At 42.3% G+C, this 52,739-nt stretch overlaps 1 protein-coding gene across 3 annotated transcripts; it reads right to left on the bottom strand.

Annotated features, from left to right (window-relative positions):
* Positions 1 to 16,176: 16,176 nt before the first annotated feature.
* On the bottom strand, positions 16,177 to 28,864 carry vps29 (VPS29 retromer complex component). Of its 3 annotated transcripts, none has more exons than XM_078227461.1 (4): positions 28,773 to 28,864; positions 21,337 to 21,528; positions 18,310 to 18,545; positions 16,177 to 16,718 (listed from the first exon to the last, which is right to left on the bottom strand). In XM_078227461.1, exons 1-4 carry the CDS (start codon positions 28,773 to 28,775, stop codon positions 16,601 to 16,603), a joined length of 549 nt encoding a protein of 182 aa, XP_078083587.1. In that variant the 5' UTR covers positions 28,776 to 28,864; the 3' UTR covers positions 16,177 to 16,600. The 3 variants fall into 3 exon arrangements, with proteins under 3 accessions (XP_078083587.1, XP_078083585.1, XP_078083586.1); XM_078227459.1 differs by lacking the exon at positions 28,773 to 28,864 and adding an exon at positions 26,224 to 27,227; XM_078227460.1 differs by lacking the exon at positions 28,773 to 28,864 and adding an exon at positions 25,191 to 25,343.
* Between the last annotated feature and the right edge of the window lie 23,875 nt (positions 28,865 to 52,739).

The raw sequence follows: 52,739 nt of genomic DNA, 5'->3' as shown, positions 1-52,739 counted from the left end.
TATTTGACGAAAGGATGAGAGGGGATTTGATTGAGGGATATAAAATTTTAAAAGGGATTGATAAAGTAAACATAGACCAAATGTTTCCCCTTGTGGGGCAATCTAGAACAAGAGGTCACAGGTACAGGTCGCGAGGCGGTAGATTTGAGAGGAGGAGGAACTACTTCTTGCAGAAGGGGGTGAATTTTTGGAACTCACTCTCCCAAAGCGCGGTGGACTCTGAATCATTAAATGGTTTCAAGGAGGAGACAGATATATTTCTGATTCAAAAACCGGGTTAAAGGGATATGGGGAACAGTTAGGGAGATGGATTTGAGACCAGGGAGAGGTCAGTCATGATCTGATTGGCCTGTTCCTGTGCTGTAATTTTCTTTGTTCTTTTGGTATGGAGGGCATTAGCTGTGAGAAGAGGTTGGAGAATCCTGGTTTGTTCTCACTGGAATGACAGAGGTTGAGGGGCGACCTGATAGAAGTCTCCAAGATTATGAGGGGCATGGACAGAGTAGATAGTCAGAAGCTTTTTCCTAGGGTGGAAGAGTCAATTACTAGGGGGCATAGGTTTAAAGTACGAGGGGCAGAGTTTAAAGGAGAGGCAAGTTTTTTGTACAGAGTGGTGGGGCCTGGAACTCGCTGCCGGGGGAGGTAGTGGAAGCAGATACGATAGTGGCTTTTAAGGGGTGTCTTGACAAATACATGAATAGGATGGGAATGGAGGGATACGGTCCCCAGAAGGGTAGGGGGTTTTAGTTAAGTCGGGCAGCATGGTCGGTGCAGGCTTGGAGGGCCGAAGGAGCTGTTCCTGTGCTGTAATTTTCTTTGTTCTTTGAATGGCGGAACAGCTCGAAGGGCTGAATTGTCTACTTCTGCTCCTAATTGTTATGTTCCTATGACATCTCTTACATCTTCTGACAATTTACAAACTATATTTTAATCTTACACATTATTGCTAAACATTAAAAAGATTAAGCCATTACCTTATGAAACTCGGCTTGTTTAACTTGCAATTGGAAGCACAGTATCTATCATCTTCAATTCAACCAACTATTTGACAAAATTATTTTTAAGTAGGCAGCTGCAAAATATTAAACTTCAAACCTTTATTTTGTACATCCATAGCTTTTCTTTATTATCAATTCCTCTCTTACGCTCATATATATTTTTAAGTTTATTTATTAGTGTCAGAAGTAGGCTTACATTAGCACTGCAATGAAGTTACTGCAAAAATTCCCTAGTCACCACACTCCGGCGCCTGTTCAGGTACATTGAGGGAAAATTTAGCATGGCCAATGCCCCTAACCAGCACGTCTTTCGGACTGTGGGAGGAAACCGGAGCACCTGGAGGAAACCCACGCAAACACAGGGAGAACGTGCAGACTCCACATAGACAGTGACCCAAGGCGGGAATCAAACCCGGGTCCCTGGTGCTGTGAGGCAGCTGTGCTAACCACTGTGCCACCGTGCTGCCCAATATTCATTAAAAGAATGAAGGCGGTAGGTTTCTGCAATGGCTCACTGCCTGCAACTTGTGACTAACGTGCTGTATTAATTAATACCTAATTAGAAAACAGAAATGTATTTCTAGAAAAGGCAGAGGAAAACCAGAAGGATTGGGAGAAAGCTGGATTGTGAAGAACATTTCTTTTCAGTTGACAGCATTACTAACTTTCTAAGCTTGCAGAATGACTTCATCCATTTTAATGAGCTTACCTTTAACATGAATAACTCCACTAGCCTAGCAACCCATTCAATGCTGTCTGTGAAAGTGCCAATCTTCAGAATTCTTGGTAAACAAAATAGAGTTCATGGCCTGTGCCAAGCAATCTTCTTGTACTCCGATCATTTCAGACAATATTTTCACACACCACCTCCTATTTATTGACTACAGCTCAGCCTTCAACACTATTATTCCCACAAAACGTATCTCCAAACTCCGTGGCCTGGGCCTCGGCACCTCCCTCTGCAACTAGATCCTGAACTTCCTAACTCACAGACCACAATCAGTAAGGATAGGCAACAACACCTCCTCCACAATCATCCTCAACACTGGTGCACAAGGCTGTGTTCTCAGCCCCCTACTATACTCCTTATACACCTATGACTGTGTGGCCAAATTCCCCTCCAATTCGATTTTTAAGTTTGCTGACGACACCACTGTAGTGGGTGAGATCTCAGACAAATAATAGACAAAGTACAGAAATGAGATTGAGAATCTGGTGAACTGGTGCGGGAACAATAATCTCTCCCTTAATGTCAACAAAACAAAGGAGATTGTCATTGACTTCAGGAAGCTTAAGAAGAACATACCCCTGTCTATATCAATGGGGACAAAGTAGAAAGGGTCGAGAGCTTCAAGTTTTTAGGTGTCCAGATCACCAACAACCTGTCCTGGTCCCCCCATGCTGACACTATAGTTAAGAATGTTCATCAACGCCTCTACTTTCTCAGAAGACTAAGGAAATTTGGCATGTCAGCTACAACTCTCACCAACTTTTACAGATGCACCATAGAAAGCATTCTTTCTGGTTGTATCACAGCTTGGTATGGCTCCTGCTCTGCCCAAGACTGCAAGGATCTACAAAAGGTCATGAATGTAGCCCAATCCTTCACGCGAACCAGCCTCCCATCCATTGACTCTGTCTACACTTCCTGCTGCCTCGGCAAAGCAGCCAGCATAATTAAGGACCCCATGCACCCCGGACATTCTCTCTTCCACCTTCTTCCTTTGGGAAAAAAATACAAAAGTCTGAGGTCACGTACCAACTGACTCAAGAACAGCTTCTGCGCTGCTGCTGTCAGACTTTTGAATGGACTTACCTTGCATTACGTTGATCTTTCTCTACAGCCTAGCTATGACTGTAACACTACATTCTGCACTCTCTCGTGTCCTTCTCTATGAACGGTATGTTTTGTCTGTATAGCGCGCAAGAAACAATACTTTTCACTATGATAATACATAAGAACATAAGAACATAAGGAATAGGAGCAGGAGTAGGCCATCTAGCCCCTCGAGCCTGCCCCGCCATTCAATAAGATCATGGCTGATCTGACGTGGATCAGTACCACTTACCCGCCTGATCCCCATAACCCTTAATTCCCTTACCGATCAGGAATCCATCCATCCGCGCTTTAAACATATTCAGCGAGGTAGCCTCCACCACCTCAGTGGGCAGAGAATTCCAGAGATTCACCACCCTCTGGGAGAAGAAGTTCCTCCTCAACTCTGTCTTAAACCGACCCCCCTTTATTTTGAGGCTGTGTCCTCTAGTTTTAACTTCCTTACTAAGTGGAAAGAATCTCTCCGCCTCCACCCTATCCAGCCCCCGCATTATCTTATAAGTCTCCATAAGATCCCCCCTCATCCTTCTAAACTCCAACGAGTACAAACCCAATCTCCTCAGCCTCTCCTCATAATCCAAACCCCTCATCTCCAGTATCAACCTGGTGAACCTTCTCTGCACTCCCTCCAATGCCAATATATCCTTCCTCATATAAGGGGACCAATACTGCACACAGTATTCCAGCTGCGGCCTCACCAATGCCCTGTACAGGTGCATCAAGACATCCCTGCTTTTATATTCTATCCCCCTCGCAATATAGGCCAACATCCCATTTGCCTTCTTGATCACCTGTTGTACCTGCAGACTGGGCTTTTGCGTCTCATGCACAAGGACCCCCAGCTCCCTTTGCACGGTAGCATGTTTTAATTTGTTTCCATTGAGATAGTAATCCCATTTGTTATTATTTCCTCCAAATACATGTGACAATAATAAATCAAATCAAATCACCCAGCACTACTACTTCACCACATCTCTTAACTTCTCCACTGCTGCTAAATTATCAGACTGCTTATCCAACATCAAGTACTGGATAAGCAGAAATTTCCTCCAGTTAACGATTAGGGAGATAGAAGGCATTGTTTTTGGTCCCTGCTTCAAACTCCATTCCCTAGTGACTGACTCCATCATTCGTCCAGGCAACTCAGACTAAATCAGACTGTTTGCAATCTTGGTGTCAGATTTGACTCTGAAATAAGCTTTATCCACACCATAACTAAGACCACTTTTTTCCACCTTCATAACTTCACCTTTGCCTCTGCTGCTGAAACACTTGTGCCTTTGGTTGACTGTTCCACTGCACATCTGGTTGGTCTCCCATATTCTACCCTCCATTAACTTGAACTCTGGTGCCCTTGCTTGTACCAAGTTCTGTTCATATCACTCCTGTACACACTGACTTTCATTGGCTCCCAGTCAAGCAATATTTTAATTTTTAAATTCTCAGTTGTTCAATTTCTCCTTGGCTTCACCCCGTCCCATCTTGCATGTCCTCTTCCAGCCCTGCAATTCTCCTAGATATCTATGCTCCTCTAATTGTGGTGTCTTAAGCATCCCTGATTTTAATTCCATCATAATTGATTGCCAGGCCTTCAGTTGTCAGCTCTGGAAGTCCCTCATAGAAATCATAGAAACCCTACAGTGCAGAAGGAGGCCATTCAGCCCATCGAGTCTGCACCGACCACAATCCCACCCAGGCCCTACCCCCACATATTTACCCGCTAATCCCTCTAACCTACGCATCTTAGGATTCTAAGGGGCAATTTTTAACCTGGCCAATCAACCTAACCCGCACATCTTTGGACTGTGGGAGGAAACCGGAGCACCCGGAGGAAACCCACGCAGACACGAGGAGAATGTGCAAACTCCACACAGACAGTGACCCGAGCCGGGAATCGAACCCGGGACCCTGGAGCTGTGAAGCAGCAGTGCTAACCACTGCGCTACCGTGCCGCCTCCTTCTATCTCTCTACTTTCCTTATTTAGGACAATCCTTAAAACCCAGTTGGTCATTGACCTACAATCTCCCATGATACTATTCAAAGATGAATATGGATTTGACTTGTCCAGTGGTTTCCTTAAATCAATACCACAAAAATAGTTCAACTGGTCCTTTATTGTATTTGTCTGATATTGCTGTGTATGTATTGGCTGCTATTTGTCTACATAGCAACAGTAAATTCATTCACAGCCAATGAATTACTTTTGAATGCCCCAAGAATGTAAAATATGCAAGACAAATGCAAGCTTTTAATATTTTTAATTTTTTATATAGTTACTAACTTGGCTATAAAAGTGTAGTACAAGAAGTATAACAGTTGTGAAGTGCAGTTCCATATTATTCATCCACTTGTTTATAATACACTAACATATTTAGCTTGGGGAATGAAGTGTAAAGTTCATCTGCTGACTTAGCCTAAGCCTATTGCAATCTTCATTCTGGTACTCCTGGGGAAAAGTTATTTGAATGGGTCCGGATGTCAGTTGGAAACTCGCTTTACTGTTGAATACTTATTTGGATTGGCAGCTATTCAGCCCTTCTCCTTGTTATCTAATTTACCTCTGTTATTGAACCCCAATCAGAAAAAAAAAAATCAGGATATAAATATTCTCTTAAGAATTTCTTAGTCGACGATAGTTTGACAAGGTCCCTCATGGCAGGCTGGTGCAAAAGGTTAAATCTCACGGGATAAAAGGTGAGCTAGCTAGATGGTGGAGAACTGGCTTAGCCATAGAAGACAGAGGGTAACAGTGGAGGGGTCTTTTTCCGGTTGGAGGTTTGTGACTAGTGGTGTTCCGCAGGGCTCTGTACTGGGACCTCTGCTGTTTGTGATATATATAAATGATTTGGAGGAAGATGTAGCTGGTGTGATCAGTAAGTTTGCGGACGACACAAAGATTGCTGGAGTTGCGGATAGTGATGAACATTGTCAGAGAATACAGCAGGATATAGATAGGCTGGAACATTGGGTGGAGAAATGGCAGATGGAATTTAATCCAGATGAATGCGAAGTGATGCATTTCGGTAGATCTAATGTAAGGGGGAGCTATACAATAAATGGCAGAACCATCAGCAGTATAGACACACAGAGGGACCTGGGTGTACAAGTCCACAGATCCTTAAAGGTGGCAGCACAGGTGGAGAGGGTGATGAAGAAGGCATATGGCATGCTTGCCTTTATTGGACGGGGCATAGAATATAAAAGTTGGCATATGTTGTTGCGGCTGTATAGAACGTTGGTTAGGCCACATTTGGAATACTGCGTCCAGTTCTGGTCGCCACACTACCAGAAGGACGTGGAGGCTTTGGAGAGAGTACAGAGAAGGTTTACTAGGATGTTGCCTGGTATGGAGGGTCTTAGCTATGAGGAGAGATTGGGTAAACTGGGGATGTTCTCCCTGGAAAGACGGAGGATGAGGGGCGACCTAATAGAGGTGTATAAAATTATGAAGGGCATAGATAGGGTGAACAGTGGGAAGCTTTTTCCCAGGTCGGAGGTGACGAACACAAGGGGTCACGGGTTCAAGGTTCAACACAGATGTCAGGGGGACGTATTTTACACAGAGGGTGGTGGGGGCCTGGAATGCATTGCCAAGCAAGGTGATTGAGGCGGACACGCTGGGACCGTTTAAGACTTATCTAGATAACCACATGAACAGACTGGGAATAGAGGGATACAAACGAATGGTCTAGTTGGGCACATGAGTGGCGCAGGCTTGGAAGGCCGAAGGGCCTGTTCCTGTGCTATATTGTTCTTTGATCTGTTGTTTGCTAAGTGTAATGGGTATTCTCGAAACTTGTGTAAGCTAGTGAACTTTCTGTGGGTTTACAGTTAGTGGAAGAAATGGTGCATCTTTTAGTTATGCTTTTAATAACAGGCTGAGAGAGGTTATGATAGCACCTCTAAAGCAAGAACAGACATTCCCCATTGACGTACTGGAGTTGATAAAAATTCTTGAGTTAGCAATTCTAATTTCTAGAGTAGGTAGTCCACAGTTCATTTAATATTTTCTACCTCAAATGTTTTATATAATTTTTGGTTGATTCATTGCAAGGCGTATCGACACCGACAGGAGACATTTTTATTTGTAGTTTGGTGATATTACAGACAACAATTTTCTTCTCATTCTTTCTCTACCCTGACAGAGAAATTGCTGGTGATATGAGTTTGCAGTCAGATGACTTCTCATTGAAGTGCTAAGGGAGTGCAGCATTATTAAAAGCATGATTCTCCAGGTGAGGTGTAATACCCCCATCTGCATGCTTCAGTATCTCCAGTCATGAGTTTAAAAAGCCCTTGGCACTGTGCATGGAGGAGCAGGAAGCACCATCAGTGAATGGGTCAGCATTCTTCTATCAGCCATTACCATCAAAAATGGATTCAATTGGCCTTGCAATCTTATTGTTTGTTGCATCTTGCTCTTTGCAAATGGTTTGCACATTTGCTTACATAATCACGCTAAAAATAATTAAATGGATGTCAAACATGTTCTAGAGGCAAAAGGTACAATACACAGAGGGAAATGGTCATTCTGCACATGTTCATTAATCTCTATCCTCCCATAAAAAGCAATGTGAACTGGAATTAATCCAAACAGAACCAAATTTGGATAGTTGTTTAAATTCAAAATTACACAATGTGGGGTACCTGGGCATGATTCAACAATTTACAGACCCACTGGAAAAGGGTCATGAACCTTTACACTCACTATCTGTATTGCAGCATCCAGACTTGAAAATAGGCCAGAAGCGATATCTATATAGTATTGCTAACATCTACAGTACAGATCACATGCACAGACTGATGCAGAAACAGTACCTAAGCATGTTGCAACATCGTACACAACTTGGTAAGTAGCAAATATATATATATATATATTCTAACAAGCTTGAATAGCTGGGTAGCTTAAATATTAATCCTTCCAAAAGTATGTAAAGTTAAGTCCAGAAGATGGGACACTCTGCTATACAAGGAGTGAATTGTACAACTATGATCATAGTTTGAGCATATCTCTAAAGTGCACCTCCCCATCTTAGCTAAGGGTAGGAAGGTTGGAAAAGTTATCTATAGTGAAATAGCTAGGATATGTTTAGCACTGAGATTTATTTCTTTCTTTCATTGGAACGTGAACATTTGTTTGTTGCCCATCCCCAATTACCCTTAACAAACATTTGAGGATAGTTAAAACTCAACCACAATACTGTGGCGTGGGTGTGACAGTCACATGTAGGACAGTCATGTGTTGGCCAGACCAGGTAAGGATGGCAGATTTCTTTGCCTAAAGGGCATTAGTGAATCAGATGGATCTTTATGATAATCAATGATGTCTTTATAGTCACCATTACTGAGACTAGTTTTATATTACAAATTTAAATTCCACCAGCTGCAGTGGTGGGATATGAACCTATGTCTCTAGAGCATTAGCCTGAGCCTCTAGAGGACTGGTCCAATGACATTACCACTATGCACACACTCTCCATAATTTACCCTTTTAGTGCTAGAGCTATAATTAGTAACGTAACAATTTTAATAACCTGAATGTCCATTTTGTTTAATCATGTATTTTCATTTATCCATAACAGGGTATATAAGCCCGCGTGAATGTCAGAAGTACACTGATTATCTTACAAAACAGTTTCAAAACAAAATATGGAAGCAAAGCGGTAGCAGGTCATCAACAGCTCAAAGCTCTATTCAGCAGTCACCAACCCTACAGGCTGGAAGACCACTTTTCCTCCCTATCATAGGGGACAGAGAGGTTTGTGTATTTTATATCAATTTCTTTTTACTATTGTCATTCTTCTGCTTTTATCTAAATCTGAGGAATTTTCACAATTAAGGATTATTAGTTGATATGTTTTGAATAATTTTATGTAGTACTGGCCTACGAGTATGGATCTTGATTACAGAATGTCCATTTGGCTGAAAGTGAGAATGTTACAGATTTCAGGCCTGCCTTTTATATTCTCTCAGCAGGATTACTCAAATTTCAGAAGACCCCACCGTGCAATATCTTGTTATATAACAAAGCCCAGGCTTGTAAGCTCAGGATCTCGGATCTGAAAACGTCTTTCACATGTCTTCTAGTATAGATCGGTCAACCAAGTGTATATCTCAGACATTCTGGACATCCTTCCCTCTTCAAGCAGTTTGTCCTCCTGTGTTGCCCCTGTTCATAAAATCCCTACAGCAGTGCTAACCACTGTGCCACCCCATTCTCCCTGTCATGCTATAGGCCAAGGTGCACAGGGACAACAGCACTCATGACTGGGAACAACCAGTCAAGGTTATTCCTCATAGCCATCACCAATTTTGGGGACTTTTATTGCTAATTAAGTAACTTTATCTGATTTATTAATGTCCTTTAGGGAAGGAAACATGCCATCCTTTCCTAGTCTTGCCTGCCTGTAACTCCAGACCCACAGTGGTGTGGATGACTCTTAACCACCCTCTGAAATGGTCTAGCAAGCCACTCAGTGTAAGGGCAATTAGGGATGGACAACAAATGCCTGCCCTGCCAGCAAGAATACCATACATACCATGAAAGAATAAAAATAACCAGCAGAAGTGATCAACCAAGTTGGGAAGAAGAGAGTCCTTCCTGTTGCTGAAGCAAGTTTAGCTGTCTGAGGTTAGGATAGGGCATCAAGTCGAGTGGAGGTTGAAAATAGTGCCACATACTTCAAATTAGAGTCTCATGAATACTTGCGTTTGGATCTACATAATTTTAGCACAAGTTCCTACAACTCACTTTATCAGTTTCCAAAAGTTTGGTATGGCCCGCACTGTAAACGTGTGCAAGTGCCATTGAGACCAAAATAGCACCCACAATAACCACAACGGATGTTACATAATTGAATTTTTATACCTTAATGCCTATTATCATAAGCAACAGTAGTATAAGTAGCTCATTATTACATCATAATTTATTCTTGAAAAAATATCATTTTAAAGCACAATACTCCTAAATAATTTCAGTGCAGGGTTTAAAAAAGATCAAATATTTCCAAAAAGTATTTATGGTCAAATCTGTCAATGGTCTTTACCCATCCCCTATAAAACTGCTTAATGCTCAATCAAGCAACAGAGCTAATTTTTAGGAAAAAGGAACTCTTTACCACCTGAAGCGGAGAACAGAAAAAAGGGAAAATGAGTTAAACTCTGATTTAAACTTGGGTGCTTGAGGTATATAGGTTCACATTTACACTAAGGTCGGACTGTCAGTCAACCAACATTGAGTTTCCTCAGGAAACTATGGAAATCTGCAAACAGTCCAAGATCCAGGAACTCTTCATAGTTGAGCAAATATGTAGCACTAGGTACAGGGGGGTGTTTAAAGTTAGTTAATTTTTTCTGCATTTTCAATTGTAATGGAGGATTTTCAAAGTTTAACCAAATTTCTGTAGCATTTTGGGTTGAAGGGAAAGTCTCAAAGGACACAATCTCATCTATGAACTCAGTAAAAATTGAGATTGGGATAAATAACCACATGACTTTCGTTTTTCAATATCCAAATAGCCAAATAAGAACATAAGAACATAAGAAATAGAGCAGGAGTAGGCCATCTAGCCCCTCGAGCCTGCCCCGCTGATCTGAAGCGAATCAGTTCCACTTACCCGCCTGCTCCCCATATCCCTTATCGATCAGAAATCTATCTACCCGTGATTTAAACATATTCAACGAGGTAGCCTCCACTACTTCAATGGGCAGAGAATTCCAGAGATTCACTACCCTCTGAGAGAAGAAGTTCCCCCTCAACTCTGTTCTGAACCGGCCCCCACTTATTTTGAGGCTGTGCCCTCTAGTTCTGGTTTCCCTTCTAAGTGGAAAGAATCTCTCTACCTCTACCCTATCCAGCCCCTTCATTATCTTATGTGTCTCTATAAGATCACCCCTCAGCCTTCTAAACTCCAACGAGTACAGACCCAATCTGTTCAATCTCTCCTCATAAGCTACACCCCTCATCTCCGGTATCAACCTGGTGAACCTTCTCTGCACTCCCTCCAAGGCCAATATATCCTTTCACAAATAAGGGGACCAAAACTGCACACAGTACTCCAGTTGCGGCCTCACCAGTGCCTTGTATAGTTGCAGCAAGACCTCCCTGCTTTTATATTCTATCCCCCTCACGATAAAGGCCAACATTCCATTCGCCTTCTTGATCACCTGCTGCACCTGCAGACTGAGTTTTTGCGATTCGTGCACAAGGACCCCCAGGTCCCTCTGCAAGTAGCATGATGTAATTTTTCTCCATTTAAATAATATTCCAATTTACTATTATTTCTTCCAAAGTGGATAACCTCACATTTGCCAATGTTATATTCCATCTGCCAGATCCTCGCCCACTCGCTCAGCCTATCCAAATCTCTCTGCAGACTTTCCGCGTCCTCCACGCAATTCACTTTCCCACTCATCTTCGTGTCATCAGCAAACTTTGATACCCTACACTCAGTCCCCTCCTCCAGATCATCTATGTAAATGGTAAACAGTTGAGGCCCCAGCATCGATCCCTGCGGCACGCCACTGGTCACCAACTGCCAACCAGAAAAGCACCCATTTATCCCAACTCTCTGCTTCCTGTTAGATAGCCAATCCCCAATCCACGCCAAATGTAATGAAATATTAAGAATCAAAGTATGTAATCAGTGGGATTAGTTTTAGATTGTTGCAGATCCAACACACACACTGGCCAAATAGCCTCCTTCTGTGCTGTAGATTTCTATAGCTCTAGGATGCTGTCTTATTTTAAGACAAGAATTGCCTATTTAAAAGACTGAAAAATAATTAATTGTAATTGAAGAATTTTAGACATTTCAGAGTGGCATGATGAGATGGTGCATAAATGCAAGTTTTTCTCTTAGAAGAAAGAAAATACTTTTTACAATGCTGCAGGTTGCATTCTAGAGCCCCAACCAAAGTAAACTTTAACTCTAAAAGAGCCCACATTCAGATCAGGGAGCACATCCAACAGATAGTTATTTGTCTAAAATGTCAACTTATTGCTATAAATAGATGAATTCATGTCAGGTAAAAGATGAGAATTCACTCAAGTCTGGGAACACTGTTTTATATAAATCCCTCATTACTCCGATTTAATGCAAGCTCATTTTTATGGAGAGGGGTTACTTGAAAGCTCCTTCATTTTCTTTATTTGTTACAATTGCCACATGCACAACAGATCTCCTTCCAAGTGGCTTATATATCTTAATTGCTATATATAAATATATCTTATATAGCAATTGTCACCTTGCCTTCCAAGCTATATTTAGGTATGTATTTGTTTTCTTGTATAAGACAATGATGCCCCTATAATCAAAGTATGCGTGAAAACCTAGCAAAGTTTTAATACCTTATGTAAAGTTTCACTGAAGTGAACATGATTTCATAGCAAAGGCAGAAACAAATTTTACTGCAAGTAAAAGAAAGAGGTCACCTGCCATCTCAGATCATCACCTAGTAAAATATTCAGCTGGCTAGCAGGAGAACTACATCTTGGTGTTGAAACAATAGCCAGCACCCAGTATAATTTGGCAACTGGAATGACTAACAGGCATTTTAACCTTTTGCCTAATTACTACAGAAAACAGTTTTGATGTTCTTGGCTACTTTTGATTTTGAGTGGGGAATAACACTTACCATTGTGATTTCTCCCTGCTTTTTCTATTATGACCTGTAGAGCATTTGTCATAATTAAATTGATGGATTTAAAGTAACCAAAAAAGCCAGTGGAATCTGAATAGGTAGTGTAGAAATTTGAAGGCCAAGACTGAATCTATTAAATAGCATAATGTTGCTTTTAGAGCATGGCTGATTTGCAAAGCACATCATTTTGAAGTTCAATTTCAAAACAAAAGTTCTTACAATTGCATTTTATATTTGAGCTTTAATGTATGTAACGTTGTCTTGCAAGAACGTCTAAACTTAAGCTTCTGTATTTCCTTAGAAGTGACAGAAGAGAATGAAGAACAACTAGTTGATTCCATAAGTTCCATATCAGTAGCTGAACAAATCAGAACAAACGAAGCAAGAATCAAGGGGGAAAAGAAAAGCAGGAATGAAAACTGAAGACTTCCCAAAATATTACCTCAGAACTTTGCATTATTTCAACTATTTCATTAGAGTTGTTTTACACAGTCAGAACAGGAGTTTGTAAAATCATTAATTGGGAATATTTTCACAAGAACCCAAGACCATACAAGACTGAAGGAGGGAGTAAAATATTGATTTTCTTAATGTATTAAAATCTAAAAATACTGGGCAAAGGATTGTTGTGTTTAAGACTCAGAACTACTTAAATGCAATATTAAAAATATATTCTGATGAAAGGACAGAAATGTCAGCTTCTCTCTCGATGTGGCCTGCTGAGTATTTCCAGGATTTAGCTTTTATATAAAATATATAACCCAGAAATTTAGCAACATCCCAATAAATTTGAGTGGGTTGTCTAAGTTTGCAGAATTGTATAGTTATTTTGTACCACTGAATTGCAGTAATCAAATCTTAAAAGTATTTAAACTCTGGGTTTGCAATTGGCTCACTGATTCTATACTTAAACACTGTTTTGGCGCTTCTATATTTTACTGCATTCTTTTTCAGATGAAAGCTAACATACAAACAAGTCGTTAAAAAGCAGAGCAAAATCAGCCGTATGGGATTTGTACTTTGTAATTCCATTACATAGTTTTTGATCTTAGTGCTGTACCAAACAATTGTACATTCAGAAATCCATTCCTCACAGGAAAGAAAATGTGCATAAGCAAACCTGCAGCAGCATTTACTTCTCATCAATATCAAAAGGCCCAATTGGAGTGACAGAAATAGTGTTGAAGCAACAGAATTGGCACAAAAGCTACTCTGATAATTGGACTGATTATTACAAAAGTGTATTTTTGGGGAAATTTTTTATCCATGTTTTTGGCTGAATTACTAAAACTGATATTTTCAGTTGGTTTATTTAAATTTGGAATTAAGCAAGATGACTTTTTCCTATGTTGTTGTTGGTGTGTTCGGGTCATCAAATAAATTATGGAAGGGAATCACAAATACTGCTATGGAAATGATCATGGAACAAAACTAAATCGGAAGTCATTTGGCACAGTGTGCTTGCCTTTCTAGTGCCCTAGCTCATGTCTAGGATTTAAATAGATTTTGAAAATTAGGGTAGCAAAATAGGCCATTCAACTCGACCAGTCATGGCAGTATTTTTGCTTTACTCAAGTCTCCTCATAGGATGACTACAGTACAGAAAACAGCTATTCAGCCCATGGTGTCATGCCAGCTCTTTGAAAGAGCAACTCAGCTAGTCCCAGTCTGCCACCCTTTCCCCATAACCCTGCAATTTTCCCTCTTCAGGTGTTCATGCAACTTCCCATCTGCCTCTGGCTCACATTCAGGCAATGTTTTCCAGATCCTATCATTTGCTAAGTAAAAGATTGATTTCCTCATTGTCTTTAGTTCTTTTGGCAAACACCTTGTCCTCTGGTCTGTTTGAGAGCAGATTTCCACTCCATCTGACGAAGGAGCAGCGCTCCGAAAGCTAGTGGCGTTTGCTACCAAATAAACCTGTTGGACTTTAACCTGGTGTTGTTAGACTCCTTATTGTGTTTACCCCAGTCCAATGCCGGCATTTCCACATCATCTCAATCCTTCTGCCAATAGGAACAGTTGCTTTGTCAATTCTGTCTAGATCCCTTAGTTTTGAACACTTCCATTAAATCGCTTCTCGGGAGAATAACCCAGTTTCCCCACACCTACACATGTAATTAAGTGCCTTTTCCTTGTGAATCTTTTCTGTACCCTTTCTAAAGCCTTCAGATCCTTCCTAAAGTGCAGTGCCCAAAATTGGACACAATACTCCAGTTGGGACTGAATCAGTCTTTTATAAAGGTTCATCAAAACTTCCTTGCTTTTGTACTCCATGCCCGTTTATAAAACCCAGAATCCCATATGCCTTTTTAACCATCTTCTCAACCTGTCCTACCTACCTACCATTTTGTGCATATATCTCCTCGGGTCCTTTTGCTCCTGTACCCACTTTAGAACTAGATCCTTTATTTTATATTGCCCCCTTGTTCTTCCTCCCAAAATATAATCACTTCACATTTCTCTACATTAAATTTCAACTGCCTCCTATGCACTAACCTGCCTATGTCCTCTTGAAGTCTATCATTATCCACCTTACGAGTTCCACATTCTCACCTCTGAGGAAAAGCATTTGTGTCTGAATTTTTCATTTTATTTCTTGCTGACTAGTTTATAATGACGGCCTCAAACTTTGCTCTTCATTTCATAACTGGAAGCACCAAGGACCTCTATTAGGTTACCTTCAGCCATCTTTTTCAAAGAGAAATTTAGCTTGGTCATCCTTTCCTCACAGGCATACAGGTCTAACAAGTTTAGCATAACTTTACTTTTCAATTCTACCCATCTAGAAATAAATACAAGAGCTTGTTTTTTTTTGTCTAAAATGGCCTCATTAATCTGCATCACTACTTTGAGGTGTTAATTGTATATTGAGATTCCCTTATCCTTCTACCCCATAAAGATAATTTGTTGTGGTCCTCAATTTGACTATCCCACCCAAATGTGGTGCCATCTGCAAATTTAGAAATTGTATTTTTACTTCCAAAGTTATTAATTGCAAACAGTGGTCTTCGCAATGATCCTTGTAGGACCCCACTTGCTACCTCTACCACTGAAGAGCTACATTTACCACTACACTCTGCTTTCTTGATCATGAAGCTAGCCAGCTATCCATTCTGCTACTTATCCTGAGACCCATGCTCTGACCATATTCATGAATCTATTACATGGTACCTTCAATTTTAAATTGACCTTCAAATAAAAATCCTCTTTGCCCCGGTCCTAACTCTGAACCTACTCACTCTCTAGTTTCACCTCAGCCTCCAAACTCATCTTAACTGCAAGTTTCCAGCATGTGTTTACTTGACCCCACTCCCACCATGCCAACTAACCAGCCAAATTTATTTCAGTTCCCCAGTTAGCTGTCCAATATTCAGATCTCAAATTAAATTGATCAAAACATTAAATTTTAATATCAATATTCTAGCATTTGAAACCCTAACAATTTTTCACCTTCGCCATCCATCAAATATCAAATTTTGATTAACAAATTTAGATAGTTACACAGAACCATAACTGAAACCATATTTTGATTCATGATAAATACATTCTAAGATATGGATTAGCCAAGAAGAGTTAATAGAAAAATACAAACAGAATTATAAACCAATTTATGAAATCTGTCACAAAAAGATTGTGAAATGCCCAACTCCATTTCATTAATTTTCTTCAGCAAAATAGAAAACAATTATAAAATGTCAGCATTTGAAATAACATTTATTAGCGTTTATGGAAGGAAGATAAACATTTTACATGGAGCTGTGGGGCTTCAAACAAAGGCAGAAACAAAATCCTTTGGCAAAGAATTTCATGCATATTACATGATGCACTACTCCATTACTGTAAGCATTGAAAGGAAATATTTACAGAAATGAAAACCCTCTAATTCAAGAACATAGCATCCTTTTCAGCAAGGATCTAAATTAACCTTACATCAGTGTGTGCAATAAGGTTCCTTTCGTATTGCTGGAATAGTTAACAACTGGTACTAGTGGAACTAAAACTTACAATTCACAATATATAATACAATTAAAGACTTGTTAACGTGATCAAGGTTCAAAAGGAAAAATGACTCAAAAAGTAACAAGGAATGAAACTGTAAAAAAAGCAGCCAAGACAAATTTAGGATTTTTTGTATTCAATTCGTTCTACTTTTACATCATCAGAAATCAGCTGATAAACGTAAGTGACTACTGTGGATGCTTGAATGTCCATCAATACGAATGACGGGATGATATTGCTGGAAAGGAAAGAACACAAACTGGTTATTTTCTACGTACACAAGTCACAGCATCAGTTTTTTTCAACTATGACCACCATGCAAGAAAAATGTTCTCTTTACAAATTCTTAGTACCATAATAGACTGTGCCCAATTAAATCAAATCTCACTACAAACTTAAGTTTCACATGTTGCATTCCACTCAAGGTCATTCTTAATAGTGTGAATTAACTTCATTAAGGTATCAGCTAAATGAGCACATTCTGCTAGTATAGTTCAGTTTTTAGGTTAGGATTTAAATGGACAGACTAAATGCTTATACATGACCATATACTCTCATTTCAATGAATGCACTTATCTGCATGTTTTAGGAGTAGAAAGTAGTATGAGGGGGAATTTTTCACTGTTGACTTTTGCTATCATGTGCAAGTATTTATGCAGTAATATTTTTGTTGCCTAAATATATTTTCTTCCCCTGGTCAAGGCAAGGAGCTTGCGCTGATACTGTGCCTTATATATTTGGAACATCCCAAGTTCTTCATAACAGTCAACGGTAGTAATTTTAACAATGTCGCAAAACAGTGAGATGAACAGCCAATTAATTTTGTTTTGGTAACATTCATGAAGAAAGAACATGGACTGGGGTGCCAGCTAAACTCTTTACTCTTCAAAAAAAAGTGTCACAGAATCCTTAATGCTCACTTGAAATACAGAACAAGCACTCAGGGCCTCAGTTACTTAATTGGGATGTGAATTCTTGGCTTTCTTACTCAGAAGGTGAATGTTACAAACTGACCCTAAAGTGTCACAACTTGAGAGTCATTTGAAAAAGTTTCTCAATCAACTGCATTATTCAGTAACCTGGACTTCAGAAGGTTAAATAACATTAAACCTCCCACAGATTTGGATGAACTGTATTCATATTTAGCCAATTGGTTTCCACCATTATAATCAATGGATTAGTCAGGATTGGTGATGAAATAGATTAATCATAGAAATCATAGAAACCCTACAGTGCAGAAAGAGGCCATTTGGCCCATCGAGTCTGCACCGACCATAATCCCACCCAGGCCCTACCCCCATATACCTACATATTTACCCGCTAATCCCTCTACCCTACCTAGGACACTAAGGGGCAATTTTAGCATGGCCAATCAACCTAACCCGCACATCTTTGGACTGTGGGAGGAAACCTGAGCACCCGGAGGAAACCCACGCAGACACGAGGAGAATGTGCAAACTCCACACAGACGGTGACCCAAGCTGGGAATCGAACCCAGGTCCCTGGAGCTGTGAAGCAGCAGTGCTAACCACTGTGCTACCATGTCGCAATTCAGGAATTGATTGGGGTGGGATTGAATAGAAAGCTAGAATTGTGATTTTTCTCCAAATGCAGTGAAAGAACGAGCTTTCAGACTCTTCCTTCAAGCAGAAGTGAGTGTTCTTGCCTGGAGCAGCTCATTCATAGACTACCTGTACACTGTAGTGAACAGGAAAGAGTGTAGGTGTGAATGAATGAGATGCACTTTTCTAAATAATGTTATGAGTGGTAAGAAATTGTAAATGGTCACTAACATGCCAAGAATTTACCAGATATTCCAGCATACTTACCCTTCCAGTGCATTGCATGCGCCTGTGGCAGAGCCTGGGTTGATATAGAACTTGCTCTCCTGCTCAAAGGCTTCAAACTTGTGTGTGTGACCAGAAATTAGGATATCTACATCCAGTTGTCGTTGCAGCAGAGCCAAACTGGCCATATCACCCCAGGGAATTACCTGGTGACCATGGATCAAACCAATTTTGAACTGCCCCACTGTTACCACTTTCTGCTCTGGGTAATTCAGGTTCTGAAAAAGAGGACAAGATTGGTTATATATTGAGGAGGAATAAACTTCTGTGAACCAACCTTTAATTAGTGAAGAGATCAATGCATAGGTTCTAACGGTCACCAACTGTGATTCCCATTTCAATCCTGCTGCAGTTAGAAGAATACTAATTACTGGATAGGGGAATTGAAAATTGAAGAGGCAAACAATAAAATTTAATTAGTTTGGCATTAGAGAGTTGCCTTAACAACATATTGGCCTAAATTTTCCAATACAAGGAGCGACGAATGTCAACTTTAAAATGATGATGCACTTTAGGACCCGAAGGGAGTCCTGATGCAGCATATGTGCAGTACTTAAGTGGGAAGCTTAAGTTTGATTGCTGGTTTTGCCCTATCTGGACAGCTGCACCAGTCCCTACAACAATGGGAGTAGATGTTAAAACCATACAGACTTGAGCTGTTTATCATGTTTTGTTTAAAAAGAACTCATTGACTTGGAGCTTTTCCTAACAGGTATAAAGTCTGCTCAGCTCTTAAATAAAATCAGCTGGAATTTCAAGGCATTTCACAGCAACCCAAAGACGTGCAGGTTAGGTTGATTGGCCATGCTAAATTGACCCTAGTGTCAGGGGGACTAGCAGGGTAGCTATGTGAGGTTATGGGAATAGAGCCTGGGTGGGATTGTGGTCAGTGCAGTCTCGATGTGCCAAATGGCCTCCTTCCACACTGTAGGGATTCTATGAACTCCTAATACAGCTCAGCAGCACCTACCCCACTACACTGCCCCTCGCCCCACCTTGACAATGCACACCATTTCCCCTTCTGGAATTCCTGGCTCCTCACCAGCCAATGTCAGAAGAGTCAGCATTGTCGAGGGTGTGAGGGGGACGGGAAAATTAGCATTGTTGAGGGGCCAAGGAAGGTTAGCCAAAAGTGAGTGAAGGAAGGGAAGGTGTGAGCAGTGTCACAGGTGACAGATCCATTTAAAAACTCTTCAAGTCAATGGAGTGAAGACAGGCCTTCAGTTCACGATGAAAAAAGGGGCATGGTTCCACTGCTTTGCCACTCGGCCTCTTGACACATCCTGTCACCGGATTCAAACCGGGACTGGAAAGTCCTAACACATCAGCATAAAAAGAGAAGTGGGCAGTTTAGAATCTCAGTCAGCAGCAGTGTTTCTGCTCTGCTGCTGACTGGAAGATCTGGGCCATTGTATTAGATCAACGAGAAGAATTTAATGATCATCAATAAAATTAGCAAGCAGCACAAGAGAAAAAACTCCTTTTGTTGATCCTATTTCTTTAGCCAGCCTATACAAGTACCAGATAAAATTCATAACATGTATAAGCAAATAATAAGCAAGAAATTTTGAATTTGCCCATAAAATTACTTCATTTTGGAAATGAATATAATGACCCAGATTTAAGACATCTGGGGCAAATTTAACTGTCTGGTGCATTGATCGCTACTGATAACATCCTCTGTATTCTCCTTTATTTATAAATAGAATACGCCACAGCAAATATAGTGACAAATCAGCAATGGTGTGGTTAGGTTTCTCCACTTTGTGACAAATGCTTTAAATGGGGCAGTTTACAGCAACCTCTATATCGTTCAGCAGCACCTGCCCTATTACACTTTACCCCTCCACCAATCTCCATCCTGGCAATGCTCCTTCTCTTCTGGAATGCCTGGATTAAAACCAGTTTTTTAATGCAAAAAAGCCTGACATTCATCTCAAGCGGTATTCCTACTAGGCTGCTCTCTTGGTGGAATCAGTCAGTCAGCTTCCATTAGACATGTTTTTAAAATGTTGAGAGTTTGAGTATCCACCATTTTTCCAGCCAGACCAACCACAGTTGAATGCAGCGGTTTGCTCTAATATTGCAAGGTGTAGCAGTATCCATTTGAGAAAGAACAATAACAAATGTTGCAAAGGGAAGAAATATAGCTAGAGGTGAAAATGACCAAGTAAACGCATTCTTCTATCTTGCTAAGGAATGTGAAAAGTGTTTAAAAACAGACTCCTGGATAGTGACATTGGACAGAATAGTACTCAAAAATATGCAAGAACTGTTAATGGGAAAAGCAGGATCTGGTGCAGAGGAAACAGTAGAGGAAATTGGGATTTAATAATGAGGTATCCGTTCCACTTAATAGCAGAGGAAATAGACCAGGAATGTCATTACATGGAGAACCATGGTGAAAGATTAGCCTTCATGTCTAATTTTCAGTAGGTCTGTACCATAATAAAAATATCAAGACCATGGCTGGGTCAGCTCGCTAATTCAACTTTTGACGTAGTACTGACTGCACTTAAGTAATGGTGCTGCTTATCCATGCACTTTGGCACAAGTAATACTGCTCTGCAGATTTGGAGAACTGCTTTCATTCACTCCTTTGTAATAAAACTAAGTTATCCAACAAGTAGCTGAGTCATATAGTAACATTCAAAACTCAGTGGCATACACTCGATTCACTGATCTCAACCATTGCAATAGTGGGGCACTACAGCATCTCTGGTGAAAATCCAAGGATGTCAGCTGTGCTAATCCTCTGTGGTGAAATAGCTTGTCAACATTCATTTACAAATACATACTTAGCACAATACTGTTGGAAAGCTGTTCCTTTGATACACTATTTTAGCAAGGAGCCAATAATTTCATGAGGGGTTTGGGGGTGGTGGGGAAAGTTTTACCTACACGACAGCAATTCTTTTCCATGTTTACATTTCATTATTCAATCAAAATTATTGATTTGTACTGCAGTCAGAAAATGCACCATTTGTTCGAAAACAAAGCACCACTTACCTCATCAAAATCTCCTCTGACAATGTGGACATCTCCAGCCAGTGTTTTAAGGTAATCATAACTTTCTTTAGTGCAAAGATTTCCTGTACACAAGATATGCTGGATTTTACCAGGTACCAACAGCTTCTTGAACTTGGCTGGCAATGTATTACAGCGGTGAGGAATGTGAAGATCTCCCAAGACTAGCACCAACTTTAAAAACAGAAGGAAATAAAGTAAGTTATTCATGAACCTTACTGCACACTTAAATCCCCAGGAAAATATGCTGCACCCATGAAATATCAGTAGAGCTCAAGATTCAATTAGAATTTTGTTTACTAATCGTGAAACATCAATAAATCAGTACACTGACTCAAAAACTAATTCAGAATTAGAATCTTGTAATATCCTATTATGATTAAGATGGAAATAAAGTAAGCAATGTACAAAATGTAGCTAATGATTGTCAATGCAATAAAGCTCAAAGCCAAAACAGTTAATTCATCCCTTGAATTCACAGACTGATGGGATCCATCATTTCCACCCCCAAAAAAACTCAATGAGTATCTGTGATTTGAGCAGTGGATCCAAGATAAACCAGATTGGGAACTGATTTCTCAAACAAAAATTTCTCAGGTGGCATTAACATGTAGCACAGCAAATGTGATAAACCTTATGGTAAGAGGTGCCTTTATGGATGATTTTTTTCCCACCATGCTTTATCATCTTCAAGTTGCTCCCACTTTTGGGTGTCTATTTGGTATTGCTTTAGAGTAGTTTTTAAATAGTCTATATCTTTCTTTCACTGACCATCAGGAATTTACCTCCCAAGTGTCAATATACCACAGCAGATCTTTAGGATTTGTAGAGCAAATGTCTGCTGAACATGTCCTGACTATCGTACCAAGGAGGCCTTGAGGCACAGTGGTAGCATCCCTACTACTGGACCAAAAGCTCTGGGTTCAAATAGCCAGGGCTTCCCAGCCATAGAAGGAGCATTTAACAAGGTTTAGTGGGCTGATAATCAGCTCAGAAATCCTTCCACCGCTATTCCCCAAAAAGGGTAAAAAAAATAGTATGGGTGAAGATACCCATTGTACCCATGTCTTTATGATTAAAGCACCTGTGCACGGCACACCAGCTTTATAACTTTCCTGTCAGGGATCTTGTCTTGCTTTTTGATCAATCATCATTTTGGCATCCTAACAATGTATGAACATGTTGCCCAACTTTCATAGCCACAAAGCAGGGTCAGAATTGTAATTTTTTGTACACTGAGCATCCTTTCAGCTCGACCTGCAGCCTGGAACTCTTATCATAGAATCCCTACAGTTCAGAAGGGGGCCATTCGGTATGTTGAGTCTGCACTAACCACAATCCCACCCGGGCCCTATTCCTGTATCCTCACATATTTACCCTGCCAATCCCCCTGACACTAGGATCAATTTAGCACGGCCAATCAACCTAACCTGCACATCTTTGGACTGTGGGAGGAAACCGGAGCACCCGGAGGAAACCCACACACACACACGGGAATAGTGCAAACTCCACACAGACAGTGACCCGAGGCCGGAATTGAACCTGGGTTCAGGGCGCTGTGAGGCAGCAGTGCTAATAACCATGTGCCACCCTTATACAAGCACTCAGCTCATGGAGTTTGCCAAAAGCTAAGCTGGCTTTGGGAATTCTGCAGGATGCTTCTGTATGAATATGGATTTCTCTAGGTGGTGCTACACAACTTGAAGTGTGAAAACCTTGCTGACCTATATTCCTTGCCTGGATTGAAAGAGTACCACTATCAATTAAAGATCTATGGTCATGCCATGTTGCTGGCAAGGTAGTTTATGACATCTTGCACATCATCCTGGAAATGGCCCATAACAGCAAATAGAAATTCAAGATTAAATTCTTCTAGCACCTTCACGTTAGCTTATAGTCCAAGGTGAGGAGATGTTCATCAGTCTGGAATCTGATCTTACTCCGAATTAAGAGATCATGGAGAACCACAAGAAGCATTGTAGCAAACAAAATCTCGAATGTTGGTGTAGAGATATTCTTGCGTGACACCATTCGTAACAGGAAAAGAAAGTGATTGCTCCCATCTTCCATTATTTGAGTCATCATGGGAATTGCTTGACCATTTCAGGTAACTTTTTGGACACCTAAACTAGATATGATTTATGTGGTAGGTGTTGAATCAAATGATTAAGGATCTCTTACAAGAATAAGTAAAGAGTCTCCCCAGTAATTACCACACAAAAACAACTTCATTTACCTTGTAGAGGTGGGCAATTGTGCATTTGGAAACAGCTTGTGAAGCCTCCAGAATGCCACTTCATGTAAAGTTTAGTGAACAAGGTTTTAGACCGTATTGTGTGTTCTTAATGAACCAGTCACACTCCCAATTTGGAATTCTGGCCTAATAGATCAGAATTAATCATAAGCTCTGTACTGCACATAAAGACAATTTATTTCAAAATTGAAATGCAATCACAAAAATCAAGCTATTAGACTTCTGGTCATGCATGAAGTTAATCCAATTAGGAACTAGATTACAGGAGAACAACATTTTTAGGTGGTTTGTACTGAGATGGTTCTCAGTCAGTGTACCAGTAAAAGAGGGTTAGAACATGCAGTTGGCCTCATCAGCCCTGGGTTAGGAAGGGGAAGATTGGCCAAAATTCCTTCCTCTGATCACGATCCAGAAACTGTAAGTGGATGTATTTGGATTTCAAGCAAAGGCAGGATCAGGCTCTTGTGATGGTAAAATATCCTGATGACACTGTCAAGGCTCATATGAAAACTACTGCATGGAATTGACTGTGTAGAACTGTAACCCAGCAAGGAAGAAAAGATATTCTGAAAAAGCAAAGCCAAAACTTTTGTTGCAATTGTTAGTTTAAGCAAACCAAAAACGTGCAAAAGGTTTGGTGGAATATTTGCAAGTCAACTGAGAGGATTTAATTGCAAACTACCCCATACCACTATATAACAAGTACCAACACACAGCTTTTGGCATACAGCAATCCATACATTGGGGCGGCACGGTAGCACAGTGGTTAGCACTGCTGCTTCACAGCTCCAGGGACCTGGGTTCGATTCCCGGCTTGGGTCACTGTCTGTGTGGAGTTTGCACATTCTCCTCGTGTCTGCGTGGGTTTCCTCCAGGTGCTCCGGTTTCCTCCCACAGTCCAAAGATGTGCGGGTTAGGTTGATTGGCCATGCTAAAAATTGCCCTTAGTGTCCTGAGATGCGTAGGTTGGAGGGATTAGTGGGTAAATATGTAGGGATATGGGGGTAGGGCCTGGGTGGGATTGTGGTCGGTGCAGACTCGATGGGCCGAATGGCCTCTTTCTGGACTGTAGGGTTTCTATGATTTCATTCTATGAAGACTTAATTCAGGTAATCAAACAGATCTCTCATGAAAGAGTCAAAAACAAAAATCTAAAAGCAAACTAACAAACTGACCAAGTTTGCTAGATAGTATGCAGGATTATGACACTTCAGCTTGCCACAGGGTAAAGGGGAGAGCAAGTAAACAAAATACACTGATGACAGGCATCTTAAATTAAACAAGGTGTTATTAAACGCAAAGGTGAAGTTTTAATTGTCAATATTGTGGAATGCAAGGATATTTACTTCTAGGATACCAGATTCCCCACTAACTTCTTAATCTTTAACATAACTGCTCCCTCCTCAAGCAGAATAGATTAACAATGCATTACTTCACACCATAAGCCACAGAAAGCAATCCTGCAAAATGTATTTGTTTTCCCAAAAAACTGAAATGCTACAATTGCTGTAACATGACAGATTTTTATAAATGCAACAGCAGGCATTTCACAGGGACAGAAATGTAAACAGCTGGTACTCACCTTCATAAACTAAGGTTTTATTAGGCTGATATCTTTTCAAAGCCATCTCAACTGTGGATGTTTCTACTGTCATTGCCAATGTAATTTTTCATTGATTAACTGGAAGTTTACATCAGTATAAACAATATGAAGCAAGAGTTCTTAATCGATTAGCTGAAAAAGAATACTAAAGCTTATTCGAGGATAGCTGCACATGATGTGGTGGAGGGGGTGAAAGAGGGGAAGTAGAGAAGTAAAGGAGTTTTGAACACATACCCTTTGGATGGAAAATGAACAGTTTCTCCTCTCCCAATGCTAACCTTAGTAAATCAGTAATTTTCTCAATCTGACCGTAGAATTAAACTCTGTTTTAACCTGTATGATTACTGATAAACATGGATTATAATAATACTGCAGAGGTTCCCAAACTGGGAAGAACATGTGGGCCTGCCATCCAAAAATGAGAGCCAATATAGTCTCCTGTGCAGCATGTGCATTTTGGGGCAATGTCAAGACAGCAAGGGATGCTTGAATGAGACATATTGAATGTACTAGATTCTGGTGCTTAGTGACTGATTGTTGCACCAGAAACAGCTCTTATAGGTCCAATGTTCACCTCTAGAAACAAGCAGGGATTCAAAACATCCCATGCTGAATAACATTTCTGTCATATCTCTCAATTGTGACATGAAAGACCCTTGAAGCAGTTAACTTTGAGGTTGAATCCATACATGACTGAAGCCATTTTGAGCTCTCAATTTTCTTCCTAGTTATTGAAACCCAGGACAAATTGTACTCTACAATCTTCTTTGGACATACAAAATACTGTTACTTGGAAGAGGGGGCATGTAGGGAACATGAATCGCTGAAGGGTAGGGTGGGCTCAGCAAAACAGTTAGGGAATCTCTGCAATAAAGTCAAAGGAAATATCAATCCACAAACTGCTTGGATTAGGCCTGCAAGTTAAATACCATATACAGCAAACTGTTAGTCTGCACACTACCAAAGTTATTGGCACAAACAATTTTCACCACCACCAAGAAGAGTAACTTACTCTGTGACAGGCCTTAATGAATTGAAGGTCAATTGTAGGCATAAAACGGAGATTGGGGATATGATCAAAGTTAAAATAAACAAAATGAAACAAAAGTCAGAGGGAAAATACATCAAAAGTCATCAAGAAAAACAATTTCATGATTGCTCAACACAAAACACTTCTAAAAGTTGTTGCAAAGATAGCACTTAGTGTTCCAGTTATATCAAGACCTTCTAAAATCCTCTTGTGGTCTATGCTTTTATACTGGAGTATGTTTGTATTTTTGCATCACAGATGTCCATGAACCAACATGGAAAGCCACCAGTTCCTTCACCAAATGATTGCTCTCCTGTGAGATACATACATCACATTTTTTTGATTAGTGGAGGGGAGAGAGAGAGTATAGGTATATATATTTATAAATATAATAATATCCAGAGATGTATCCCTAGCCTGTAACTGGAGTTTGAACTTGCACGAGTCAAGTTGTAGCTTCTGTACACTATGCTGCTCTTGGTCTCCAGCCCAATAGGTTATGGTGCTTCAAGTATTTATTAAAATGTTTGTGTCTACCAGCCTTTCAGGCAGCGAGTTTCAGACACCCACCTTTTGGGTAAATCAAATGAATTAAATTAAACAAACTCAGGGGCAAAGCAAGAACAGCAGCCCCCAAAAGGAAGGGAACCACCCGAAACAAAAGACAAAGCAGAAAGGAAACTTAAAACATTAAAATCAAAATGCGATTAAGAGAGTCAGACTCCCACCATCCTCGCGATGAAAATACTCAACTCTCCTTTAATTCATCAGCCAATTTAAATCCAAGTCATTTGGTTATTGATGTCGCCAAGGAAAACACGTCCTTCTTTTCCACTCTTTCTTGGGCACTCAATTAAATTTCTCCTTAGCCTTGTTCAAGTAAACAACTTAGGCTATTCAACCTTTCCGCATGGCTAAAATTTGCCACTCCTTGCAACATCCTCATAAATGTCCTCTGAACCTTCTCTAGTGCAATTACATCCTTCCTGTAATGCAGTAACAAGACATGCAGCACTTTAGCTATGGCCTAATTAGTGCTTCTACAGTTCTAGAATAGCCTCCTCACTCATACCCAAAGTATTCCAAATGCCTTCTTAATCACTTGTCTGCTATTCTCAGGAATCTGTCAACATAATCTTAAAATATACATTCTTTTACACGTCTCAGTATTGTACCATTTATTATGTAATCCCTTGCCTGTTTGCCTTCCCCAATTACATTACACATTTCTCTGAACTGAATTTCATTTGCCATTTTTCTGCCCACCTGATCAGTCTATTTGATAGCTTCCTGCAGAGTACAGCTTTCTCCCCATCAGTCACACTGCCAACATCAGTTACCGGGGCCTTGCAAAAAAACATAAAATGGCTTGCAAACAACAGAAGATACAACCAGAAGAGACTTTGGATACAGGACGGTGTGGACAGAAGTATTTAGAGGAGGAGGCAGCTAATATGTGAGCTATAAATATTGACATATACCCAAACTGAATGGCTGTAGATAGGAAATATGACTGTTGCCATAGAAATAGTCCCTGTAAATAAGTTTCCCCAAAAAACAAACCTATTAACTGGCATATAGAGTATATGTACTCAATTAACCAAAATATATTTACAGTGCCCAACATTGTCAATCTTTCCTCTAAAGGACCAATTTCTATCAGAAAACTATTGAGTTGCATGACTGTAAAATCCTCTATTTCAGAGATATTAATCTCAACACAAAATATAAATTAAAGCATTTCAAATTACATTTATATTCCACAAGATTTTTTAAAAAAATCACAACTGAAATAAATTGATTTTTTTGCATCAGAACTGTCATTACACTGTAGTTAGTGACTGAGAACCAGCAGTACCTCATTTTCTACTTGCCTCCAAATTAAATATCCTAAACAAGATAGCTATTTTTGCACGTACAACCTCCCCTTTTGCCTGTCAATTTTTAATGTTCACTGAAACACACGTTCATTTTCTCATGTAAAAAAAACTCTGCCTCAACTTAGGAAGTACACAGGAGGGTTACCACCACTTCCTTTAATATTAAACGGCCTGTTCTCCGTGGTTTACGCCTCTGTTCTAGAGCAAAAAACTAACCGCAGTTTTTTTTAAATGGAAGATCTGGATTACGAAAAAGTACTACAGAGATCACGCCAGGTCAATCATCTTTCCAGAAGGCAAAGCGCCCTTTTTAATTAAAATAATCATGAATGGGGACATTTTGGAATATATACATAGTGTATGGCAGCTACATCAGGAACGCCGAGGAGATTTCTCTTACTTTCTGTCACTCACAAACTGACCTAAAAACCACCTACTCCTGCCTGCCTTTCCATTCAGGATCAGCCAGCTGACGGACATCATGTGATAGTTTCCAAATCCCCACCGCAGGCCTCAGATACTGATGGCAGGCCCGGGCTCTCAGATCCAGCTCTCAGATCAACCGCACTGAGCTTCAACTCACTCACACTTTCAGTCAGGGCGAGGAGCATTAAAGCGATACAATCGCTGGAGCCCGAGTCTGTAACTCACCATTTTCCAATCGACTAAGCGCAAAGCAGCTCCTCAGTGAAGGGACTCAGCACCCAGCAAACACTCAGCCAATCACTCTCCAGTTTAGAAACAGGTCCCTACGGCGCACTCAATTGGACAATCTTAGAACAACGAGAGTTGGCAATGTCTCTGTTTCGAATTTTAAATACTTCTGTCCGTTGCTAGCTTCTGCTAAAGTGAAGTTTATTTATTAGTGTCACAAGCAGGCACTCAATTAAGTTACTGTGAAAATCCCCTAGTTGCTACAATTCGGTGCCTGTTCGGGTACACTGAGGGAGAATTTAGCATGGCCAATGCATCTAACCAGCATGTCTTTCGGACTGTGGGAGGAAACCAGAGCACCCGGAGGAAACCCACGCAGACATGGAGAGAATGTGCAGACTCCGCACAGACAGTGATGCAAGCCGGGAATTGAACCTGGGTCCCTGGCACTGTGAGGCAGCAGTGCTAACCACAGTACCACTGTGTGTTGGCATCACGGATGAACATCCCTATTCCCCCCCCAACATTTATCAATGTGGCATTGGCCAAGACACTCTTCTCTGAATAGTGCTGCAGGATCTTTTACATCCACAAGAACAAGCAGATAGGACCTCGGTTTAATGTCTCAGCCCAAAGACAGCAGTTCTGACAGTGCGGTGCTTCCTGAGTCCTGCACTAGAGTGTCAGCCTCGACTTTTGCTGCTCAAGTCCTAGAGTAGGATTTGAACCAAGAACCTTGTAATTAAGAGGCAAGAGCCACCAAATAGCCACAGCTTACACAAATAGAGTCACATTTCTAATTGACAAGAATGTAATTGGAAATTTATATAAACTTATGGACTTATAAATAAAATGTACATATGTCAAAATAGGTAATTTAAAACCAAAAATGAGTAATTGTAACTAAGGTTAACGTTTTTGTTGAAGTTTATTTATTAGTGTCACGACTAACTTTAACACTGCAATGAAGTCACTCTGAAAATCCCCTTGCCACTACACTCTGGCACCTGTTCGGGCACACTCATGGAGAATTTAGCAGGGCCAATGCACCTAACCAGCACATCTTTCAGAGTGTGGGAGGAAACCGGCGCACCTGGAGGAAACCCAAAGATATGGGGAGAACGTGCAGACTCCACACAGATAGTGACCCATGGGTCCCTGACAGTATGAGGCAGCAGTAATTAGCCACTGTGCTACTGGGGCAGCAAGGTGGCACAATGGTTAGCACTGCTGCCTCACAGTACCAGGGACCCAGATTTGATTCCCGGCTTGGGTAACTGTCTGTGTACAGTTTGCACATTCTCCCCGTGTCTGCGTGGGTTTCCTCTGGGTGCTCCGGTTTCCCCGCACAGTCCAAAGACGTGCAGGTTAAGTGGACTGGTCATGATAAATTCTCCCTCAGTGTACCCAAACAGGCGCCGGAGTGTGGTGACTAGACAGTAACTTGATTGCAGTGTGAATGTAAGCCTACTTGTGATTAATAAATAAGTATAAATATTATGCTGATCTTTTTCTTCACCCTATCGGTAACTACAACACTACCGTGGGGCGGCACGGTAGCACAGTGGTTAGCACTGCTGCTTCACAGCTCCAGGGTCCCGGGTTCGATTCCCAGCTCGGGTCACTGTCTGTGTGGAGTTTGCACATTCTCCTCGTGTCTGCGTGGGTTTCCTCCGGGTGCTCCGGTTTCCTCCCACAGTCCAAAGATGTGCGGGTTAGGTTGATTGGCCAGGTTAAAAATTGCCCTTTAGAGTCCTGAGATGTGTAGGTTAGAGGGATTAGCGGGTAAAATATGTGGGGGTAGGGCCTGGGTGGGATTGTGGTCGGTGCAGACTCGATGGGCCGAATGGCCTCCTTCTGCACTGTAGGGATTCTATTCTATTCTATTCTATATTCTGCACCCTATCCTTTCCTTCTCTCCTATGCACTCTATGAACGGTAAGTTTGTCTGTATAGCTCACAAGAAACAATACCTTTCACTATATCCCAATACATGTAACAATAATAAAACAATTCAATTCAAAATGAGTGACGGTTGGTTAAATAGTTAGGCATGGCCTTTTCTAAACTTTCTGCTATCACTTGACTTATGCTATAATTGTTTAGAACTTGTGTTTTCAATGTCAGAAGGATGTGATGGGATGATGTGCCACAGTCACAGACCCTTACTAGGGTCCAGATCAGTGCTGTTGTGGGGCGGAATTCTGACTGTAGACATTCAACATAGAGCTGTAAAAACAGATGAGGATGGTTTTGGAAAATGATTCCATAGGACATTGGAGAAGGAGATTGGAAATGATGCAGTAGTTGCAAAGACACAAGATGCATGAATGGGGGAATGGGGGAGATTTGATAGAGGTGTTCAAAAGCATGAGGTATCAGGACAGAGTATAGAAAGTAGGGAGAAGCAGTTCCTATTGGAGTAAGGTTTGAGTACCAGAGGACACAGAGTTAAAGACAATTGCGAAGAGAACCAGGGACAACTTGAGGAAAAACTTTTTCGTCAGTGAGTGGTTAGGATCTGAGACGCAGATTCAATCATGGCTTTAAAAAGGGACATTTCTGCCTTTCTTCAGTTCTGTCGGAGGGTCATTTCGATCTGAAACATTCACTCTGTTCCACTCCACAGATGCTGCCAGAGCTGCTGAGTTTATCCAGCATTTTCTATTTTCACTTTTAAAAAGGAATTGGATCAGCAATTAAAGAAAAAATAATGCAGGGTTGTCAGAAAAAGGCAGGGAGTGAGACTAATAGATCTAACACAGAGTTGGTATGGACATGACAGAATGAATGGCCTCAGTCTATGGTGGCAGTAGCTTTGAAATGGAGTGGAATTGTACCTGAAGAGAGAAAACCATTTCTAATGTCAGCTAACATGTCAGGAAAGGAAATTGGATGGTCAACAGGTCGATGATCTTTCGAATGTGTACTGTTTTTCTCTCTTCACCTGAGCTGCTGAGTGTTTATTTCGGCTCATCAGCTAGGTATGAAATAATAATGTTTATTTACAACATGCTAGGTTACAGAGTCTTGCAGCTTTGTGGCTGACAGTCAGCGGACCCCCAAATTGATCCGAGGCAAAACCCCTGCTTCCGTGGATGAACCCCCACCCTGGTCCCCTGATTGGTTTTCCTGGGTCATGTGACCACATTGGCCAATTGCCCTTTAAAAGGGCCAGACACCACATTCCTGCCCCTCTCAGTCCTTTTTATACAATGATAACAGTTAAATTATACAGTCCCCAATAAATTTAACATTTAACCCTTTCAAACAGTCCATCATAGACTCTCTGTGGTTTCCGCTTTCTGGCAGAGCAGCATTACCCCACTGACCTGAGTGCTTCTGCTAGAGTATTTTTTGCAGAAACTGTTGCACTGGTATCGCCAAAGGTACTGGCAACTCAGTCTCATCTGTTTCTGTGGTGACAACAGGCTCTCTTGTCACAGGTTGACTTGGTACTTCACTACTCACACAGCAAACAACGTTTCCTGCTGGCAATATTATTTCAAGCCGATTACTGGCTGCAGGGACAACTCTAGTTCCCCTAAGTTGTTCACATGTTTCTTGACAATTCTATCTTGTACGTCCAATTCACTCCTGTGCTGTCTTGGCCACAACAGCTCCTGGTACCCAGCCCGGTCCGCTTCCAAAATTTCTGACATCCACTAGTTCATCAATTGCAAAGTACCTTATTGCTTTGTTTGAATCGTGGTTTTTCTTCTGACTGCTCTGCCTGGTCTCCACTCCTGTGCACCCTTCTTAGTGCTCTCCATCACTGTCTCTGCTAACAGATTTTCCTGGATGGCCTCATTATTGACTCCGCAAACTAAGCTATCTCTCAGCATATTGCTCAGGGTGGTGCCGAAGTCACAGTGCTCTGCAATTTGCCTTAGCTTCGTAATGTAGGTTGCAATGGTGTCTCCTGGGGCTCTCCCTATGGAATTAGGGACTTAAAATGCTGGAAGATGACTGAGGGCTTTGGATGATAGTGTGCCTTCAGCAATTCCATTATCTCTGAGAATGAACTTGAATTGGGTGTGTTTGAGGACAAAGGTTGCAGATTAGGCTGCAGGTCTAGGTCCCACACGTGCTTAAAAGAATTGCCTTCTTCTTCCTCTCGTCCTGTATTCCATTGGCCATAAAATAATCACCTAGACTTTCTAACTACTGTGTCCAAATATCAATAGAGGCATCAAACATAGAAGATAGGAGCAGAAGGAGGCCATTTGGCCCTTTGAGTCTGCTCCGCCATTCATCCCGATCATGGCTGATCATCCAACTCAATAGCCCAATCCTGCTTTCTCCCCATAAACTTTGATCCCATTCACCCCAAAGGGATCTAATCAACCAAATAAAGGCATTTTTCCTGCGGCATACTTCTGTTTTGTATCTTGACCTTGAATTCCAACGGCTTCTGCATTCACAGTCCTGGGACCACACACCTGTTTTATCCTCATTGCCAATGTAGCTGGGTATTAAACAACTAACATTTATTTACAACATACTTGCAGTTTCGTGCCTGCCCGTCAGTGTCCCCCCGAATCAACAAAGAACAAAGAACAGTACAGCACAGGAAACAGGCCCTTCGGCCCTCCAAGCCTGTGCCGCTCCTTGGTCCAACTAGACCAATCGTTTGTATCCCTCCATTCCCAGGCTGCTCATGTGACTATCCAGGTAAGTCTTAAACGATGTCAGCGTGCCTGCCTCCACCACCCTGGAATCGATCTGAGGAAAAAGCCCGGGCTTGCTAGGGTGACCCCCCAACTTGATCTCTTGGATCATCTGCCCCTATCGACCAATCGCCCCATACAGGGGCCAGACACCACAGTTTCCAGCATTTCTCTCTTTATATTAGACGTCCAGCCTCCTCAGCATTTTGCAATGAAAAAACAAATTAAAATATAAAAAACACAGCAGATCAACGGTTGCGGTGCCCACCAGCCAGGAAAAGCTTCAAACGAACCAGCGGGCATGGCATGTCCATATTCTGTGATCATTCGGGAGAGTGCCAGGAGATTGAATTGTGACCCCGCTGGGGAGGTCCAGCTGATCAGGAGAATCGGAACCGCTGTGTGCCAGAGAGCCGATGAGCTCTGATTCCAGCGGCGAGGAGAGAGCTCGGGTGGTTCTCACTGTCAACGGACCAGGTTCGGACATGACCCGCACAACCGCCAGCGCTCGAGGCGGGACAACCTGAGCGGGACAAACGGCCGGAGGAGTGGGCGGGGTGAGTGGGCCGGGCAAACGCGCGAGAAGGGCGGAGAGTGGGCGGAGCGAATGGGTGAATGGGCGGGGAGAAGGGCGGGGCGAAGGGCGTTGGGTGGGCGGGGCAAACTGGCGAATGGGGGTGACGGGGCGGGGCAAGCGCGTGAAGGGCCGAATGGGCGGGGGAAAACGGGCGAATGGGCGGGGCAAGCGCGCGAAAGGGGCGGGGCGAAATTGGAGGACGGGCGAACGAGGCGCCAAAACTGGCGTTTAAGCGGCTGTTGGTTATCGACGAAGCTCCGACGCCCAAATTGACATTTAATTTTGAAGTAATTTTACTGACTTGCTTGTTAAATTTAATGGTTGTGGTGTTGGTAGCAAGTGAAGGAGAACTGGGCAGTTTGACCTGGTGCTGGTGTGAACAACACCTGAAGTACACTCGAACATGAAGTGCATCATACCTGGAAACCACCTGAAAGGTAGTCTTCAAAACGTGAACTGTTACTGAATGGTAATCTGTATGTATAATTACTGCAAATAATTACATATTTATTTGCGTCTGAGGTGATTATCGAGGATAATACATTTTGGAGCTGGGTTGCGCAGTTCACCTATGGTCATCGGGGACCCTGGATTTGACAGCGATTTAATTTTGTTTCAAGATTGTCACTGAACAAAGAACAGTACAGCACAGGAACAGGCCCTTCGGCCCACCAAGCCTGTGCCGATCACATTGTCCTATCTAGACCAACCGCCTGTATCCCTCTATTCCCCACCTGTTCATGTGTCTATTCAGATAAGTCTTAAATGTCGCTAATATGTCTGCCTCAACCACCTCACTTGGCAGTGCATTCTAGGCTCCCACCACCCTCTATGTAAAAAACTTCCCCACACATCTCGACTGAACCTTTCCCCCTTTATCTTGAACTTGTGCCCCCTTGTAATTGTCATTTCTGCCCTGGGAAAAACTGTTCACCTTATCTATGCCTCTCATAATTTTATAAACTTCTATTAGGTTGCCCCTCAGCCTCTGTCTTTCCAGGGATTACAATCCCAATTTATTCAATCTCCCCTCCATACCAGGCAACATCCTGGTAAACCTTTTATGTTCTCTCGCCAAAGCCTCCACGTCCTGGTAGTGTGGTGACCAGAATTGGGCACAGTATTCCAAATGTGGCCTCACCACATTTATATAACCAACATAATTTGCCAACTTTTATACTCGATGTCTGGCTGATGAAGGGAAGCATGCCATATGCTTTCTTCACCACCTTTTCCACCTATGCTGCCACTTTTAAGGATCTGTGGACCTGTACTCCCAGATCTCTCTGTGTGTCTATGCTCCTGATGATTCTGCCATTTATTTTATAGCTCCCACCTGAATTGGATCTACCAAAATGCATCACCTTGCATTTATCCGGATTAAATTCAATCTGCCATTTCTCTGCCCAATTTTCCAGCCTATCTATCATCCTGCTGTTTTCTCTGACAATCTTCATCACTATCTGCAACTCCAGCAATCTTAGTACCATCTGCAAACTTGCTAATCAGACCAACTACGTTTTCTTCCAAGTCATTTATATATATTGCAAACAACAGAGGTCGCAGCACTGATCCTTGTGGAACACCACTAGTTACAGACCTCCATTCAGAAAACACCCTTCCACCGCTACTCTCTGTCTTCTATGGCCAAGTAAGAAGTCTCACAACACCAGGTTAAAGTCCAACAGATTTATTTGGTAGCACAAGCCACAAGCTTTCGGAGCGCTGCCCCTTCATCAGGTGAGTGGGAGTTCTGTTCACAAACAGGGCACATAAAAATACAAACTCAATTTACAAAATAATGGTTGGAATGTGAGTCTTTACAGGTAATCAAGTCTTAAAGGTACAGACAATGTGAGTGGAGAGAGGGTTAAGCACAGGTTAAAGAGATGTGTATTGTCTCCAGCCAGGATAGTTAGTGAGATTTTGCAAGCCCAGGCAAGTCGTGGGGGTTACAGATCGTGTGACATGAACCCAAGATCCCAGTTGGGGCCGTCCTCATGTGTGCAGAGCTTGGCTATCAGTCTCTGCTCAGCGACTCTTTGTTGTCGTGTGTCGTGAAGGCCGCCTTGGAGAACGCTTACCCGAAGATCAGAGGCCGAATATCTATGGCCAAGTCAGTTCTGATTCCATCTAGCTAGTTCACCCTTGATCCTGTGTGATTTAACCTTTTGCACCAGCTTGCCATGAGGGACCTTGTCAAATGCTTTGCTTTCTTCTCTCTGACCTTTATGCATCAGTCCTATTTTTGGAAAAGATATATGTCATACCTACCCTCTACGTCTGACTCTGATTTCTTGTAAAAATAGAATTTACATTCTGTTTAATCACCTTTCAGTCTCATCATTATTAATGACTGTTATGTTTGTGGGCCGTAGACGGGTCAGGTGACCTGGGGCGAGGGGTGACCTGCCTGGGAATCTGCCCCTACAGCCAGTTGAGGACTGGAGTGTGAGGAGTACAGTTTCTCAAATAAAAACCTATTGTTTCTATGGCTTGCCTTCCATGTGTCCATGTGAATTCTTTGGAGCTAACCCCCTGATAGTCTCAGAGTTAACACTATAGATTTTCTATGTTCTATGTTCTAACACTGTTGACGATGATCGGTGCCTTGGTTCTGCGACTGTGAGGGAGGATTGAGGATTTCCTTCTTTCTCCACCGCGGACCATTGAAGGACCCATGGCAAGTACACCGCTTTGGGAGGACGTTCAGAACCATGTGCTGGCCACAGTAAGTGTCAGACAGACAGTGGGGGAAGGAAATAGGCACTCGGACTTGGGGTCCAGCAGTGGAACTGTTCGCTATGGCCGCTGCTGATCTCTGAGGACTGCAGGACAAGTGAGGATTCCTGCGATTGTCGAGGGACTGTAGTCAGCAGCCAGGAGTCAGCCCGGGAGGAACAGGCTTTGAGCCTAGTGCTGAGTTGGGAAACCTTGTCACCGCCAAGGCGAAATGGCAGAAAAGTTTGGGACCACTAGAGAGTTCCAAGAGGTGACTGAGACATGGTCGGCTGACATAGAGAAATTCAGTATTTTTGTTACAGTGAACAATATTGAAGACGACCTTGTTGTTCCAGTGTGTTCCATTGTGCATGTCTACCCTTGTATGTCGTAAAAGGGAATTACCCTGCATTGTTTGGAAGAGATTGGATGAAACAATTGAGACTAAATTGGGAAGTAGTAAACAACTCACAGAAGCTTGTTCAGGCTTGGATGAAATATTGGGAAGATACCAGGAGGTGATCCACTCTTGAGCGCAGTGGGAGTAAAACATTCAGAGTCCTAAGGGACATACTGCAGCCAGAGAAACCAGCTGATAAACCATTCACAAAGTTGTGCAAGTTATTGAAGGGACACTTAGCGCCACAACAATTGTTGACGGAGGAGCAATTAAATTTCAAAAAGGCTTTCGCGATCGCCGTATCCATAGAATGGGCTGTCACGGAAGCATCACACTTCGGTATGAGAGCACAAGATGGTGGATGCCTGGGAATCCACCCCTACAGCAGTTGAGGGCTGGAGTGCGAGGAGTACAGTTCCTCAAATAAGCCCTATTGTTACTGTGGCTTGCCTTCCGTGTGAGTTCTTTGAAGTTCTTTGAATGTTTCAGTTGACCTTTCATCAGAATTTAGGAAATTGAAAGTCTTATTCCCTTTTAAGTAATGCATAATGTTTAAAAAAAGGGTATTTATATTTTACAGCATTTGGAAAGGCATTACATGCCTTATCCCGAATTGGTGATGAGTTATGGTTTGATCCTTTAGAGAAAGGGGTAAGTCATCTACATTAGCACCTCCTTTGTGACACTGAAGGGTAGATTTAAACCAGGTAGACAATTAAAATCACACATGGGATTTAACTGCTGAGGACCCGCTCTCCTCTCATAAGTTCTGGTTTTAACCTCTTTTGAACCAGGAAAACGAATGGGATCCTTCTTTAAATCCGGCGATGACAACATGAGGGGTTTGATTACTATTTAATGCAGAGACCTACTTGAGGTCGCCATTGTGGCTTTTTTAGACCAATCTGATGGGTGCAAGAGTCTGAGGCACAATAGACCATGTAAAAACTTTATTTGACTTGTCGGACCAGGAGGTGCAGAAGTACAAGAAATGTTTATGATTCCACCGTCTGTGATCCTCCTTCCCTGATTGTGCAGTCCTTCCGAATTCTCTTCAACTTAGCTGAGTTCTGAACATCCCTTTGGTCTCTGGTGATGGCTTCTTGCTAACAGTCCACCCCTGGCTGTTGATATTGGGCAGGCTTCTTGGGATTGTGCTGTCGATGCTTAAAACTTCACCAGCCTCACATTGATGAGTGAGGGATTTCTGCAAAGTACACTTCTAACTTTGCGATAAGGACAGAATATGGCTCAGGTTTAATTTCATCCCCACAACAACATTCAAACATTCACTGTTTAACATTATATTTGGAGATTGGCTGCTTACATTAAAGTACCAAAAGCTGGCTGCAAGCTGTGTGGCAGTAATCCGCCCTGAGTTAGGGTTTTCAGGAGAGGGAGGCAGAGAAGCAATTTTTAATAAAACTAGAACAAGAATTATTTCCTCCAAAAGGGAGGTTTCCCTTCAATTTTGAAGAATCAAATTATGGAATGGAGAAGTACTTCAAAATTCAACACACTGGTGGGAGACAGCTTGAATTGTTTAAAATATTGGAATCATTTTCAATTTGTAATTTGTTGAAATTATTTTAAGTTTGTTAGTTGTACTTTATATTACATTAGATAATGTTTTTGGTTCCCTTTCTTTGCAGCTTGCTTTGAGATCAGTCAATTCTTCTGGGTCAGCATATGCTTGCTTTTTGTTCTCCCCACTCTTCTTTTTGCAGTACAGCAGGGGGAACAGGCATGAGCAAGATGCTCATGAGGCTGAAAGTATACCCCTGAACTGTAAGATGGCAATTAAGGTATGGTTTGGTTATGTAGGAGCTATAGGTTGAAACATTGGATGACAACACTACATAGTATTTCTGTTGAAGTAAATTTTAAGAGCAGATAAATTGTATCGCTTCATAGTAGTTACAGCGTGTTGCAAAAAATTAAATCTACTTCTGGTCTGATTTTCTTGAGTTGATCGGATAAATCTCTAAATCCTTTTACTGGAGAAAAACCAGTGTAAATATTACTTACTTGAAGTCAAAAATTTTAATGTTGGACTTAAAATATGTTCTGAATTTGTTTAAAATGTTACTTTATGCAACGTGTCAGAATCCCTTTGGCTTGTCTTGTGCAATTCAACAATAGGATATTACTGAGCCCACTCTAATCACAAGGTATGGTATCATCTGATGCAACTTATCTTAAAAGAAATTTCCAGCACTAAATTCAATAGAAACACCCTCACTCCCAATCCAAAATTGGAGCTGAAGTTGTGATGTGTGATTAACCTGCAATTGTTGACTGCAACACAGGAAGAGCACCAGCTCCTTTCAGCCTGCTGTTTTACATGATTGCAGCATCCAACCTGTTGATTGTCTGGATGCTTGACCAGGGGTCCACAATCGTGAATGGGTAGTACCAGTTACAAACAGCCTGCACTTCTTAAAGGAGAGGTGCATTATTACTGGAGCAGACATTGGCTGAATTGTGAGAGCTGGCACATCTGAGAAAGACAGAAGAATGGCACAACATGGGAATGAACCAGGCTTCAAGGTTTTTGGATTCTGCACTGGAGACTTGGTAAAGGAGGTGCAACTAAAGAGACATGCCCTGTATCTGCAGTAGGCCCGCCAAACATATACTCAGAATATCTATGCCAGAAGTCAAGGCCAGAAGTCTTGGAAGTACTGCCATAAGATGGTTAATGACCTCAAGATAGTCAAGATCTGTGAATATCTTACTCTACCAACTGTACCACTAGCCTCAGACACTGATCAATTCACCACGGCTTTATCACTTGTGCCAAAACTCAGTATAAATGCTCCAGTGCACCATCACAAAAAGAGCATTGATGCAAACCTTACACCCACATCTCATAGCTTGCAATTGCTGCCAGCTATTCAGCTATGGCAGCCTCATCACCCAAAGAGATTTTACAACACTGACACATGTTCTTTTCTCTTGTAGGACAAGGCTGCATACAACTGGAGACAGCATGAGCTAACTGCAGGGTGACAAGCATTCCTGCACATCTGATCCCCTTGGAGATGATGCAGACCACTACTGGGTTGTCCATTGCTGAGACCAATGTTACAGAGGTGCTGAAACCATGGAAGATGACAGTTTCCTCATACTTATTTCTCTTCAAATCCCACCTCCCCATCATCCCACACTCTCATGATATACAAGCTGCAGATGGTGTAAACATGCAAGTCTTACTTTCTCACAATCATACCAGCATCTTACCCTTGTGTCTTTTTCCTTTCAGATAATCAACCTGCCCAGGCAGTGCAGGAACAGCAAGAAGACAGAGACAATAAAGATACAGCAACATCACACGACAGCATACTCTCAGCCACCAACTCTAACACTGACACCATGTAATTTAGAGGATATAGATGTGAGGTCTGCATGTGGTGAGACACGTAGCATGAATGGGCTGCAGCCAGGGCAGGGGACATGAATAGCACAGGCGCGAGCTCACCAGAGGACAAAGACATATGCAGGTTCCACTGCAGAGAAGTCCAATGTGCTATTTGATGGGGCAGCTTATAGAAGGAAGACTCGTGGGTATGCACAGCGAAATGCTCAATGCATTGGGAAGCCTCTCAGAAAGCCAAAAGCAATACTTGGAAGCATTGAGGAGTTCGGCAGAAAATTGGCACATTCTTAGCACAGGGCTTGAAGCCCATCCTTTCCAGCGTTGAAATAGAGCGAAACTTTCTGAGCAGTCTTTACAGGATATAGGTATTTCCAACAGCTCTCGCTTGCAGTAAACTATATTTAATTTGCAAACTCACTGCTGTAAATGCTACAAAATCCATAGCATTATAAAATGTTTTGGAGCAGAAAGAGGCTATTCAGCCCAATGTGTCTGTGCCAGTCATGGTGACCCAATCACGATACAGGGTTTGACGGATGATGCCTCAGTTTCCATTCCAATACCTACCATCTGGATGCTGCTCTGGAAGCTCAAACTTCTGTCAAGTAAGGTCAACTTGCTGCCACGGAAGCTCAGCTTGTTGTAATCTTAGCAGATGCCAGTGTTGAAAGGAGCCTGCAGGCTGTCACAGTTGTCCAGCAATCTGTCCTTCCACAGTTTACTAAAATTGCTAATGCACCATGACAATGGAATACCAGTGGCTCCATTGACCACAATCAGAAATTACAGAAACCCCACAGTACAGAAAGAGGCCATTCGGCCCATCGAGTCTGCACCGACCACAATCCCACCCAGGCCCCACCCCTACACATTTTACCCACTAATCCCTCTAACCTACACATCTCAGGACACTAAGGGGCAATTTAAGCATGGCCAATCAACCTAACCCGCACATCTTTGGAATGTGGGAGGAAACCCACGTAGACACGAGGAGAATGTGCAAACTCCACACAGACAGTGACCTAAGCCGGGAATCGAACCCAGGTCCCTGGAGCTGTGAAGCAGCAGTGCTAACCACTGTGCTATCATGCCGCCCCAAATCCTGCTCCAATCCTGTTGTTCTCTCCTGGGAAGACAGCATTTGCCTTCCCACCCCTGTCACTCCATCTGTGTCCTTGCAGTTACCTGCCAGCCAGCTAGCACAGACTGTTTCTTTCCATGCCAAGATGGGACAGTCTGCACCTAGGCCTTCTATACTGAAAGTAAGCAGCCTTCACCAATCATGCTGTAGTCACTGGATAGAACTGTAGGAGTGCTAGGCTAACAAAAGCATGGGCTGTTGTCTCATGATGCAAAGTTCTGCAGTATTCAACAGACACTCACTCTGCTGAATGCTGGAGGGCTCCAGGAAGTAGAAGTGTGGCTTCAGCTTGGCAACATGGCTAGCATTGTATGTATGATGCACATTTGTGCATAGGTTGTGCAGAAGAATCATCAGCCATGTGGCCTGAGGATAGCACTTGTTGCCCAGGAGTCACCCTTTGATTTGCCCTGATGTCTCAAATGCAGATGACATAGCAGACTGCTGTAGAAGGAAAACATCATAACTGCTGCCTGGATACTGGGCATTGACCTTCATGATGCTCTGCCTATGGTCACAGAGCTAAATACTGAGTGTTGGAATTCCTTTCGGTTGTAGTAAAGGTTTGATGTGTGCTTATAAACCAATGTACGTGATTCAGTAGCACCCTGCACCGTGGGGAAGCCTGCAGTCCTACCTGTGTGTTCACACCTCCTGCTTCTCACTAGCAAGAGAAAATGAAATGTAGTTATTTTTCAATGATAGAGTAAGCCAATGACCTCCTGAATCCTGCAGCTTGTCTCTGCATGGTGTCTCTTCACTCTTCATGCTGCATTCCAGTGAGAGTGACTACTAGTGCACCCGTGCCTGGGAGTGGTCCCATTTCAGAGCTTCATGGTCCACCTTAACCTTGTACAGCAGTAGAAAGGACTCTACTAACACTATTTAAAATGGATTATCAACTACTTAACAGTTAGTTGCTAGTTGGTTTGCTTTGGCTGTTGCTTCAATTCCACTAGCACCTGGTGTTTTCTGTCTCTGGGAGCAACTAGTTTGTGCAGAAGCTTCATTAGCAGCTGCTGTATTCCCTGAAGAACTGGACAACTTTGAATGACTCCAGAAAACACCAGGTTACATCTATGATACTTCTAATGGCCATTTATTGCACGCACAAGGGCATTGCTCAGCCTAGTGCATGCATGCCACAAATGTCATTTTGAACGCATGAGTTATCAAATGGCATTAGTAGCTCCTGAAAAAACTGCCCTTTGCTCTTCTTTAACATTTTTATCTTCTTGTTCCCTATTTTTATGTGGATATTCAAATTTGACGTCTTAGTGGATGCTAAACTCCAAACTCTAACCATATGATTTTTAATATCCAGCCTTGCTGGCCATTACAAATTCCATTCCCATCAAATTTATGTAGTCACCATTGAGCGAAATAGTTTCTGTTACAGATGACTTCAATTAGTTGGTAGGAACCATATTTATTGTGTATTATGGTGTTTTTAACAATATGCTGTGTTATCCAGCACAGTAGCACAGTGGTTAGCACTGTTGTCTCACAGTGCCAGGGACCCGGGTTCAATTCCAGCCTCGGGTCACTGTGCGGAGTTTGCACGTTTTCCCCATGCCTGCATGGGTTTCCTCCAGGTACTCCGGTTTCCTCCCACAGTCCAAAGATGTGCGGGTTAGGTTGATTGGCCATGCTAAATTGCCCCTTAGTGTCAGGGGGATTAACAAGGTAAATGTGTGGGGTTGCGAGGATGGGGCTTGGTGCAGGCTCGATGGGCCGAATGGCCTCCTTCTGCACTGTAGGGTTTCTATGATTCTCCTATGATCCCTCATATGCTGACTGTTGTGCTAATGCAAATGCTCTGTCTACAATTGGTGAATTTCCCCATCGCTTCAACAGATGCGCATTCAGCAAAAAAAAGACTGGTTTACAGTCCAGGGTGATGTCGTCTCATAAGTGACACGAGGACAAGTCGCTATTTGCATAACTAATTGTGAATACTGCATATGAAGTCAGTGTTGGAGGGATGGATGGAATCATTGGCTTTGCGCCACATTTGTTTGTCCTGAAGGCACTTGACTCTGTTCTCCTCAAATGTCGAAATCTCCTGATGACAGAGACCTCTCTCTCCATTTGGGTCTGTAAAATGTTGTCTTTTCAAATGTATTGGGATCCAGCTTGCAGACTGTGAGGTTGGCTTTCAGATTGTCTTTAAGACTTGATTCATTTACTGTCGCCAGTGTCTAACTAGTCTTAATGGTATCACTGGAACTTGAGTTTGTGACCTGCTTGTTAATGATAAACTTCCATTGTATGTATCACTGGATTGGCTACTGAAATAGCAAATTGTCATTTATACTACTAAACCACTTAGCCGACAGACTCCTACTAGACTTTGTTTCTTGGCTGGCTTGCTTTTTTATTCTTTTCAGTATGTTCTTCCCATGTTTCGATGCCTAACTACGTTAGAGAGGAATGTGGAGAAATGCAAGATTTATGTAAATTCCCAGGATTGCCGTGTTGTTTTTCAATTCTGCTGCAAGCACGGTAGGAAAATACTTTCTTAAGTCTATCACGTGATTTTACTCCCAACTAGTTGAGGGTTTTAGTGGTGGAGAAAGTATAATTTATGTTTGAACAATTAACAGCAATTATGTGTTATTTCTGTTTGTAATCTTTTATCTTGAACTATGCCCTTTTATTCTGAAACAGTTCCAATTCTTTAAGAAACATAGGGAAACATGGTAGCCAATTTGTGGATAGCAAGGTCCCATTGACAGCAATGAGTTAAATGACAGGATCATCTTTTTAAAAATGATATTGCTTGAGGGTTAAACATTAGTCAGTGTTATGATGGCCACAAAGGACATGGGGGATCGTCGATAGATCTCCCCGTGGGCTTCATGGAGTATGAACTCCCTTGCTGAGCGAGCGGAGGCTCACCCAATGGGAAGTGAGCAGCAGGGAGTTAAAACCCGTTGCTTCAAAGCGAACCGTTGTTGTAGGTACACAGGTAGAGATAACGTGCTGTAAGCTGCGGGTACGACTCTTCCTTTTTGTTATTAATAAAGGATTTCTTGGTGTTGGAAGACTGGCCTTGACAGAATTATTACATTGGCGACGATGAGTAAGAACGATTTTTCTTCTCTTTTCGGATAACCTCCATAGGTCAAGAATCTTCTCCAATAAGAAAAAGCAATGATGCCTCTTTTCAGAAAACTTGAACCCTTTGATACCAGTAGGGAAGACTTAACCCAATATACAGAGCACTTTTTCAGCCAAACAGCCAAGACCATCACTTGGCAATACCATGCAGGTAGCCTCTCTTTCAGAAACAGGGACATTACAACTGAATCACATCATCTCAGCAAACGTTGCCCCTATAGTGGTAGAACTACAAATAAATGGTCAATCCTTGAAAATGGAGGTGGACACGGGGGCTGTTGTCTCCTGTTATCGGAGAACAGACTTAGAAGCACCTCCGAACTGGCATCCTACTCCTGAGCTTGGAAGACTTGAAGGTCAGACCAGCCACTCACACAGCAAAACCTTTACAAATAAAAGGCACCACAATGGCCCCAATGACTTATAGGCAGCAATCATACGTCTCCCACTCATTGTTGTGTAGGGGCAAGAACCAAATCTTATGGGAAGAGATTGGCTCCAGTAGATCAGGCTGAAGTGGTTAGAGATCATTTTCATCAAATGGACTGGTGGAACAGGCGGTGCAAACTTTCAAAAATGGCATGAGAAAACAACCGGCGGCATCCACGGAGACCACACTGGCACAATTTTTATTTGATTATAGGACCACACCTCATACAACAATAGGGATTGCTCCAGCGGAATTGCTAATGGGGTGGTAGCTTTGTACAAGTCTGAGCCTACTGTTCCCAAATATGGCGGGAAGATGGAGTCCCAAACTCCCAAGAAAACCAGAAAAATAATTAAGATTCTGCGAGGGCAGAACGAACATTTAAAATGAATGATCTGGTTCACATAAGAAACTTCGGTGATGGCCACAGTTGGATCCCTGGGATCATTATGGAGAAAACGGGGCCAGTATCTTATAAGGCAAAAATCCAGGATAAAATCGTAAAGAAACATTTGGATCATGTCAGGGGCAGGGACTCCACTTCCGAACAGGTCTCACTACTGGCCACGGAGATGGCCACCTCCAGTGTTTGCCCACAGCTTGAAGCCGATCCCGTGTCAGCCCCTCCGGATAACGAGTATATGGGCTCTGAGATGGCTGCAGTGGAAGCGAGTTGAAACGGAACCTGAGGAGGAACTGTTGTTGGTAGCGCTGCGATGTTCCCTCCAAATGTAAAGGAATCCCACCCAGTTCATTCCACCTGACCTGGCCCTGCCTTTGACACACCACAGATCCAGCAATAAGCGCAGAAAGGATTTTCTCTCAATGGGGATATTGGGGAGAAATGGACCAAAGTGGGGAGGGATGTTATGATAGCCACAAAGGCTGTGGCTAGATCTCCCCGTGGGCTTCATGGAATATGAACTCCATTACTGAGCGAGCAGATGCTCGCCCAATGGAAAGTGAGCAATGGGGGTTTAAGATCCACTGCTTCAACCAGACTGTTGTAGGTCCCCGGATAGAGACAACATGCTGTAAGCTGAGGGTGTGGCTCTTCCTTTTTGTTACCAATAAAGGGTTCCTTGGTGATGGAAGGCTGGCCTTGGCAGAATTATTACAGTCGACAAAGTATGATAACTCAGTTTAACATCTCATCTGAAAGATACACAGTGCAGCAGTCCCTTGGTAATACTGAAATATTAAGCTCAATTATATACTCTCATCTCTGGAGAAGTATCTGAACTTATGACCATCTGACTACACTTCATAGATTTTGTTATAAAATACACTTGTTACGATGTACTTTGGGATATTCAGAGACCACGAAATATTTTTTTTCAATTGCAGCTTCTTTCTTTTACAATCCCAGACATAAAAGAGCAGCATTGTGCTACACAATCCCTTAGAATGTGTCAATGTTTCAAACAGTACTACTGATGTATTATTTTTTGACGTTTTCATTGCAAATCACTTTCCATTTTACTACATACAGGAATTACTAAAGCTCATCATCTGGCATTCCAGGAGTGCGAATCCCTTCAGGCTGTGTTTTCAAAACACTTGAGCCCAAATGTATTGAGGTCCCAGGCAAGGTAGGGGGCAATCAGGCATTTAGTCCATTGGGAATATATTGGTGAATCACGATGTTACTATATCTTACATCGAAACATAAACAAACAATGCTGACTAATTCTATCAAAGGATAACATCTGAAACTTCAACTTATTCTTTCTTTGGATACTGAATGACTTGTGAGTGTTTTTAAAATTTTCCATGTTTATTTCAGATATGCAGGATTTTGTTGTTTATGTTGAGCTAGGGCCAAGTTTCTCCTTGCACCAAAATGTAAGAGGGGCACCCTTTACTCACTAGTTATAAAACACTACAGACATGTGAGAATGCATGATCTGGCAAACAGCTGAGATACTGTTGGAAAGTAGGTGTGAACTACAACCATATGGAAACACTACTAGAAGAAGAATAAACTAAGGGAGAAAACATAACTTGTGAAACAATCAGCATTTTTTGAAACAAAATGATAATATGTGTGATCTAATTTTCCTAAAGGCTTCTGGTTGATATAGCCATTCACTTTCCAATGTCACAAGAGGAGATTACACTGATTGTGACACCTATGAAAGTTTTCTTCAAGAGTTATGTTGATGAAGACAAAGGCAAGTAAATTTAAATTAATTTCACTGCTATGCGGAATGAATAAAGAGTTTAAATCAGGGTTCCCAAATTGGGTTGCCCAGAACTGGACCCCTGCAGGTGTTCCGCATTAGTTTGGCTGCGGATTCTGAGTAAAGATGAGGGGGACCCAAGAAGAGCCAAGGTCGAGAGAAACCCAAGAGCCAAGGCCAAGGGTGACCTGAGAAGAGCCAAGGCCAAGGGCAACCCGAGAAGAGCCAAGGCTGAGGGGTACGCAAGAAGAACCAAGGCTGAAGGGGTTCATGAAGAGCTGAGGGGGACCCAAGACGAGCCATGCCAAGTGGGGTTCAAAATGTCGGGAGGGTCCAAAGAAGAGCTGAGGTCAAGAGAGGTCTGAGAAGAGAAGAGACTGATGGGCCCTGAGAAGGGCCAAGGCCACTGGGGGCCTGAGAGAGGCTGAGGCCGGGGGGCGGACCGAGAGGGGTTGCGGACTGGGCAGGGCTGCTGAGGCCTGAGTGAAGCCGAGGCCACGGGGGGACCTGACAGGAGCCGGGGCCATTGGTCTGAGAAGAAAAATAATACAATGGAAGTACGTTTTGGGAGTATGTGTTGAATAACAGCATTTTTTATAAATTTATACAGATAAGACATAGAAACATCTTTTAAGTTTGTTTTTGTATATTTGTACTTGTTGCGCGATAATAATCATTTTTGTAGTTTAATTCTTCAATATAATGAGAATATTTCTCAGGGGATCCTTCAGTATTCTTAGGAGGTCATAGCTGTGGCTGTAAAAGTTTGGATTGGAAAAGCTTGGTTTAAATTATATATATCAAATAAAAGATGAAAGCGTTTTAATTCTATCCTTTACTATGCTACCTTTTTGTAAAATTGATGTTTAAAAATTTACTGTATCCATTTCTTGTTATTGTACAGATTTCACAAAGGTAATGCAGACTGAAATAAGTTTAAAACCCAAGGAATTTGAATACCTTCAGGTTGGAGTTGATTCTGAGATTACGTTTTGCTTGAAGGAGCTTAGGGTACGGGAATTTATATTACTGTGGTAGATTGATGCTTCTAATTATGCAATGTTATGGAACCATAAAAAACATTTTAAACTAAATAATGCAAAGATGCAGACTAGTCTTGTGCATGTCAGAAGTAATGAGTTAATTTAATAAGGATGTATATTTAAAAGGTATTTTTTCAATGTTTTTCAAGTGTAAAATGGTGTAAAATTTATCTGTGGGGTGGCTCCGCGCTCCACTTGCTTGTGTGTTTCGGCTGTTACTAAAGTATTGGGCACTTTTTTATGCATCCCAGGCAGCCACCTAAAACAAGTGTTAAAACTATTTGCACGTGTTAATGGTAGACGTAATGCCTGTTTAAGGGCCCCAATGGAAATTTGTTTCCAATCAGTGGAGCAGATGCTCAGGATTATTCAAAGTGCCTTCTAATTTAAGAATGTTTTCAGTTTTCCTGAAGAACAAAGAGGAGCAAGAGTGCTCCACTACACAAAGACCCCACCCCACTATATATCCATGCAAATATATGAATTAAGAGCAGGAATAGGTCACTCGCCCCCTCAAGCCTGCTCTGCCATTCAGTAAGATCATGGTTGATCTGATTGTAACCTCTTACCTACCTTCACCTTTCATACCTTTGTTTATCAGGAATCTATCTACCTCTGCCTTAAAAATATTCAAAAATTCTGCTTTCACCGCCTTTTGAGGAACGGAGTTCCAAAGACTTCTGATCATCCGAGAGAGAAAATTTCTCCTCATCTCCATCTTAAATGGACGACCCTTATTTTTAAACAGTGAGCCGTAGTTCTAGATTCTCCCACAACAGAAAACATCCTTGCTACATCCACCTTGTCAATAAGCCTCAGGATCTTAAAGGTTTCAATCAAGTTGTCTCCTACTTTTCTAAGCTCCAATGGATACAAGCCCCAGCTTGTCGAACCTTTCCATTCAAACAACCCACCCATTCCAGGCATTAGTCTCGTAAACCTTCTCTAAACTGTTTCTAATGCATTTACTTCTTTTTTTAAATAAGGACACCAATACTGTACACAGTACTTCAGATGTGATCTCACCAGTGTCTCATACAAAACAGTGTTCACCTCTGTTATCCTGACAGCAGTTTACATCCCACCCCATGCGGACATGAAGACTGCGCTAGACAAAATACACACCACCACAAATAGTCTTGAGACGAAACATCCCGAGGCCTTGTTCATCATGGCCGGGGACTTCAATTAGGCCAAGCTCAAGAACGTTCTTCCAAGATACAACCAAAACTTTGATTTGATATGATTTGCTTTGATTTATTATTGTCGCATGTATTAGCACACAGTGAAAAATATTGTTTCTTGCACACTATACAGACAAAGCATACCGTTCATAGAGCAGGACACGAGAGAGTGCAGAATGTAGTGTTACAGTCATAGCTAGGCTGTAGAGAAAGATCAACTTAGTGTGAGGTAAGTCCATTCAAAAACCTGACGGCAGCAGGGAAGAAGCTGTTCTTGAGTCGGTTGGTACGTGTCCTCAGACTTTTGTATCTTTTTCCCGATGGAAGAAGGTGGAAGAGAGAAAGTCCGGGGTGCGTGGGGTCCTTAATTATGCTGGCTGTTTTGCCAAGGCAGCGGGAAGTGTAGACAGAGTCAGTGGATGGGAGGCTGGTTCGTGTGATGGATTGGGCTACATTCATGACCTTTTGTAGTTTCTTGCGGTCTTGGGCAGTGCAGGACCCATACCAAGCTGTGATACAACCAGAAAGAATGCTTTCTATGGTGCATCTGTAAAAGTTAGTGAGAGTCGTAGCTATCATGCCAAATTTCCTTAGTCTTCTGAGAAAGTAGAGGCGTTGGTGGGCTTTCTTAACTATAGTGTCGGCCTGGGGGGACCAGGACAGGTTGTTGGTGACCTGGACACCTAAAAACTTGAAGCTCTCGACCATTTCCACTTTGTCCCCGTTGATGTAGACAGGGGCATGTTCTCCTTTACGCTTCCTGAAGTCGATGACAATCTCCTTTGTTTTGTTGAGATTTAGGGAGAGATTATTGTCATTGCACTAGTTCACCAGATTCTCTATCTCATTCCTGTACTCAATTACTCTTGTCATTGTTCTCTTGTCTCCTGTTTCACCAGAGGCCCAAACATTCTAGACCACTGCTACACAAATATCAAACATGCCTACTGCTCTATCGCCCGTCCACACTTTGGCAAATCAGACCACAAGGCTGTGCTCCTGCTCCCGGCTTACAGGCAAAAACTGAAATGGGAGAATCCGCTAAAGAAAGTCGTGCAATATTGGTCTGAGGAATCGGATGATCTCCTACGGGACTGCTTTGAGTCAGTAGATTGGTCAATATTTAAAAACTCAGCGACCAACCTGAATGAGTACGCCACTACAGTAACTGACTTCATTAGTATGTGTGTAGAAGACTGTGTGGCAAAGAAGCAAATTCCATGTGTTTCCCAACCGGAAACCATGAATGAACAGGGATATCCACTGCTTGCTGAAATCCAGGTCTGAGTTGTTCAAGTCAGGTGACCCTGACCTATACAAGAAATCCAGATATGATCTAAGAGCTCCATCAAAGATGCCAAAAGACAGTATGGACCAAGCTAGAGTCTCAAGCTAGCCACACGGACTACCACCCGCTATGGCAAGGTCTGCAAGACATAACAGGCTACAAGATGAAGGCATGTAAAATTGCCAGCACCAATGCACCCCTCCCCGATGAGTTCCACGCATTTTATGTCCCTTTTGATCAAGAGGTCAGCGAGAGCCCTCCACCCCGGAAGCCTCGGATGAAACCTGTATCCGAGGTCACCATCGCAGACCTCAGAGCAGCCTTCTCGAAAGTCAACCCACGAAAAGCAACTGGCCCGGATGGGGTACCCAGACAGGTACTCAGATCTTGCACAGACCTGCTGGCGGGGGTATTTGCAGACATCTTTAACATCTCTTTACACCAATCTGAGGTCCCAATCTGCTTCAAGAAGACGACCGTCATTACGGCACCAAAGAAAAGCCAGACCGTGTGCCTTAATGACTATTGTCCAGTGGCTTTGACATCCACCATTATGAAGTGCTTCGAAAAGTTAGTCATGGCACGAATCAATTCCTGCCTCCCAGATTGCCTAGATTCACCAAAGTTCGCCTATCACCGCAACAGATCCACAGCAGACACCATCTCCCTGGCCCTGCACTCAATCCTGGAACACCGAGATAACAAAGACACCTACGTCAGACTCCTATTTATTGACTGCAGCTCAGCCTTCAACACCATTATTCCTACAAAACTCATCTCCAAACGCTGTGGCCTAGGGCTCAGCTCCTCCCTCTGCAACTGGATCCTGAACTTCCTAACCCACAGACCACAATCAGTAAGGATAGGCAACAACACCTTCTCCACGATCATCCTCAACACCGGTGCCCCACAAGGCTGTGTCCTCAGCCCCTTACTATACTCCTTAAACACCTATGACTGTGTGGCCAAATTCCCCTCCAATTTGATTTTCAAGTTTGTTGACGATACCACCATAATGGGTCAGATCTCAAATACTGGTGAGACAGAGTCCAGGAAAGAGATAGAGAATTTGGTGAACTGGTGCGACAACAATAATCTCTCCCTCAATGTCAACAAAATGAAGGAGGTACTTCTCAGGAGTACCTCTCAGGAGGCTAAGGAAATTTGGCATGTCAGCTATGACTTCCACCAACTTTTACAGATGAACCACAGAAAGCATCCTTTCTGGTTGTATCACAGAATGGTTTGGCTCCTGCTCCGTCCAAGACCGCAAAAAACTACAAAGGGTCGTAAATGAAGCCCAGTCCATCATGCGAACCAGCCTCCCACCCATTGAATCTGTCTGCACTCCCGTAGCCTTGGAAAATCAGCCAGCATAATCAAGGACCCCACGCACCCCGGACATACTCTCTGCCACCTTCTCCTGTCTGGAAAAAGATACAAAAGTCTGAGATCATGTACCAACCGACTCAAGAACAGCTTCTTCCCTGCTGCCATTAAACTTTTGAATGGACCTACCTTGCATTAAGTTGATCTTTCTCTCCACCCTCGCGATGACTGTAACACTACATTCTGCACTCTCTCCTTCCCTATGCACGGTATAGCACAAGAAACAATACTTTTCACTGTATACTAATACATGTGACAATAATGAATCAAAAAATTAAGGGGGCATGTCTTATGTCATCATGTGTGGGGGGGGGGGGGGGGGTGCTGGGGGGGGCGGAACCGTAACACTCCGGCAAAACCCAACTGCACTGTGATCGGGCGCCACCTTTAAAGGGATGTGATGCACTATCAATTACGACGCGAAGACTTCTGAGAG

This window comes from Mustelus asterias, chromosome 13 (assembly GCF_964213995.1).
Source record: "Mustelus asterias chromosome 13, sMusAst1.hap1.1, whole genome shotgun sequence".
Classification (NCBI taxonomy): domain Eukaryota; kingdom Metazoa; phylum Chordata; class Chondrichthyes; order Carcharhiniformes; family Triakidae; genus Mustelus; species Mustelus asterias.
The sequence above is the reverse complement of the archived record's forward strand: the minus strand, read 5'-3'. Positions and strand labels throughout refer to the sequence as shown.

Excerpts from the sequence above, each read along its gene's own strand:
- vps29 (XM_078227459.1), bottom strand. The coding sequence starts at position 26,265 with ATGCCTACAATTGACCTTCAATTCATTAAGGCCTGTCACAGA. Across the intron at positions 21,529-26,223 it reads TCATTAAGGCCTGTCACAGA|TTGGTGCTAGTCTTGGGAGA; the intron begins GTAAGTTACTCT and ends CTGTTTTTAAAG. Across the intron at positions 18,546-21,336 it reads TCAGAGGAGATTTTGATGAG|AACCTGAATTACCCAGAGCA; the intron begins GTAAGTGGTGCT and ends CCTCTTTTTCAG.